Here is a 71,166-nt window from a genome sequence, read left to right on the forward strand (position 1 = left end):
CCTTCGATCCGCGATGCGTGTCGTCCCCAGTGTCAAACTCATTTACCACTACGGACTACCTGACTCAACATCCAACTTAACCCCTCCATTGCTTTATCCCGCCCCTTAACCCATCAAGAACACAATTTGCGTATGCAGGCTCAACTAACGAGATGGGAGGTATGCTTTTCAGACCCTTCCCCTGTGAAATGCAAACCAATTTGCGGCAAGTGACTCGGTTGCCATCGTGACACATGCCGTGGACAAGGCTCTGCTCCCCTTACACTTAAAAAAAGTGTTGTTAAGCTATAATTGGCAAAAAAATAAAGAAACATTCTGAAATTTTATCTTACACACTCAAAAAAAATTATTGCAACCTCTGGAAAATATATATTTTTAAATATTTTTAAGGAATCTATATATGTAGATCTATGCGGTTACTTTTTGACCCGTAAAAAATCTCTTTTTTAGGTCTTAATACTTATTATAAAAATATTTTTATTAATATCTTAAAGTTTTCGTTAAATACCGCTTACACAATTCCTTAGTCGTTATTACTAGAAGGAATGTATGCCTAAGAATCACTACATTTTGGTGTTAAGATATAGTTGGCAAACAAATAATTGTACAATTGAATTGTACAAGCTTAAAAAAAATTGTTGCTACTTATGTGAAATATATATTTATTAAATATTTTAAAGAATCTATATAGAAAGATTTACTTTTTGACCCTTCAAAAAATCTTTTCCAAAAATCTTTTTTTTAACATCTTAAAGCTTTTGTTAAACCCGATCATACAATATCCTAGTCGTCATTACTAGAAGGAATTTATGCAGAAGAATCAGTGAGTTTTTTAAGTTAATCCCAATTTATCTGAGTGTATTTTTCGCGACTCCCGACTCTTGGCCCTCGACTCGAATGATGTATTGCTTCCGAATATGATGACGAGGCGCGTTAAGGAGGAAAAGGGGCTTCCCCGGGCAGGGGAGTCGGGAAAAATCTGGGCTGAAATCTGGCAGCTCCGGGGGAAATGGAAATACGGCGACCAGCAGTCGCCGCCGTTGACGTCAGTCGTGTCATGGGCCACGCTCGAAATTTATTGCCACAGTTGTTAAGTACGAAATGCGTCGTAATTAGTTGCAACTTGAGTTATTTGTGCAACATTGCAGCCGCGGGGCAGGCGCAAGGGGGTGGCCGGGGGCCCTAATGAGGCTCTCCCCATTCGCACATTAGACACGTACGTCTCTGTTTCGCCTTCGCTTACATTTTAAAATGCATAAATTTGAGTTTGCCATAAATTTCATGGTCCGTCGTCGTCGTCGTCTTGGCCATTTGCGGCATGCCAATGAGTTGTGGAGTTGCAGTAGAATCCGGGGAAAAGGCGATGCCCAATCGCAGTCTTAAGCCCGACTCGCCGCGATTTATCAGGAAATTGTTTATTATATTGTGGGAGAGAGCCTTTTTTTTTTTTCTTATGGGCACCCTCCCATCGGGAACCACGCATGGTTTATGGCCGGGAGCATTGGCACTCTGAATCCCTCTGAATCACCACCCCCTTTCCGGGCGTGGGAAAGTCCTTGCCATCGCAATTGCAAACGGCCGGCGCTGACTATGATTCTGATTTATGCCGCAGATTGGCGCGATATAAACGTGCCAGCGATGGGACAAGATGGAAAGTCCAGTCGGGTCATGGAGTGACGATGGTCCCGGAATCGAAATGGTGGACAATGATATACTGGGTGGCCAAACTGTTTTCAGTAATTGCCAATGTTTGCAACTCCTTTGAAACAGGCATATAAAATGATATGTGTTTTCAGCGAAGTTTTTTTTAGTAAATTCATAAATACAATGTTTTTATAATCCATAACAAATATAATTTAACAAGATTAAAACTAGTTGCTTACTGTATTGTCTACTAGAGAGTCAATTATTGTTTTCAACAATTACTTGAAAAAATAAAACATACAATAAATTGAATACAATAAATGTGTGTTCATATAAATTGAAAAGCTTGACATTTACGATGCTTTTATTTATATACATTTAAATAGTTTTTTATTAAAACTTAAATTTACTTTTGTTGTAATTTTATAGGAAGAACAAACAAAATAATATAGGCTTTAGGCAACAGAAAAAAACATTTGTGTACAGTTTATTAAAATAAAATATTTTTCAGGGTGAAAGCTTTTTAAAAAGTGAACTAAGAAGGCATCCTATGCAGAGATCTGTAACTCGACCCCCGCCCCAGGTGCCAGCTAATGTTTACCCAACTACCAACCGGGCGGGACCAAAATAGAGCATCTTGCCCCACCCATCCGGCGACTCCCACGCCAAAGTCCCCCCGATCCCGGCCTGCTGTGTGTGGGCCACCCCATGAACCCGCCAAGTATTTGTCATAAATGATTTCCACGTCGCAACGGGAACACCGGACGGACTTGCATGCGTATCCCGTTTCCAGCGACATCCTCGCACGACACGATGGAGTCTGCTCCAATTATCCCCCGCTCGAATATCAAATTAAGTGCCCAATGCTATGACAGTTTTAATGTCTTTAGCACCATAAAAGCCGTGCAGCCATAAAAGAGGTGCAGAGCACACCGCCGAGCAATGGGGAAAAAAATCCCATAAAAGGGGAAAAACACGGACATTTGTATAAACATAATAAACGAACTAAAAACCGAATATAACCGCAACAATTGGGGATATCCAACACCATAACGCCGGAATTCATCTCTGCCGAGGGACAAAAGATGACACAGAAATTCCTTTAGCAGCCCCAATGAAAAATATTGAATTTTCACTCTTCACGGGTGGGAAATAATTTTTCATAAATAGGCAAAAATGCGGTTGGAATATCTGAGCCAAGAACCCAGAGGGATTTTATGGGGGCCGGAGAGGCATCTCCAACAGCTGCTGGTAATTAATGTCTGGCCGCGTTCAATGCACTGGATAATCACGCGGCTGGGGCCACAACTCTTTCCCCCAAATCTCGGCAAATAAATCTCTGCCGAGGGTGGAACGGAGTTATTCCTCCTTAGACTCCATATAAATGATAGTCCTGGCTCGCAGGACTGCGTTTTGTCGGCGTGGGATGCCAAAGGATTCTGCTTTCTCCAAGGCCAAAACTTTAATTGACTCCAGGAAAAATATTAGAAGAAAAGATAAAGAATTGGGGATTGTGATTGTCCAGATGGGTAAACTCCTTAGGGTTGATTTGGGTCTGCTAAGAGATTGATTGAAGGAAGAGGGTTACCCAGAGGTGACAGCTATGTGAAAAAAATATAACTTTAATCCAAGATCTTACGTACACATATTTTGAAGGGTATAACCATAAGCAGGTCAGCACTTAAAAAATATTTTTTACAATTTTCAGTATTATAATAATCAGTACTTTAAAACTAAGTTAACTTCATTGGGTGTTTTTTATATTTATCCACTATTCATAGCAAAATCCTGTAAGGCCTCTGCCCTTATTCCACCCATCCTCCCGATATTGCCCACAGATGCCATGACGATGTTGTGTCCGCTTTAACTAAGTTCTTTGTCAATTTTACGGCCCGGGTCCATCCATTCCACTGGGCATTATGTGTTTCAGGGGGCGGGGATTTCGGAAAACGGGGAAACCACTCTCTATTCGCACTAAAGCCGCGATACAATAAACCAACCGTCCCACCAGACACGCATATTGAGCAATCAAAGCCAACTGTGCCCCAGCACATGCACTGCGAAAACCAAACTAAAAATTAAACAAAAAACTTAAAGTTGCAGGCAATTAAAATATTTTTTAATCTAAAGTCTAATCTTTAGACTTAATTAATGATTATTGTTTTTTTTATGTAAAACATTTTGATTTCTGCAGAATATCGTCTTTATTAGCTCTTTCTTGACATTGTTGATATTATAATAATATACCTATATTTATCAGAAACTAGTATTATAGAATTTGCTATATACCAGAAAATCAATATTCTTAAAATATATATATATATATTAAAATATATAGCAAATATTTAGAATAGTACTTTGAAAGAACCATTTATCAGTTAGAGTTTAAGACAATAATAATATCAATATGGTACACTATTTTTTATACACCAGCCAATGTACTTATCTTTGGATATTATTACACTATTTTTTATACACCAGCCAATGTATTTATCTTTGGATATTGGTATCTACAGATCATAAGTTTTTTTTATATATAATAGTGTTTTTTCAGTGTATTTCAGGCTGTGTGTCCCCGATATTTCCCTTTGGCCAGCTTCTCCACCGGATCCACGATTCTCCTTTTCTAATTGCATGTAGTGGGTTCGTTTGCATTGTCGCTTCTCGTACGCTCCATCAGCTCCCCTGCCACGCCCCTTCCACTCTACCGCCCCCTTTTGGCAACTCTCTCTTGTTTCACGCTTTTGAGTTGTTTTACATTTTTAATTGAATTTTCGCCATAGTTTGCATTCTTTTGCAGCACTTGATGCTCTTATAGTTGCAGCACCAGCTTCCCCACACCATTTTCTCCTTCCGGCTTAACGCTTTTTCCATTAGAATTTACACTCGTTCATTAGTTGCAACATGCAACAGCTGCTGCTGCAATGCAAAATAAAATTTTATTTCATTATGCGAGACAATTCATTAGGCGATCCAGATACAAAGTAATCGAGACGGAGAGCGCAGATGCAAAAAATTGTCATTGTTGATGGCGTATATATTTATGCTTTTCCAGAGGTACGGTGGCTTTTCACAGCGGTTAACCACTCACACAGACCCTTTGTAAATTTTTAATCAATTCAAAATGGTCAATGTATATGCATAAATATAAATTGTAGAGCAGCCCTTAATGAACATTCAAATATCACTTTCCTGCACTCGAAAATACCTAGTTGTTGACTTTAAAACCTCAGGCTTTTTTCCGTGTTCTTTTTATAAGGCTATACTTTTATTTCTATTTATTTTCCAACATGCATTTCACTGTTTCAGTTTACTAGTCATAGTAAAACATTAAAATGCATCAATTTTTACATGTCAATATTTGCATGGGCCAAAGAAAAAACATGAACAAACTGAGTGATGTAAAATATTTATAAATAAAAAAAAACAATTTTTTACTGAAAATAATTTATTAGATAATTAAAATTACCTCCCTACGGCATTTCCGTTTACATCCTTCCACATTCCCGAGACACAGATGTTGCCCAGCCATTCGAGCCCCATTCCTTAGGATCCTTCTTCCTGTCACCTACTTAACATACAAACGGAAGATTCTCATTTTTCCCATCATAAAATTCTTGTTTGTTTTCGGTCCCGTGGGGTCAAGAAATGGAAATGAGGAAAACGCTGGGGAAAACGGGCCGGCAAGTCGTTATGTTCGCTTTTTTAAAGGCCACTTGAAAATGAATTCCAACTTGGATGCCTATGTATTCGAAAATATGTGGCCCATAAAAACATAAACATAACATAACCGAAAAATTGTACACAAATGGCACAAGTGAAATGCGAGTTGATGAGAGTCCTGGTACCAAAAATGGAACGGAGTGCACATCTGCATATTATTAATGACCGGTAATTACCTAGGCGGAGTCTGAGGTGGGTACTCCGCACTTTCGAGGCCGGGGGTTCCTGAGAAATGGCGCACATCACCGACAGGGGGCGCCTCATGCAATTTCCCGGCTAATGACTGGCCATCCCAACCAGAAAGTACCAAGAATTTCAAGGATGCCCAAGGGAAGTGGAAGTGTAGAAAATATAAAATCTGGCCCCAAAAAAGTTTCCGCTTGCCGAGTGATTCATGTGTTTATAAACTGCTCGCTTCGTCGTATTCACTTGCCCACAAAAAATGGCTGGGAAAATAAATAAAAACTTCAACAAATATAAATTAAAATAAACAAATTAAGAATAGTTCTTCGACTGCAAGTCGCTGACGTTTTTATGGTACAATTAAAGTGTGTGTTTGGAAAACCTCGCTGGTGGAAAATTTAAATGAATTTCCGTCTTGTTGCAGCTGATGAAAAAATACCACAAAAATCCCCATCCGCCCGTTTCATTCAGCTCAACCCATTTGGATGGCAATGCGAGCAGACTCCGGCGCTCCGCAAGTTTTACGTTTAAAAATAATATTGATCTTCATCGGAATGAAGTGTTAATAAAATATTTTTCTTCAGCCTCTGGTTGCGCGAGGGTGCCCTTCGATTCTTTTTTAATGAAATTTTCGTAATTCCATCATAAAAAGTGTAGGGATACAGTAAGAACAGAGGAAAATTATTTTTTCGTTCAATTATCATGACGGTTTTACGATGCCTTAATGTTGAAATTATGTCCCGCATCGGGCAGTCGGTCATAAAAATATTATAGTTTATATATGCCCGATGATTATATGATGACGTTGTCGCCAAGTAGCGATGACATGTTTAAACTCAGACAAGATTTACAATTTACAAGACAATGTATAGACAAGCTAATTTTACGACTATGGGCATTGTTATTTCCAAAGAAATTGTTCTTTAAGGTTCATTACCCTTTTCTTTATACGAATTAAATTACAAAAAATGCTATAATACAAAATCTGTTGTGGAATACAAAATATTGTAAGCCAATACATCAGAAAACACTTGTTGGTTTAATAATTAATTACTTTTATACGATCGTATAACCATTTTAAAATGCATATATGTTTGAAGCAGTCAGAAAATAAGGGGTTTCCTTTAAAATGAATAATGCAGAAAGGGAAATCACGGGCTATATGGAAAGTAGAAAGCGATTTGAGATAAGATAAGGACTGGATCGTAATATACTGACAGGTGCATATAGTTGCAAAACACGCTTCTGATCTCAGCTAATGCTGCGTCCAACTTATCATAAGTCGGACTAAGCCAATGCCATAAAGCCCCCATATCGCTTTTCATCTCACCTAAACAAGCCATAAACCAAATGACAAACGATGCCACATAAATTTTCCAACTACCCGCCCGACTTTTTCAGGGAAACTTATCAAAACATTTAGATAGAATAAACGCCTGACAATAAAAAAAAGCGACAAGATGAAGAGAGGAAAGCTCCAAACAGGAATACAGAGAGATAATCAAGCGGCACGATAAACAACGGCGATAAAAAATGAATGCGGAACAACTTTCTTAATGAGCTGCCAAAGGCGGTCAGTTCCCCCGATTCTCCCCGAAAAATCGAAACACTCGGGCCCAAAACTGGAATGGAAAACTAAATCAAATTTGAATAAGAAATGGGCCCCTGTGAGAAGTCGTTTTGATTGGATGACAACAACCCGGGGCAGTGTGATCAAGTGATTTCGGCCCTTGGGCATGGAAAGTCCCCCCTATTCCCAAATAGTTCCTAATCTTCGATGATCTGTAGGCGGCTGCTGTGCGGCAATAAAATCGTTTACCCCAAAGTCCCAGGAGGTGGAGCACCGCAGTACGAACTGGGTCGATTGGATAAAGAAATCGTAATTAATTAAATTTATGCGACATGTTTACAGTTTTCTCATTGCCTGGCCCTGCACAAATTTACATAATTTTCCATGGCCTCTCTATGGGACCAGAATCAAAGTCAAATGTTGCGCCTATTTGTGGGTCGTAAAACGAGCCTGTTCGCTTTGATTTTAAACGCTAACAATGGATTTGAATGGGATACACTTTATAATAGAATAAGCTGGATGAAATTGTTTGGATCTAACTTCGAATTTATGCTTTAATTAAAAGGAAGTATAAAGTTCCTAACACAACCAGAGTTGCAGTCAATAAATAACTGAGGTCAACTTCCTCTAAATGATGCTAAGCAATTTGTCGGCAAAATGTTTATGTTTCCTTCCTTTCTTATGGCTTGGGCGTTTAGAAAATAAGGACAATTCATTTATCATAACTTGGTTATCATTAATTGTTGAGAGTTCTCATATGGACATAAATGCATATACCTGTGTATATAGGTTTTGCTATAACAAATAGCCAATCAATCAGCATTTTTGAAATGTTAGTGTGCAAATAAGAATCCAATGCAAATATTTAATCAAAAAACACTCAATTATTCTCCTGTCAGGCAGACACATTTTTTACTACATTTTAAACATATGCGGTATGAAGAAAAAATACCTGAAACATTTTAGGCAACCACTCTTCTTCCTGTCCTTCTCATTCCGCCAAAAGTGTTTGTTTAACCCTCTAACCGAATCTTTTTTGCTACTCGCTTTACACATGATACTTTGGGCTTCTACTCACAGCCATCAATTACTTTAAATTTGACAAGAGTCGCCTCCATAATTCAGTAAGCCAAAAAAAGCCCTCAAGTCAGCGGAATGCATCATTCACCGACCGCTGGACGTATTGCTCTGCAGGTAGCCAAAATCCCGGGACCTGGCTCAAAATACAGACCCATTTTGAGTCCGGCAAAAAGCCATTGGGCGGCTCCAGCCTGAATTATTAATTCCATTGGCCCGCTTGGCCGTCTGCACTGCAGGTGATTTTGCTAACAAGACCGCTGTGGATTCCGATGGGGTCATCGATGATGAGAGTCTGGCATGGGGAACGCACAAAGGGGGAAAAACAAATACGATGGGGGCAATAAATTCCCATTTAAAGGTGGCTTTCTTCGATACCGACTCTGGCTGATTAGAATGCTCATGAGTTATGGAATGGGCAGGGGTTCGAAAATACATATATATTTATTGCTTTCGGCTGTGTTATGGCTGGTAACATTTTGGTTCTTTGTATTTCAAATTTAAAATCCTTTATAGCTTGTTTTAGCGAACCTTTAAAAATGATCGGAAATATAGGATTTATTTTGCAGAGCTTTAAAAACTGCTCTATAACACCATCCTTACATCTTTATTTCTTTTTAAGGCATTTCCGCCACTCCCTTATATAGAGTCCTCAATTGCTGTTAATCGGCAATTAAGATTTCCTTTGTGATCATAGGTCACGCCTCTTTTGAGGCCCTCAAGTGCTAGCTGAATGGGAAATGGTGACTGGTGATTTTTCACACATCTGCTGAGGGTTTACTGCAGATCCCAGCCTATGCCTCGGTTCCCGTTCCCATTCAGTCAAATCAAGAGATGTGACAAATGAACTGTCAAAATAATGCCAGCGACGAAAGGGAATGACGACACATATGTTGGCACCGTTTCGTTTCTGGAGGAGTCTCTGGGTCCCGGGCTCTGTATGTGGGACCGAATATGAGACATCATCTGGGTGCGGCTTGATCTCACTTTGGTGGCCCAACTATCAAGTGCTGACAGCTGACTAAGCCGCAGGCAGCAGACAGTTTTATCGTCCTTTCCTGTCGGTAATTTGTAAGAACAACAAATGAGGAGGGCAGCAGTTTTTATTGAGACTGGAACGTTCTTTACTTCAAGAACTTAATCTTCTTCACAAAAAATTTATCAATTTAATACAAAGTCTATAAGACAAAAACCCTATAATAAATACTTTATACTGATATAAACATTTTGATACTTTAGAACTTTAAATTATTTAATATATTTTTAGGACAGTTAAAATATTTAGTTACTAATAAGTACTAAATATTTTTCTATGCTTCTTATTTTTATCGCTTTACAAAATTAAGGTAAACAAAAATACAAAACCGCATTCAAGTTTTTCAAGCAAAACCCCATCTTTTTCTTCTTTCGAATGGAAACCGATTACAGAATTAATTCGAGCGAGTTATAAAACACTTAATAAGGTGCTTCCTGGCTAAGTGAAAATCACTGGGTCCAGTGCTCCAGATTGGGATCGCTTAATCGATAGCCCAAGTACAAGCTCGTTAGGAACACGAAGCAAACAAAGATCAACTGGCGGAGCAAAACGGGCAGTCAAAACAAGAACCCAGATGGAAATCGAGATGAGGATAAAGATGGAGATGAAGCTGGACTCGAAGGTAGGCCTCTGGGTTCGAAGACGGAGTGAAAGACTAACGATGCCCGATGTTTATCGCGCCTTCGGCCAAGTCGAGAAGTCGGCCGGCAGACAAGGTGCGGAGAGAAAGGGTTCATTATGGTCTTTATGGCCAAAACCCTCGGCAGGCAGGGCACGTACAAAGACCCTAGAAAGGGTCTCCAGAACCTCATCCACCACTCCCCGCAGCGAGCTGTTATTTATCGTGTTTTGTTGCTGCAAAGCCAGATTGCCCTGTTGTGATAATAATGCAAGACATTCGACGAGCCGGAGAGCAATCAATTAAAAAGGCAGTCAGCAAAAGTTCTTGGGAAGTGTTGGAATCCACGTGGTAATAAAGCAATTCTTAGGAGAGCAACAGAGCGATTTCGGGAAGAGATTACGAAATTGTGTGCGTTTTCCTTATCTAACAATTGCATGTAGGGCAGCTTGAGGTCCTCATTTCAGCTGACGATAAGAAGTTCGACGAGAGGTCGTGATTTATGGTCAGGTACAAACGTGGCCTCGATACTTGTATCATTTGCTGCTTTGAAAATGATTTTATTAAAACTGAAGCATTTGGGTTTTCTAGATTTTTACTTTTTTGTTGCCTTATTTTTAAGATACACAAAATGTTTAATATTTGTTCCTTACGTTTCAAGAGTTGCGTACATTTTACATTTCACTATATTTTATTTTTGCAGAGTATGAATAAAGCTGATTTGGGAGTAAAATGTGCTACATATTAAATATAAAATACGCGATGTATTTTTATATAATTTCTTTTCTACCTTTAATAGACAATATATGAAAACAGCTATTAAATATTTAATATAAATTAATTTTTGACTTTTACCAATATAGTGGAATAAAAACTATGCATCTTACTCAAAAAACCAACCCTTCCCTTTCAATTCTAAGGGTGGTTTTGAAAGTCAATGCCAAATAATGGAAGTTCGATGGGAAATAATGTTTTTCAAAGAAATCATTATTCATTGCTTTAATATATTTTTACATTTTTCAAATCAGGTTTTACTACCTCAACGGCAAAGGTCGCAGGCGTAATTATGCAAATTACCCTTGGACGTTTTATCATAAACGCGTAGAGTTGACATTAATCATTTAAACGGTTTTGGTTAAATGTGAGAATCTTTTCGAAAATTGTCTTTACGGTGGTGACTGGCGCCAACTGACAGTTTTTTCTTTGCCTTGATTTATTGTCGTGTGTGTGTTTATGTGGAAAATATTGTAGAAATGATTTATAATCCTTATCTGGGCATGCTGATCGTGTAAGGGTCATGAGATAGCCCAGGGAGATATCCAGACAGAAAAAAAAACAGAGTAGAAGGAAAGGGAACCCAGGTAGTTAGACCACTGCCATATGCCGTTTAACCCGCGAAAACCTTTCGAAAAAGTAGTAAAAATAGTTAGGCTACATCTGCATCCCACAAACTTTCACGGCAAACGCCCCAAAGGCTCCAACGTGGAGCATATTTCTCTCTTTCTCTGCGGCCTGCGATTATCAATTAAATGGGCGATGGGCGGGGGTGAATGTGTGTCAAAGTTCAGGCATTGGAAACGTGCAGGCCGCAAAAATCCACAGGCCACAAAGGAGCAGGGAGTGCTCGAGGGGGAGAAGGGAGTTGGTTTGGGCTAGGACGGCACCCACACTCCCCATCCGCCCCCCCCCAAAAAACCCCCCTTCCGCCACCCTCCCTGATGACAAGTACTGTGAGTTATGGCCATGGCAAGCAAATAATTGCGAAATTACATTTCCCTCGCCTTCTTCCGACGGCCTTTTGTGACTTGCATTGAAGTTTACACTGGCCTACAAAAAATATAGGATATATACGATACATATTATAATATTGTAGTCATTTTATCAAATTTCCAATGGACACTTGTACGATTAAAATATTTGTTTTGAAAGTAAAGGACATTTGTACGAATAAAGTACTTGTTTTGAAAGGAAACTTTTAAAATCATCTTTATATTAAGTTGAAGTGATTGTGTAATATATGTTAATGCTTTATAATTCTCAGTCAAGTTAACAAATTTCAAATGGAAACGAATAAAGTACTTCTTTTGAAATGATACTTTTAAAATCATCTTTATATTAAATTGAAGTGATTGTGTAATATATTCCATATATTATATATATTATAATTCCCAACTCGATGAATAGAACTGAGAAAAATAATTTTGTTATACGTAAATTGTTTATCTTAGGTACGCAAAATTGTATAATGACTTCCGATGATATTGGTTTCTATAATTAATAAAACCTTACATAAAATGTATTTTAAATTCTAAGATATTTCGGAGAAACAGGAATTTGGTTGGCCAGTGCCATTCCTTGGGTCGTCTTTTTGGTCAGTTCGATATGAAAATGCCTACAAATTGTTGTTGCCATTGTTGCCGAGCGGACAGTCAACTAACCAGCCAGCAATCATCTGTTGGGCGGCGGAAAAGTTGAGGGCAGCAGAGGCAGGATGGCAGGCTTTCAACATAAATTTCCATTAGATTGCAGCAAGTTGCATGTGGCATGAAAGTTTCGCCGCAGCCACAGGAAATATCTTTCGCCAGCCGCAAATAATTCTCCACGTTTGCGTTCGCACTTTGACATCTGGCTCGGGTCGAGTTGTTGTGGGTAATGGGGGAGTGCCTCGAATTGGGGGTCTTTGGGGTCTGCGATGCACTCTCTGCACTCCAGAGGCTCTGGGGGGATATTATAATATTTGTCTCTTTGTTGACATTAAAATGCAATTTATGCAGCGTCATTATTATCAAAGTTTGAGTTGTGCCTGGGATGGCAAGCCAAGTGTGTGTGGGTAGAACCTGGAAGCGGCACTCGTGTCCTGCGCCTGCAACGGCACTCAGAAAAATCGAAAGCCTATTTATATCATATATAATGGATTGTAAAGAAATTTTAAAAAAATATAGTTTAACATTTTTTAGTTAAGTTAGAAACTATATTCCGACTTCTCGTCCGCAGTTAAACTAAAATAAGGCCTTAAACCGAAAATTGGCATACGTTTCCTAACTTTAAAACCTACTTTTAATTTATATTCTTATGAATTTATATGCTAAGAACTCCAAATTCATATAAGAAATATTTTCATTTTAATAAAAGCGTACTTTTCCTTAAAGTTTTTCCATCTTTTTCAAGTGTATAACTGAGAATGCAACTTTGTGCATTTTTATGCGGCAGTTATTCGACTTTATCGTGTGTGCTGACACGAAATATTTTAGCATTCTATTTAATGCACATTTAAAGTGAATCTGCCAGCGGTTCCCCGAAAGAAGTATGGATGTGCGTGTCTCCGAGATGCATTCCTTGAAGACAACCTCCAGCTGCTAACCGCAGAGCAAAGCCGAGTGCCCCGGGTCCTTTTCAAATCCATAGAAAACATGTAGTATTCCTAGGCGTGGCCCCGACACTGATTGCCTCTCAGCGGGACTGACAGCCCGAAAATTGAAAAATACAAACACACAAGATTCGAAAAGTATTTGGGTAAGGGGCGTGCCTGTCAGCCCGACGAAAGTGTCACGCTGCCTTTATGAGAGGTCACGATTGGGAAATGGAAAATTGGTATGTTTTCCACTCAGGTAGAATTGAGCTAGGACCCTGAGCCGCCAAGGTGATTAGGTCAAGACAAACTGTTTGTCTCTGAGCAGCGTGAAAATCGGATTAGGTTGGGTTTAATTGAGGTCAAACGTTTGGTTAAGTGGAAAATTGGGTACTCAATAGATAAAGTTGGGTTGCAATACACCGATGCGGCTGCCTGCCGCAGCGACAATCAAAAGTTTTTAACGCAACTCTGCTGGAAAAATTGTTAAATGAAAATGCAAAAATTGTGGAACACTCGTCGGCAATTGCAGTTGATTAAGCCGAGGTAGAGGCAGTACAGCAGCAACTGCAACTGCAATTGCCCAACACCGCAAACAATAAATTCAGCACACAGAGTTGGCCAGAAGGGAAGACCAGCAACTAAGCGCCACAAAAGTTTAGCCAACAATAATTTCGAGTTAACTTTGACACTTGCAACTGGAAATGGGAACTGGTAACTGGTAACTGGTAACTGGTGTAACTGGGCCTCGACCGGAGGTCCAGGAGGACGGGGAGGTCCTGGAGGCCCGGAGGAGACCTCCTGCCAGGAGAGGCTGGCTTTACTGCAAATGCAGTTGTCATAATTTTGCATTTCCCCCACCAGACTGTCCAGCAATTTGTCCGATCTCCCGGCGGCCTGCTGTGACTTCTGCCAAAGTTGTGTGTTTGGGTCTTTTGTGTTTTTCGCAGGCGGCGTGGGGGGCGGAGAACCGGCTTATTGCCGGGTGACAGGACAACAGAACCACTATTCTACAGTCGACAGCTCCGAAGGTGCCAATGTACAGAGACTCCTACCTGCAGGTGCTCAAGCTGCACAGAGAAAATTTAAATACTTCTCAAGATCAATAAAGTATTGTGCATCTTAAATTTCAGGTTACACTTCAAGGTTCCTCAGCAACTCCTCTTATATTTCTCCCTTCGTTCTTTAAGTATTTCTGGCTAGGTATGACAGTATTTATAGAATGCATTTTTATGTTAAGGTTCAATCTATAAATATATAACTATCATTGATTCCATAGGATCCAGAAATGACTGTTTTTGTTATTATCAAACGCGAATTCTTTAGATTCAAGAGCAAAGTTGATTTTGTATCCATATATATATCATACAACTCTTCCAAGTGATCTTTTAAAATATTGTCATATAAAATATTGATCTCATATCAATCCCAAATTAATCCCAACTTTTTCCGAGTGCTATTCCAGATGCTGTGTCCACTTTGCAGCTAAGCCTTGAGCTCATTACGTGTCGGCTTATGTGGACCCAATAAAAGTGGGTCAAATCATAGCGTGACTGGCAGCCACTAAATGGCCAAGCGGGCCACTGGGAGTTACGAGTTAGGAGATGGTGGATGCACCGCGACCCCCAGTGGGGACATAAATCCTTACACTGCAGTTGAAAAACAATTTTACCCGGGTATGCTAAACATCTGTCCACGGGGGGAAAAGATGGTGAAGGGGAAAACAGGGACACGTTTAAGCTGACAAACGATGCCCGAGCGTCTGTCCAGACTCAGATTCGGAATCAGATTCATATCCAGAGATGCCTGCGATGCTCGTGATGATGAGGATGATGATGAGCCGGCCCCAACTGCAGTGTCATGTCTGCCCGGGAGGGGATGCCGGGGGCGGGGCCCCCGGGGGGCGTGGCATGTCACTAGGCGACATCGTCCAGAACACTGGGAAAAAACACTGATTGAAGCTAAAAAATGTTCAAATATTAAGAGAAGACTTCGGTTTCTGTTTTTGCTGTTAGGTATAGTATTAAATCTAGTTTTAAAGCTTAAGGCCCCGCTAAATGTAAGTTCCAAACATTTTATAATAATAATTATAATAATACTATTATAACTACCTTATAAGTAGACGTCGTATTTTATGTGAAATCGTTTTCTTAAAATACGATTTCCAGCCACTCTATATTATTCAAAAATCTTTTCGAAAATCATAATAAGATTTAAGCCTTATCTTATTTTTGATTTTGAAGAAAAATTTGTAACCTTAGGGATTGCAGGAAATTGGATTTAAAGCTTCCACGTCCACATATCAGCAATGAATTTATATATTTTCCTAACCCAACTCGATGTATTCTTCCTTAAAATGTATATTAACAGTGACAAATTTTTTTGTTAACCATTTTATTTATACAAATGTTACTTAGAAAGATTGAATAACTTCCATGTGTTTCTATAGATCAGAGTTACCTTTTAGCAGGCATTATTTTTGGTTTCGGGGTATCTTTAAGTCGACTTATTCGATTAGAGCGTTGTCTCTGCTTTTTTTGTGTGTCGCCCATAGCTTGAGGTTGCTGCCGGGCAGCAACTGCGACATGTTGCTGGTCCTGGTGCTGATGCAGCAACTGCAGCAGGCGGAGAAGCTGCAACAGCAGCCACGGCAGCAAAATGCAAACAAGTATGTCAAAAATCTGCATGTCTGCCACCACTTGCTGTCTGCCTTTCCCCCCACCGGAAAATTCTGGGAGAGGGGACAGCAGCAACGGGCGACACGAAATCGCCTTTTTAATTTATTGCACAAGTGCTTTAAAAGCCACGGCAGCAACAACGGCTACCCACGGCTCCTCCCACTCCCGTTTGGGTTCCATTTCGGTGCCGCTGGCCTTAAGCAGCAGGAGGTAAAAAAAATATGACTGCCTGGTTATTAAATTACAACAACGGGGCTGCGACTCACACTGAGAAAGACACAAAAATTATTCGAAAGAAAAATGAAGATGAAGTTACGGGACGGGGATGGGAAGGAGATTTCAAGATACCATGTCTTCTCATTTCCACTGAAATTATTTGCATAAGTAACGCGATACGCGATGCCAACAAGCAGCCTCTAAATACTCAAAAGACCGGATGAGATGCCTCCCAAACACGATCGTTTGGGCCCAAATGCCAACGAGGCAATGCGTCATGCACGCAGCTTGGTCTTCACTTGGCTTATTTTCGAGGAGGTGGGTCTGGAGGAGGTCCAGAGAAGGGGGCCTCGAGGAGTAGGGGAAGGTCTCTGCCAGGAGGCATATTTTTTAAGGAGGTGCCGACAAACCCACGCAATCCAGCGTCTTTAAGGTGCTTAAGTAGTCGCCAGTCGGCCTGACCCCTTGTGAGGTCCTAATCAGGGTTCAGTTCGAGAAAAAACCAAACAAAAGAGCCAGATTAAAATCAGTTGAGGGATGGCTTTTGAATGGCAAGATTTAAAAAGCCATTCAATGCAAAAGCAGCTCAGGCAAGTGCACATTCATGGGAAAGATACATTTAAATAGCAAAATATGTTAAAGGAAGAGATAATACTTAATTTTAATAAATAATATTATGTACTTTTGTTAGTACCCAACAACCTATTTACACTTTTAATATACTTATCAGAACTTTTTATTAATTTGAAATATACAGTATTAAACCTATTAAATTAGTTCTGGTTACTTTTGAAGTGTTCTAGTAGCCATTAATATACCCCTTTTTCAAAGTTTCTTTTTGCTAAATGCATTTATTTACCTCTATTCAATGGACTGAAACTGACTCAATGGGTCAGTGGCATCAACGTGCACTTTTCCGCCCTTTTCACCCACATTTCCGCACCTCCATTCAAGGGCTTTCAATGTTGCCGGATAAATGCGGAACGAAATTGTTTTCCTGCATTTCAATTTCTGTTTGCAACTGCAGTGGCTATGTTTGCAACAATTTGCTCTAGATTTTAATCGGCTGCGGAAATGTCTCTGGCGACTTATCATAATTAAAAATCACCAAGTTCACCCACCCACAAAAAAACCTTCTCGCGTCTGCCGGACAGTGTCACGAACTGGAAAAACTATGCGCATAATTTCAGCCAGCCCATGTAAATTGGGGATATGTGGCCCGTATGGCCGAGGCCGAGCGGATTTCTGGCCCAAACTGACAGCCAACTGACAGAAATTGATTAAAAAAGAGAGAGAAGCAGCCGAATGGGTGGAGTTTTGCTGGGGGTTTTAGCAGTAGGCAGCAGACGACGAACGGAATACCAAATTGAAGAGTTGCCGCACATAGATTTCCCCATTTTCCAGCACTCTGTGTGGGACTTTCCTCAATGCAAATGAAGCAGCAACGTGGGTAGCACATCCAGAGTAGACAAGTAAAAAGAAAAACTTTTGCATGACCAAATATAAGATTTACATTTATGCCCGCCTTGACTTTGATTTGATTTAAGTTCAGTGCCTGCCACCAAGGGAAAAACAACACATGGGAATATGTTACTCAGAGTTCTTAGAACAGACTTGGTTCCATAAGATAAGCTACATTACAAGAAATCTCTAAGTTATTTAAGGTAATAGCATAGAGGGTTATTTCCAATTCATATTCTAATAATTATCAGGACTTGTTATGTTACATTTTTCTAAACTTTATCTATACAAGCATTAAGATATTGCAAACAGCTTAATAAAATGACTCTTTTAATAAAGTATTTGTATCAGAATTATATATGATTATTTATTTATAATAATATTATTATAACTATTTTAACCTTAAGCGGACTGCTTAATGGCGATATTTAATGTCCTTTCTTATGTACAAGATTTTAACCTTGTACAAAATACTTCTAGTCTTAGTGATCTGCGAGTTTTAAGATATTCTGCAACATTTAAAAAGACCTTTCTCATGTACGAGGTTTTAACCTTATACAAAATATTGTTGGTCTTATATTTTTACAATGACCTTTCTTATGTACTTGATTTTAGGCTTGTACAAAATATTTCTGGTCTTATTTTTTAGTATCATACCACTTATAGGTCACAAAACTTATTGATCTCCGAGTACAAAGATATTCTGCAATATTTACAATGACCTTTCTCATGCACGAGTCTTCAACCTTATACAAAATATTTATGTTCTTACTTTGTAGGACCATACCATTTATAGGCCCGAGAACTTAGTGATCTGCGAGTTCAAAGCTATTTTGCAACACTTAACATTTTCTCCCAGTGCGGGAATGTGCGACATTACAAAATCGCCTTGACCCCCTGATCGATGAGTCGACCCCCTCCGATTCCTGGCCATCTCGCAGTTCGACTGAGAACCCAATCGAAGCCAAGTGTTGAGCGTTGTCAACTAATTTGCATGCAAATGCCAACGCGTTGCACCTGCAACATGAACATGGGCATTAGCATAAGGCCATTCAGGAGACGATGGAGAGGATTGGGCATTCGAGAACCATGCAATCAGAGGCAAATGCTAATCAATAGGCCACACGGGTGCCAATGATTATTTTGCCATAAAACTCAGTTAGTTCCCGTGATTTCTGGGATTGCAAATTCCGAAATTTCAATAGCATTTTGGGGTGGTCCTTTCTGACCCGAACGGGCCTTCTTGGCTCTTTGGCAGTTGCCTCCTTGGTTTGGGCCAAGTTTGCATACGGAATTAGTTTACCATGTTTGGTAGCTTGTGTGTGCTCCTCCAAATGGCAGGCATTGGCCAAAGCTAATGCTAAATAAGCCACAGCCACGCCCAGTCCGCCCCCTTTTTGGAGCAGCTGCATCGGATGGCGAAAACTTGAGGGGGCGTATAGGGGGTATAGAAACGCATGCGACCAGAAAAAAAAAACTTTCCAGCCATAAAAGAAAACTAGCTGAAGACTTCAACTATAAACTCCTGTCTTTTTTTTAAAGCTAGTTATTTTTTTCGTATTTATTTTATTTCCGTTGGCAGTGCAGCAAATTTTTACAGTTCCTTTTCCTATATATACTTATAGTATACTCCCACCACCTTCTTAGTATATCTTTTTATGCTACGTTTTTTTAATATGTTCAGCAAACTTGGGCAAATTTTATTCCCCCTTAGACAATTTTCCACGCTGCCATAAAGACTCAAAAGTTTGTGCAATGTGCGCGGTTTATTTCCGCTGCAAAATACCTTGGATTTGCTGCTGTCCCGAAGTAAGGGGGCGGCGGCGGTTAAGGGGGCGTGGCAGGTCGGTGGTCGGATGGCGTGGACCGCATCTGTTGACGTCTGATGTTGTCGGCCGCTTTTGTCAACACTTTCGCCGTTGGCGGCTGACAGTTGTATATGGCATCCTAGTCCAGATACAGCGCGTTTCAATGGTACAAAATATCTAAAATGTAATGAAATATCAAGAAGTTATGACCTTATTCACAATAATACAAAACTATATAGTTAAATGTAGAGTACTCACTACTAGAAAAAGAAATTATCCAACAAGATCATCTTTATAAGGGACCTAAAAATAAAGTACATTAGACAAAATACCATTCTTATATGTATTGTATTTGGTCCATTAGTTCTGTGATTTAAATACTATTTATTTCCTAGACCTATATTTTTTATAGAACAAGACTTCCTCAATCGTATTATTTTGAAACGCACTGTACTCATAAATATATAAGTATAGTTAGCAGTTGAGCTCAAGCCAGGATGGAAGGATCTGTGTGTTAGCGTATTCTTTTTCAGCTATTTCTTCTGCACACAGCTAATACTGTTGAGATGCGAAGTCAAAGATGTTTTCAAGTTACTCAGTTGACAAATAAGGTGCTTTAGAGGCAAGCTGGTTACGATTTAAATAGAATGCAGGTACTTTATTGACGTAGATTATGCACTTGAGTGCCAAGCGAAGCGGAAATTAAAATAGAAGATTTACAAAAGCTATATTATTGTTAATAACAGCTAGCATAAATGTTAAGTTATAGTAAGTATTAAAACCAACATTTCTTTAACTGTATATAACATTTTATTTTCCCAACCCTTAATCAATTGAACATGTCATTCAAGTCCTCGTGTGAACCTTTCCTTGGTTCTTGCCTTTATTAATTAGTCTATTATTATAAAACATAATTAATTGAGAATTTTTGCTTTCCCATTTTGGCAGGCCTTTCAAACTCTGTAAAACCCTTTTCAGTTCTCAAACTCTTTAGCACTTTAGAGAAATGGGCTGGAGTATGTATGGAAGCAAAGTTAAAGGGTTTTCCATATTCCCATTAATTTCAAACCAAAACAACGAAAAGTTTCCTCTTCTAACGACGAATCTGATAATAATAATCAACATTAATCAGTTGGCTTGAAGAGGTTCCGTCTGGAGATTATCGGTAAATGAATTGCGTCTAAGCTGGGTTCCCTGTCAACGGGAGCTGCATCATTATCATCATCATCATCATGAGACTTGATTATGGATAACGATTTTTTCGAGTTTCGTCTGGGTTTGTTTACCTTTCGGCCTAATTGATTACGCCCAAGGCTTCCCTAAATCGAACCGAAAAAGCATAATGGGGGGTAGCCCTTTTGCTGATGGTAGCGATAAACGACGGTCCTTCCTTCTCTCCGGGAATGTTCCACTCTTTCTAAATCTGCCCTGTGATTATTTCAGCTGCGATTTGTATCGCTTTTTATTTTTATTGGCTTTTGATGTTGCCTAACTTGTCCTTTCCTGATAACATGTGTTCCATACTTTCCATATTTATTTAAATTTTAATATGTAGAGAAAACTCTGTACGCATTTCTATTTGCTTGGGGAATTACTATCGTCTCTGTTGTATTTTCTTTCAAGATTATAATCGAAGTCTATTTATGCGAACGGAGTGAAAGGAATTGGATTTTGTTTTGGACTAGGGTGGAAATTGTCAACTCAATTGCTTTTTGGGGCTTATTTTTTTCTTTTTGGGTTCTTGTTTATTCAGCCAGCATCCGTGGCTCAGTGAATGCCCGGCCAATAGTCCGATCCAAGCTGAACTGCTACTACCCGACTAATTCCCATAAACGGTTCCACTCATCCACGGCTTGACCCACAGAGCAGCCCAAAACAAACACATAAATCACCAGCAAGACAAAGCAAAGAAAATAAACCATTGGAAAAAAAAAGCAGAACTCAAGCCAAAATTTAAAAGCAATCTGGGATACGAAATCCTCTTCCGTGACCGTTTGTGACCGCTTCTGTGTGTGTGTGGCCTTTGGCCAATTTTCTTATTAAAAACAACAGAGAGCCGAAAAATGTTTACCAAACACAATTCCGGCAAATCCGCAGTGTCCCTGGCCACAGGACACCCCCTTCCCATCCTGGTCCTGTCCCGAAAACTGTAAATAGAGCGCGGCGGGCAGTGAAAGTGCGGACGGACAGCAAGGACACCGAATCCCTGGCACCACATGCTGAGAGCCCCTATCTCTAACCCTAAATCCGGCTGAGTCCGAGCTCGGGGTCCTCCGAAACGAGCACAACGAGAGCTGAGGCCATTAAAACGAGCCCCGGAGTGGAACAAGAAATATGGCAACCTGGAACAGATTTTACCCGTTTTGTGTTTGTTTTTTATCCGCCATGTAGTTGAATGTGTGTAGTCGAAAACTGAGTTGGCAATAGATTTAAAACATCATGTTTACACAATTTTCATTGGGGTGTGGTCATTTTCGATAATTAATGGCTGAAAAAATTAAGAAAAAAGATATTTAAAGTGGTTTTTAGTTTTAAGAAGTCATTTTGCTTAGCATAATATCTAAGAAATAAAGGCTTAACTTTTAAATTTATTTACCTAAAACAAGGGGTATCTTATACTACCATTTTTGTTAAATACAAGTCCCCACTTTATCCATGATTTAGCTACTCCATGACTTTCACTTTGGACTGGTTTCATTTAGCTGGGGACATATAAATATTTTGACAAGGATTGATTAGTGGCCGGTCTGCTGGCTAACATACCAAATGGCTGTCCGCCCCCAAATCGAAATCTTTAATCGAAACTTTAATACACCGACTTTGCCCGCCCTGCGCAAACAACAACTAACAGCACAAACATCAATCAAGCCCCGAGTTTGGTCTCTTCTTTTTTTTTTTTTTTATTCCTAGCTGCTTGTATTTTTGTCAACTTCTGTTCGAGGGAAGTGTGGGAGGACATCGTCTTGAGCATTCGCATTCGCATTTCATTGGCATCCGCACACAACCCACATCCTCCGGCTTCCACTTACCTCACGGCTCCCACATGATTTACTACAACATTTCCTGTGGCCGCTTTCCATGCCACCAGTCCCCTGCTCCTTTTTCTGGTAGCTGCCATGTTTGACTTGATTTCGTCTAAATTGAGTTCAGTATCAACAGAAAATACTTCCGTTTCCTATGCTCTTCCCTTTGCTGTTGTGTACCTTTGCCTGATTTTCCAGCAGAAGGACACAGGGAAAAAGTTTTAGATACACTTTATACGGAATAATAATACACATTATAGATATATTCATTATTATGAAATATATTCGCTAACTAAACTATAATTTTTAAAAGGGTATACTGAGTTGATTCCTATTTACTTAATGACAAACATAACATAACTGATTGGGTAAAGCATACCTGGTATATTCGGGTATATTCTTCTCAAATATACCAGTTCAGAACCTTTACTCTAATCATAACACTTTATAAAATAACATAAAATCATTTAAGATTGTATCAGAAATTTTTACCAAGTATATTTTTTTCCATAATAAAAACGTGGTTCTTTATTTTTTCCGGTGCAGCTGTAATACAAGGAAAAAATTAACTTTCCACTAGAAACTTTCCCTCGTAGTTTTCGGTGTCGTTGTGTGTTTACCTTGGCAGCAACTCGTCTTCGTCTGTGTCCTGAATTCTGGGTCCTTGCTCCAGGGTCCCGAGTCCTGGCACCTTCCTCATCGTCGAGGTGTTTGCCTTATTTTGAATGCTTTTTATGTTCAATTTGTTTCAATTTAATGTTGTTCTTGCCAAGGGATCAGGCTTGGTGCCAGGCTGCATTGTGCTTTACATGAATTTGATATGTGTGTGCACCTCATATGATAAATGGCATTAAAGGATTTGCGTGAATAACTCAGTTAGGACTTACATTTTTCTATCTGCCAAATAGTTGGCAAAGAATTTGCTATCCAAACAAAGTGTACAATCGAATGTGTTTGCAGAAAATGGTTGGAAGGTGTGTTTTCCCAGTTGGGCTTACCAAAACTTTCTTACAAGAAGAAGAGTAACACTATTGCCTTGTCCATTTTTTGAGAAAATTGTTGTAGAGTGCTGACCTTAAAAGGATAAGGTATTATTAGTTATGTCTTGTTTTCTACACTGAGGATAAATAAGCTATTTAAGCAATGTTGTGAAAGGGAGTTCGAAATAAAGCTATTTTTGTCCGAAATAAAAAGAACTTTTATTGTTAGCTTAAAAACATACCGTGCCAAATCAAATGTAATTAAAATGGACTTTAACCAAGTATTAATTATATAATAATTAATTATAATTATAAATTTGAACACCTAAAACTATTGATATTTGATTCAAGAAGATTTAAAGAAGCCTTCTTGAAACAAGAACACAAATTAAGGAAATAACTCGTACTTGATGCTACATATATATACATAGGGTGACGATGTTTTCTGAGTGTGGAAACAAACTTTTCGGAGGAATAAGATGTCGAGGGACTAGTGAAATTCGGTTGCATATGATCCAAATTGCGGGTACTGGGTAACTCTGTGTAACAGTTTGCCCAAATGGCAAAGGTCAGCAGGTCGTTCTGCGCCTTCGATAGGTTTATATCCACAAGCACAGGCTTATCTGGATTTGGTGCCGCCTCGGTGATTCAACCCAATCGAAATCCGAAACAGAAGTGGGCTAAAAGAGAGCATTTAAAGTTCTGGTCATGATCAATCGACGACCACGAGGGGCAGCTGAAAATTGGGTTCCTCGAAAATCTCCGCCACAAGTCTTCTATATCATTCTATTTGAATTGTAACCTATTTACAATTACTAAGTCGCCGTCTTATTCATTTAAAAGAAATGTTGGAATATATATATTTACCTGGTGAGAACTGGGGTTAACCCTATAAATTATTAAAGAGAAGAAGAATCATCAGCCGGAAAACCCCGTTCCCAATCCGGCTCCCACTTTCTCAAGGCCCAATTTGCCCCCGTTTACGCCCACAAGCCGCCCAAAAACTTCAAAAAATCGTAAGTATGAACGCGGATATCTCGGAAACTTCCAAAAAAAGATAATTGGGATTTCAGATTTAGATTCCGTAGCCTTGTACGCAGCGCAAGTTTGTTACGCGAATATGCCACGCCCACTCTAACGCCCACAAACGGCCAAAGTGAAGCTCACAATTACTCTACGAGTAACGGGTATAAAAATTGCATTTAGAACGACTCGGCTAGTGCTTGTGATAAAGAATATATGTACTTCATAGGGTCGGAAACGCTACGTTCTACCTGTTTCAGCTGAAATTATAGATTTTCAATCAGAGGTACCTTTTGAGTTTTTCGTGTTTTTACGAGCTTTCAAAAATTCGAAATAAAAAAATAATTTTTTTTTGCCAAATCCTCTTATACATGTTTACTTATTTACTGATAGTAAACGTAAAAAATTGAATGCAAATCAAAAATTTTAACCAAAAAAAGGCTAGTAGCTTGTGAAAGAACGGTCCATATATAAGGTATGTACACTGGTCGGCATATGTATTTTGACAAAATAAAAGTTAAGTATACTCATAACTTGAATATACTTCTTGTAAACTATAGGCATCAATGGAAAGGTAATTTCAATGCCGTTTGAATGATACAATACATTTCTTTACCCATTCAGTACTTATTGAAAAGGACGAATTTGTGTAAATCAACTTTGAAAAAAAAAAAAAAAACTTTTTTCCTCGTCTTGAAAACTTAAATTTTTTGATGCAAAAAGTTTCTTCAAACAAAAACAATAGTAACTGCAAAAAGAATTTTTCAAATATCATTTTTCTTATATTTTTTATGAATTTTTGAAAATGCTTAAAAACAGGCATTTGAGCCATATTTTTGTCTTTTTCATACAAATTTTTTCCGACATTGTCACCTTCAAAAAATCATAAAAAATATAAGCAAAATGATATTTGAAAAATTCTTTTTGCAGTTACTATTATTTTTGTTTGAAGAAACTTTTTGCATCAAAAAATTTAAGTTTTCAAGACGAGGAAAAAAGTTTTTTTTTTTTTTTTTCAAAGTTGATTTACACAAATTCGTCCTTTTCAATAAGTACTGAATGGGTAAAGAAATGTATTGTATCATTCAAACGGCATTGAAATTACCTTTCCATTGATGCCTATAGTTTACAAGAAGTATATTCAAGTTATGAGTATAGTTAACTTTTATTTTGTCAAAATACTTATGCCGACCACTGTATGTAATATAATTAAATTATAGTTTTTGCTTAGCCCTCATCCGCAAAATAAATAAAAACTAATGAACAATTTAGTAAAATTTATTATCAGACAAATCGAGCATATTCGAATGGGTGCTGGTGCCGAATTTCTGTTCCACATAAGACCATCATGCCAGCGTGTCGACGAAATCTCCTGTAGTACTGCTGGTTCCATTCGGAATAGAAGTTTATTGGGAGACGGTGGGCCCAACTCTGATTGCGTTCGGCAATGTGACGGTCTAGATACAAAAACTTCGTTGCGGAAGTGACTTTGGCGGCCCTTCTTCGCCAGACTAGCCATGTGGGACTTAAGATCACCAAGACCAGAAACCAAAGCGTCATTGTATGATCCATTTTAAAAAAGAGCTGGTCATTACTATGCTCCAAAGTTGCCCTCTGGTTGGGGGCTGTCAGCAGTTTTCAGGCTGTGGTGGTTCCATTTACATTTTTTCTGCTTGCTGTCGTTCTACTCCGGGATTGCGATCAGCATTTTTGACTTGCGCTATAAAGTGGGTTGGCTCTGAGGTTTACTCAACAGTCACATTTCGTTCTCCACTTCTGCAGCAAGAAGAGATACCTATTGAACCATCCGCAATGGCATTTAACTTTGGTCACCTTCTTATCGCCGGTGTTTTGGCATTGACCGCAGTGTCCTCCGAGACCATCCAGCTGCAGGCCACGCAGGGTATCCTTATCCCAGCTCCTCTGGCTGAGAACATTCGTGTGTCGCGCGCTGCCTACGGCGGATATGGAGTTGAAGCTGCATCGGCTCCAGCTTCCTTCTCCTACTCGGCTCCAGCTGTCCAGCCCTACTCTGCTCCAGCTGTCCAGCCCTACTCTGCTCCTGCTGGTCCCTCCTACTCAGCTCCAGCCGCACCCACCTACTCAGCCCCGTCATCCATTCCATCGCCGCCGTGCCCAAAGAACTATTTATTCAGCTGCCAGCCGTCTCTGCAGCCCGTGTCCTGCAATGCTCCATCCCCCAGCTACGGATCCGCCGGGGCCTACTCGCAATATGTGCCCCACTACGCTGTTCCCTTCGTCCGAGAACTGTAATAAGCGAACCGAATCTGACTGGACACTGTAATCCACATATGAATAAAGTTAAGCGTTAAAATATATTCGTTTCCGACTTTTTCCTGAAATGAAAAAAAAATTGATTGGTTGCTAGAAACCAAACACCAGTTAACAACTTTCAGTGAGCACAATAGCTATTCGCACACCACCTAGTACATTTTTTATTGTGTACGAAGAAAACGACAGAAAAGCAAAAAATTTACGAAAAGTGTGGCACCAAAACTATTTGTATATGTTAGCGATATCCTCAGATACTTATAAACGCAACGGTAATCGGCGTTTCTTTTTTGAGCTTTGCATTTCCTAATTTCTGTAATAATTTATGTCTTGTTTGGTAAAATTCTTTGGAAGTCACATAAATATGTTGGTACTGGAGAAATAGCTGGAAATCACAAAAAAGCTGGATGGCCTAATACACTTACCTCGAGAGTTACATACCAGTAGGACGGCTTGTGGGCGCTAGAGTGGGCGTGGCACTCTGCTGAAACAAACTTGCGCTGCGTAAGAAGCTCAGGAATCTGCACGCCAAATCTCAATAGCCTAGCTCTTATAGTTTCCGAGATCTCAGCGTTCGTCCGGACGGACAGACAGACGGACAGACGGACATGGCTAGATCCACTCGGCTAGTCATCCTGATCAAGAATATATATACTTTATGGGGTCGGAAACGCTTCCATCTGCCTGTTACATACTTTCCGACGAATCTAGTATACCCTTTTACTCTACGAGTAACGGGTATAAATATGTATGTATAGTTGAATTTTGAATGAGTTATCAGCCACTTTCTTAAATCTCTACTCTGTGGATAACCTTATTTGCCTATTTCTAGATGCGCCGATAATTTAGACACAATTGAATTTATAAGGCAGTTATACCAACACTTAAATGGAAATGGCTTTTACAATTTAGACAGTATTTCTATCCACACTTTCAAGCCCTGTGTCCCCCACTGTTACCTGCTGACTTCCAATTAAAACCATTTCCAAAATATTTTTGTTTTTTATTTATTCTGGTGCGTTGTCCAATTCTATGGAATTGCGGCGCCAATGAACTAAATGGGCCAACTCGTTTACTCATAACAACAATTTCACTTGTTAGCTATTGGATTGAAAAAAAAATATGGGAAACTCAATGAGAATTTTCTTCCATGGACTCCGTTATTGGTTTTTTGACCAAAACCGAAATTTATGCGTCTACTTCCAATGAAACATTAAAATTCCATTAGCGGAAGCGAGGCACATAAATTTGTGCCCCTACTCCCATAAAAACAGCGGGTGGATTGAATTTCGGTAAACGGAGTGCCAGCTTATCGACAAATGAGCAGAAATTATGCATTTTGTTTAGCTTTAATTGCAGCTCAGTGTATTTATTTAGTTCTCGAGCTAGGAAATGGGGAGCACAGAAGCGATAATCGAAAATAATTTATAGAAAATAAATATTTCCACACAATGGGCCTCCCTAGACGATGGGAAACTTGAACTTCCATTTTCCTCGCGGATCGTTTTTTATAACGGGTATTTATGGAATTCTCGGGGCTTGTTGGGCTTTTGAACTCTTTTGTAACGGGGTGAAATATAATAAATAAATATAATAATAAATAAATATAATATAGTGCAAATAATTATTGTATCAAATAATAATAAAGATAATATGGTAACATATCTATTTAAAGATTTATAATCTAATCAGTAAGACTGAACTAAAATATTAGCCGTACAGACAAGTGAGTATCTTCCCGTCGAGTTACCTAAAAGTTTTCCTGAGTATTTCTTCAGACTTTGGCTGGATTTTCTCCCAACAATTTCCCTCGCATTGCCCCATTGTTGATGTTTATTTAAGTTGTCATTAGAATGGTGCAAAGCAACGGCAGCTCTGGCAATCCGTGGCAGTTTGGCCATATAAACTTTTTAAATTATCACCGAGGCGCAGTCGAGTTGCAAGTGCGGGTGGTAGATAGGGTTATGCTATATAGTCGATGGAAAATCGAGGGGACTGAGGGGGGAGGCTGCCACTTGAGTCAGACGTGGATGTAACATGGAAATCGCATGGCCATGTGAAATGGAAATGGTGGCACTGCAACCCTCCCACCCAAAACGGTTTGGGTATCCCCTTTTCAGATTCCCGGAAAATGTTCGGATAGTACGTCGGCATCGATGAGGTGGGGCTGAGTTAGGAACAGTCCCGCTGAATGAAATCAATGTTGGTGGGACTTGTCTGGCGATGGCGCCCCAACAGCAGCCGGAAATGCAAGTCAGTATTTTGCTTATCGTCTGGATGGCTTGTTTACAGCGGGAGAAGGCGATGGGAGGAAGTGCAGAATTTAACATGGACGAGGGAAACGATCACTTTAAGATTTTCCAGATAATGTCTTTAAATGGATAAGACTATCAAAAACTTGAAAATGAAGAAGTTTTGAATTTTTTGTTATGCTTTTTTATGATAGCCTACAAAAACTGTAAAGTAGAATAGATAAGTATTCTTTAATCAGAATTTTCAGTATAATGGGAACAGCCAATGGCAACATTTTATATCTTTTTTTAAAACTTTGTGCAATATACTTAAAAGAAGTTATAAATTTATGGTAAATAGTATATTTAAAATATTCAGAAACACAAAAAAGTAAATTCATGAAGCTTTCAAATGCAAGGCTCTATTTGAAATCATTTAGTGCAAGATACAATACCTAGTGTCTATGCAGCTTCTGTATTTATTTTTCCTAAACTCACAACCATAAAGTAGTTAACTAGCCAACGACTTCGATGAGAAAGTCTTCACCTGTCGTTTTGTTCCTTGACTGCAGTCAACATGCCACATTATCAACTAATAAGTATAAACAAACTATGCGATTAAGTACACTGTTTGCGTTTCGTGGGGGGGATCCCTATTCGTAATGCCCTGTTGTTCCATTCGGGGAATACATATTAGCAGCAATGACGACAAGCCAGGCAACACGAACAGCAACAGGCAGCAAGTTTAAAGCCGCTTAAGGCTATAACCAGAAATGCGATGGCAAACGGAGCAGGTCAAGTCGCACAAACACAAGGATTACCAGGAGGCAAAGGCAACTATGGTTGTTGATGTTGTCCTGTATGGGAATAGTACACACAGTACGGGCCAGCAGCAGGTGCTGGGGATAAAGGAAGTTGATGCCGGTAACACAATGGCCAACACGCCAAAGGAAAAGCAAAAGGCGATTCTGTCAAAATATTTACGATATGTCGTCCTAGCCGTTTCTCTGGCAATGGCTTTCAAAGTGTAAGGACGCCCGCCCACGAGCACAAACACAATGGCCGAAGGACGCAGGACATGTGTAGCACATGCTATTTGTGGGCCACACTTTTTCCCAGCACCAGGTTATATATTTCCGAGCTCATCTACGCTGCCAAGGACACAACCATCGAGAAAAAAAATTGATACATCTTCCAGGGTCTCTGGGAAAATTCTTTTTTCTTAGTTTATCCCACTCCCACTCCTCACTTGAGCACAAAAAAACATTGTCATGTAAAATTAAAATTTATGGCTAATTTGTGTGCGTGAACGTAACTTTGTTACCGGGCCCCTTTTCCTTAGGTGCTCTCGAGTAGGAAAGCCGTAAATTTCCTCCATTTGCCTGGGCGATTTTCACCAGAAAAGTGTGGAGGACAGCCTAAGCCCCGAGCAAAAGGTTCGAGGACGAAGGCGTGACTTGTGCTGGAAGAGAACCCTTCGGAAAACGGTGATAAAACCTTAACGACGAAACCATAAAATCGGATAAAAACAAATTGGTAATTTCTGGAATTGTTTTGGCATATATAGATGAGTGTATATATGTGTGTATATATATTTGTATATCTTGTTTTAGTCTCTCATATAAACGGTAAATTGTCAAAAATGCTAAACATACAACATGTATTATATGCATCATAAATATGTATGTGTAATCTTAAAGGTAAATCTAATACTATTTATAAATATCACTATATTTGATTCGGCTTTCGTTTTTAGCTATTTTTGATGGATTAGAGAGAGGAGTGTGCAAACTGAACTATTTCATCTAAGTGGTAAGAGTCAAGTTTATCGTAGAATAAGCTTAAGGATAAGTACTTAAAGAGTGTTGAATATGTTAACTATATGTACAGATGATGGGCCAGGGCTAGGCTAAACATTCGATTTGGCAAATCTCGTTATAACAAAGTAAAGTAAGCTACAGGACTTTATTTAACTAGGGTTAAATCTCGGAGACCCTTCAAAAGAGCCGATCCCCTTGTGGATGACGTTGATACTCTTGATGTCCTAGACATAGCGCGTGATTTGTGAATAGAATTCGGAGAGACAAGATTGCAGCTGGGCAAAGGTAGGCCGCTCGCCAGGTAAAAGAGCCCAACAATAGGCCATGATCGTAAACCTTTAATGAGAAGATAAAAGAACGACCATTGAATTAGTAAAACAATCGGTTAGGATCTCCATCAATTCGAATACTCACAGCTCATCGGGGCAGTTGAAGGGTTGGGCCAGTCGATAGCCATCCTTGAGATAGTGTTCCATCTCGAAGGGATCCACCTCGGCATATGGTTGCTTGGCGGAAGTGCACAGCTCCCACATCAGAACTCCAAAGGCCCACGAATCGCTGGCCTCGGAGAACTGTTTGTGTTGTAGTGCCTCCAGGGACATCCATTTAACAGGCCTATTTTCGCTGTCCCCCAGACAGTTGTAGTCCGAGGGGAAGAGATCCCGAGACAGCGAACTGTCAGACAGCTTCACACGCAGCTGATCGTCAATACTGAGAGGAAAAAATAAAGACAATTGATTAGATTTGTAAATATACCAATAATAATTGAAAATATGTGATTAAATAAGCTTAAACTTAAGTGAATATTTCTAAAATACATAATTATGTATACTTACACACAGTTCCTCGTGGCAATATCCTTATGCACAACACCATGGCTGTGCAGATGGTCCAGGGCCATGGAAAGTTGCGAGGCCATCATCACAATCTGGATGGTCGTCACCGTGCGGGCACAAGCCGGATCCAGTAAAAACAGCTTAAGATTGCGGGTATTATTCAGAGCGGGATACAGGACAAATGGTGTGGTGTGATCCTCTATGGAAACGCCAAGAACAGAAAGAATTCCGGGATGAGAGGCGCCATAGAGCAGCATTCCTTCCTGCAGCAGGAGGAGAACCTGCATCTGGCTGGCATGCTGGGCCACCGTTTTGACCAGAACATCCTGATTGTCGTTGTAAGTACCGCGATAAACTCGCCCAAAGGTTCCCTCCTGCAGAAGACTCGAAAGACGCACCCTGCAGCGCTCTACGGTCAGCTCGGAAATGCGGCGATGCAACTCCTCCGGATGTTGCTGCTCTACGGATACGGGAACTTTTCGGGGCAATGAGGAGCCATGAATCGGGGCTATAATCGAGGGCGTCATGTATGCCGCCGATCCCATGGAGGACTGGCAAGGCGGGTGGGTATTCAGTCTCTGAAAACTCGATGTCCTCATGGGTTGACCGCCATGCTGATGATGCTGTCTTTTATTCGCCGCTCCCTTGACACAGTAAGCAATCATCAGGAGCAGGCACACAGATCCCATGGCCACAGAAACACCAACCACTAGGGTAATCAGTCCTGTGGGGGGCAACATCACGGTCTCCAGCAGCTGGGGATCATCCATATCCTCCGACAGATCCTCGGCACTATCACTAACAAGGCAAATCTTCTTGCGCCGGAAAACCAAGTGAGTTACATTGTTAAGCGATCGGTTTAGCACCACTTCCAGACTGACAGTCACGTCCACCTCCGCTGCCTTTAGACCGCTGCACTTGAGGGCGATGGACCAGGTCTGGATGCTGGTGGGGATTTCCCCGCTGTGCGAAACATTGATCGCCGGTCGTGGCAGCACTTCCTGATCGGAACTGACCACATTGATGCTATAGGGAAGTCCTCGACCCGCCAGCGATTGCCAGGTGAAACTAATGTCCTTGACGTTCGCCGGAACCGGTACAATAAAATTCAGAGCGTAGTTGTTTATGTGACCTTCGCGAACGTAGTAAACCTCGGCAGAGACACCTGGAAACAAGAAAAAATCAATTAGTTAGGTAAATAAAGTTCAAGAAAGATCTACAGATGGATAGTAAAATATGATATGATATCGTCAAAACGAAGTGTAGTAAAAGATCCAAAGCAGATCGCATCCTTCTTCATCATTGTTGACCCTAACATGTAGCATTTACTCTCAAATAAACCAAGCACGTGTACTTTCCCTATCCTCCTCGAGAACATTTCCCATGCTAGTTGATAAAACAAACTCATCCACAACTTTGTATGTAAATCTTTCCGTATGCACTCAGTGCAATGAGTTTTTCTAGAGGCTTGTTTGCTTAACCCGATCCGCAGACAGTCGCCGGCAACATTTTATATAAATAAACACGGGCGAACGCTCGAGTTTAGGGAATTCCTTGGAAACTATTTTCGAGTTTATCATCACTTGTATCTGTATCTGTAGTTGTATCTACCGGGGAATCTATGTAGAACAACAGCACGAATTGGATTTAGGGAGAAACGGCAATGGAAGTGCGGCGTTCTGAGGTTGGCAAAACAAGAACACAGGGCAAAGACAAACAGAATGAGCCATGTCTGGGGTTTGTTCCCTTTACTTCGATTGCCTGTCTGCCCGATTGCGGTTTGACCCAGGCTGATTCTTCGAGTTAATGAAGCATCTTCGACAGTGTTTTTATTTATTCTTGTTTTCCCTCTTTTTTTTCAGAGATGTCTGGCCGCGATTGCCAACTCATTTGGTTTTGTTATGACGTCTTATGCTAATGATAATGATGCAAGCAGGTAGTTTTTTGTACTGATTTAATGGTTCGTCCTAACAAGATTTTCCTGGACCACACAAATCGAAATTTAAGTAAGCCAAATTGATCAACAATGACGCGCATTCAGTGCCCAATTTTCTGCTGCCACTTTTGGGTGCACTTTCAGTGCATTCAACTTTCCCCCAAATAAAACTGGCAAATTGTGGGGCCCTAGAAATAATTTACGAAAATCCCTGGAACAACCGAGAGAGGAGGAAAGCCACGCCACGCGCACTTCCTTTGACAACTGGCAATAACAATAAAAATCAGCGAGCTTGTAGGTAGACAGAGCTCCAGACATCGCCCTAGACGTACCACTAGATATAGGTATGGTCGTTGGCGATGGAGAAGGCAGACCCGGCAAATGGCTCAACTGGGTGGCATATAAATTGTGTCAGACATGCGGGTATATGCTGCACTTGTAAAAATAAAGCTATCCGACAAGGATACAATTTTAGTAACAATTATACCAGTTCCCTACCAAAAATAGCAAATATCCCTTAAATACTTAGAAACTAACCAAAGATGAGAGCCCCAAACCAAAATTAAAATGTTTTTAACCAAAGTTATCTTTACTGTTCCAGATACTTTGGTATACTACAAGTTCAACAATTTTGCCCCAGTGCATTTATTCTTCAGCCCTGCAGTCTTGGCTCCCCAATGCGCCCTACCAACTTCCTCGGCTATGTGCAACATGTTGCACGTTGCTGTTGCTGAGTTGCTGCGGCTACGACAAATTCCTCGGCAGCATTTTAAAAATAGCGCCCATGACTTAATCAAATGCAACGCGTCCTGTCTCTATAGCAATTTCCCTCCAGGCAGGCTGCTTTTCAGCCTCAGACACACGTTTCCATTGACCCTTTTCACCGAGGCCAGCAAGATGTCCCGGCCAAGAGTCGTCACTCGGGCCCAGAGTTCACAGGTTCATGTGAAAGTTGCCGCTCTATTGCATTTTTATAAGGTGCATGGGGCGGGGGCTGGGGATCTGGGATGGGATGGGATGGGATGAGGATGGGTTGGGATTGGATGGGATACGTTGGGATTGTCGAGGGCCGCGTCTTGAAGTGGATTCGTTGTCGTCTACCTTATGTCTCGAGCAAATGTCACTTGCATGTGCCCAACGCGGGTCGGCTCTTGAACTTTTTTAACCTTTTTGTGCTCGTATTATCCGCCATGTTCATAACTGGCTGGCTTTTCCAACGCACAGAGAGAAAATCACAAGGTAATATATTTATAAGAAATATTATATTATATAATTAAAATTAAACCTATAATATCTTTTACTGGTTTTGATTGGTATATTTCAGTTGGAAATTCTATGGAATGAATTTCCACTTATAGATCGATGATATTTTTTCTCCGTGTGGGCGTGCCTGCTATGAGGACCTGGAAAAAGATGTGATGGTAGTGGTGGCGGCGTCGCGAGTCTCCCATATCGTATGTCGAATTTTTCGGAGCGTGCAGTCATGATGCTGTCGTTGCGAGTATTTTTTGCAACTTTTTAATAGCTTGCTACTGCTCAGAGTCACAGTCGTGACCATTGTTACACCGCTTCCAAGGAGCGGAGGGGCATCCTACATAGAACTGCCGAAACGACTGGCCGGAGACACTCGTACACCAAAATAAAAAAGAGAAAATTAAAATAAAAAAAAAAAACGGAGAAAAAGTCTACGGTTCGGTTTGGTTTCCATTTTCATGTAATTAGCGTTGCAATTCGTGAAGTGCTTTCCGCTGTGCCGATTTCCTATGCTGATTTTTCCCAAACCGAAACAAAGACCAGCAAAAAAATTAGAGTTTTCGCTGGGGTCACTCTTTGGGGTCAGCGGTTTGGTAGTGGCCATCTCATAACTTGGACTGTTTTTTTTTTTTTTTTTTTTGGGCAGGGAGTGGTGAATGGGTGTGGGAAGTCATCTGAATGTGGTTTTTCTAAAGGGCAAAGGTTGAAAATATTTGTTTTGCAAATTAACCACTTGGGGTTAACGATGCCATTGTAAGAAATTTAAGAAAATGCTCTTAATTCTTCGATTTTGGTAATTGTTATAAAGTTGGTAGATTGTTTTGGATCTGTAATAAAAGCCAGGACCCCATACATTATTTATAAACTCCTAAACTAGGTCTTTGGAAAGATAAATTGGGGCCAAATCGAAGATAGATCCCTGATGTTTATAAATGGACCTTAAGTGATGGGTAATTTATGAAAACTAGTGGCACAGCAACACCTTCGATTTACTGTCGTATTCCTTCGTCAACTTCTTGGCTTCGTTGGCCATTATCTCCATTTGACAAATATCCCAGGCTCAGGCTGTGACTACAAGTAATTTTGCTTAAGCAAACAGACTGGTACGTGGGGCACATGGACAACCCTCTGGCCGGGGTCTTTGGGCATCTTCTCCTGGCATCTTTTATCTTGTCCAATCCTCCCAGGCAAACGAAATTGCAATAGATGATAAATGATGGCACAGCGACTCCATCTGCACCGTAACCGCATTGAACCTTTTGCAGACTCTGCAACCCCATCCATCCAATATTCCGGGCTTCGGTTTCGGTTTCGGTTTCCCCCCCCATCTAATGGCTAATATGTCACTTTGGCTGCATTGGCTTGAAATCTGCTCCGGGTCTTTTGTGCAGTTTGTGGCCAAATCGAAAAATAAATAAAACAAATGATCGGCGCCTGCCGGGAACCGCCTTCAAAGGCACCCCCCCGACCCCATCCCCCTTGGCTTATCACGCACAACAATCTCGCTTACAAGCTCTCGGGGCACCACCCCCAAAACGGACGCCCACCACATGTCAACATTTAACATGTTTTTGAGCCATGTCTCCGACTCCAGCCGGCAAAACCCCCCTGGAAAAGTCCATCCCCCCCCCACTCGCATCCGTATCTTTGTGTGAATCGTTTCTTAGTTGCCTCACGTCGTTATGATAAATGATGCTGCTCCTTTTGTTTTGCCTATTATTTTATTTTTTTCCTGCTCGGTTGGCCTTTTTTGCAGCCGCGGGCTCATCGTTCTCGTTTCTCGTTTTCGGCTTTTGATTGTAACAAATTTGTGGCAGCAAAATTAGCCATCTCTTTAGGGCAAAATCTCTGCCAACTCAAGCGATTTGGCACAGTTAACGCGTAGATTTTCCCTTTTTTTTTGTTGGGTGCCCAAATTAATCATTCAAATTTCCAGAGTTGACGTTTTCCAAACAATTTTGGCCAACTGACAAAAAACAAACGGCTTTGACCGGCCGGCTTATTGTAATATGCAGAATCAATAGTAATTAACCTTAATCGTTATTCATTTTTTGTCAGTTTTCTGTTGTCTTTTCAGTGTTGAGTTGCGAGAGAAGAGGAGACAGCCTCCTAAAAATATATATAAATGATGCGGGTCAAGAGCGATGGTGTGTGAAGATAATTGAGCTTCGAGTGGCTGCAGCTGGGCAAGCTAAAACCTTTTGTAAAGACAAAGAAATACGAAAGTATCTATAAGGAAAAAAGTTCCAAAAGAGATACAGAGAGATACAAATGTTCAAACTCCTTATCCACACAAAACTGAGATACTTTTATAAGAACTGTTTATTTTTCAAGCCGCAAACTTCAAAATATTTTATACATTTTCTGTAACAACTTGAAGACACATGGAACAGATAAAATCCCCCGAGATTCGTATCTTGCAGTGCCACACTATCTGCCAGTTAGCAATGCCATCTATACTAATATACTTCAGAGCGTATCACGAATTTTCCCATTGTGGGAATGTCAGCAAAATCGTGTTAGCAGCACATTCATCTCACGGATTGCATTGCCGTAGTATGCCTAGTTAGCGATGCATCTAGATGCTGCTGCTGCTGATGCCACGAAACAAGCCAACTGCTTGTTTTTTTTTTTTTTACAAAGAAATTCCCCTACAACGCCCACTCCGATGGGTATTATTCGCCATCCCTTCAATACTTTCCATGTAGCTTTCTGCAACGGAAAACTCCCACAGCGCATAACCCAATTAAACACCGAACAACTCAATAAACACAGTGCAGCAGCGACAACAAAAGAGCAGATGCACGCACTGCATCTGCATCTTTGCAACTTTGCAGTTGCCCAAAGCAGCCACGCCCCATTTTGCAGCGCCCATATGTCACAGTGACATGGAAATAAACTCGATGGCTGCGACAACTTTGCACAGACAGAAAAAATGTTGCTTAAAAAACGATTAAAAAGATGAGGGATTAAAAAATTCAATTTTTAATTTTAGAGAAAGAACTTCAGATTGCATAAAATATAATACTAAATACTAATAATACTATGCATTATTTTTTGAACCCGAACTTTCCCATGTTTTAAGGACAGTTACCTCTATACTTTTCTCTCTCTACAAAAACAGAAATCGGGCTTCATTGATAGCGCTTTCTGTTGTTTAAAGTAAATATGATTATTCCTTTTTTTTGCCATACTATGCATGCCTATTCGGCTTGCATATGTACATACATATACCCATATATTGTACGGGGAGCACTAGCCGGGCAAACAATGGCTGATATTTATTATTGACATGCGCCCCACTGCCTCATCGCTGCTCTCCATCTGGCAGCCCCCGGCGGGGTTATCAGAGTTGTCAGTTCCCAGTGATAACCGCAGCACAGTAGCGTTCGGAGGAGCCAGCCCCTCAGTAAGCCTTTGACGAGAATCGGGACCCACTCCACTCTACAACTCCACAGGCCATTCGTTTATTATTTGCCTGGGAAGTATTGCAGTCGCTTTTATTGCCTGCAATCGGTTTATGCGATTTTCATTTGTTTAAATGCCGTTTTTTGTCGATAGTTTGGCTGGTTGGTGGTAATGGGAAATGGCTTTAAGCCCGGGCTTAGTCAAGTTTATGACTGGTTTACAGTCACCAGACACATGAACCCATAAAATATGTATGCAAATGACCCTGACTGAGCCTCCCAATTTGGCCCTGCCCGTTTACCACGCCTAATCATCAAATTGCAGTTTCCAATGTCAAACACGTAGCCCCGGGTAATTCGAAACTCTTTTGCTATCAAAAAATCGTAATGAAATCGGAGAAGAGAGATCTTGTTTGGTTTGGGGAGACTTTATGACCTGCCAAGTGCCCATCAATTCGAAATCGATAGCCCTACGAGGCCGCACGATCTCTGATCGCATTTAGAAATAGATTGAAAATAAAATCGAAATATTGTTCCCAAATGCCCGGGCACGACAAACTTTTGGGACTGTCTCATAAGTCACGTACGAGCAGATAAATATCTCCGATGATCGTGGTCCATAGAAAGCTAGTGCGGAAATGATCACAGAACAACGTGATAAACTGTGGCCAAAATAGATAATGGATTTAATGAAGCCGGAGATGATCGGTTATCCACACTAGCCGATAGAAATCAGGTGAGGATCTGATTGGAAGCTTGTTAAAAATGACTTTGAAAGTAATATGGGCAAAATCCATTTTGTGGTGGCTTAAGAAATATATTATATTACGTTGGACAAGACACAGAAAGCTTTAAAAACCAAAATCGATTAGGTCCACTTGAATATTATTTTACTATGTGAATCGTATATCTTAAGCTAAATGAATGATGCATTCAAGTGCTAATTTATTGTCACATAAAAAATTGTAAGACATTTTCAAAGTTAAGATGTGTTAGGATCAAGATCTTTCCGGCCAACACAGTTTATTGTCCCCTTTCGCGATCACTAATTGAACAGATAAGATCTGCGGACGCGACAGCTGTGTCAACTCCTTCGGATAGCACTTTTTACGATCTGTCAGGTGAGCTGTTAGCGCTAGCACATCGTATAGCAAAAACTGGCACGATCAGGTCCATAAACTTTCCCCACCCTCTCTATTTTTCCCATTTTTTTTGCTTTCGTAGAGGGGACAGCTTCATTAGCTAATGGCCACTTCATTATGTGTGACTGGCGAACCCAACGAACGGCGAAACTGGACAATAAATTGCCAAACACCAATTAAAATATAGATCATGCCTGCTGATCATATCCAAGTAGCAAGTTGCCAGCCAAAGCAAAACCGTTAGTAGGGGGGGGGGGGGGGGGGGGGGGGGGGGGTCTGGGTGGATCGGTGGCGATTCTCGGAAGGCTTTTAGCACGACCAGATGAAACGGCCTCCTGTTCGCTTACAATTATCGGCTGCTGAGATCTTGGAAAGGCAGCCAAGAACAAGCCATAAACCGGAGAAGCGCACAAATGTCTCCACTAGGCCGGGGGGAAAAACAAAACACGAGATACAAAAATATAAAAAGAAAAACAGAAAACAAAGTAAACGAGATACATGCCTGGCTTGTTACGGCCATCCGACAGATTCAACAGCTTTAGCTTCGGTTAGGTGCTAAAAGTTGCCACAGTAGCGCGTCGTGTGTATCTTCGAGATACTCTTGTGCCTCGGCAGCTTGTTTGCTGTGTAAGCCGCTTAGCCGCGGCTCACTTCAAATAACAAAAGCCATCAATACATGTTTCCAGATGCCTAGGCAAATATGAAAATATTTAAATTGGCCCAAACAAAAGGGCCTCGAGCTCTCAATTCATTTAGCACAGTTGGTGGTAAATTTAACACATCCAACTTAGCGTTTTCCCCCAATATTCTCGTCACTATTCAGTATCTTTGTATCTTCAACTTCATAGCGGCTAATTTATGGCCCAAAGCGGCTACCAATCGATCATTCGCGAGGGGGCGTGGCGATTTTAGCACATTCTCCGCTTCGAAAGTGTGAAAATCGTGCCAAAGCCATTGGAAAAGCCTCCATAATCCCGGTTCTTTTAACCATTTCAGTTTTAATTGCAGCTTCATTAGCAGGCTAGAAACAGTAAAATTAAATCAAAGCGCCCCAAAATGGTCACCATAAAAAGCTGGAAAAATTCCAAATCGTCTATAAAATGCCATAAAACGTACTGAAAGAGGGGAAACTACGAGAAATGTAGCAGGGCGAAGGCAATAAAATTAAATTTAAATAATGCACTTTTGGCTATTTAAAATGTAGCGCGTGTCACAGCAGCAAAAAAGTCGTTAAACTTTTTTCGGGGTGCTCGCCTTCGCTGTGATGGTTTATTTCTGGGGAATATGATTGGAATCGAAATGGGAATAAAGTTGGAAAACGTATGATCATATCATATATGATGATTCGATCGAGCATGGGGCCCAACCCATGCTGGCTGGATCGTATTTCATATGACTGTCAGATGCCAGGAACTTTATGACTCAAAACTTTTTAGCATTGAACTTTGCCGGGACCCCTGTCGAGATGATAAAAAATAAGGGAACTAACCGCGTGCGATCATCGGCGAGCTATAAATTACGCGTAAATGCAAATGAAATTCATTTAAGCCGCCAACTTTGGCTAAAGACCACGCAGAAACCCCGCCCCCTCGGTCCAAAAAACCCCTTTTTGCGCACACAAATCAAATGCAAATTATGCAGCTTAATTGATTTATGGCCCACGGAGTGAGGAGTACAAAGCATTTGCGCATTTCTTTATGGCCCGTCTATATGCATTTATCCTACGCAAGTCTGCGCAACTTTTCGACTTTGTCTTAATTACCCCATGGCTATATGTATCTACAATTTGCAGCGCTTTGCTGGCAAAGTGCGGCCCACAGACCCCGGAATATTCTGCATACTTGATTTCACGCCCCCGAAATCCCAAATCCGAAATGCACACGCAAAATCGTCATCGTCGTCAGCGAAACGGCTCCCACACATGGTTAGAAAAAGATAAAGAAAACTTCGATTTAACAAGGCGCGTTGCATGCCAAAATCTGGTGCTGCCGGAACAGCATCGCAAGTGGGCAGACTTGTCATGTAAAATACTGCCAAAAATGCAGAAAGCCCTCCGAGGGGGTAAGAAAGTGCACACACAGTGGGATGATCCCGTATGAACCGTTCAATTTTGAACTCCAAGGTTCAACATTCAAGAATTTTTCAAAAACCAAGTTTGGTTTGAAAAACTACACCCAACAAAAACAGAAACTTAAGATTTAATACCGCTTGTTCTAAAATTATACATATTAGAGGCAGTATTGGTATTAAAATATAGATTTAAGACTAAATAATATAAAGTCCATACTTTACAGTTTCATTTTCGTACTAAAGAGTCTAGAATTTGGGTATGTGGATTTCAAATCAGTTAATTTCATTATAACCCTTGCAAATGTATTAATTTAACCCTCATCTAATCGATGCCAAATCGAAACTCAATAGTGTAGAAATAATATAAGAATATTTGCATTTTTATGACTATTCTGTTTTAGGGTATACATACCTAGTAGAGGTGCAGAAACATGGATATTTTTCAATGTTACGTCGATGATTGCCTGTTAAAACATCGGAAAAGCGATGTTTTCTGTACCTCTAATACCTACTGCCAAAAAATGTAGTTATTATAACAGCTATAGTGTAAAGTTTTCATATAATTCGAAGTATTCTTTCATAGTCATATAACAAATTCCCTTGAAAACATGAACTCAAAGTTTTGACATTTGAGCCAATACCTTTTTCCACATTTTTTAAAGCATTAAAAAACTGAAGGGTAAACAAATACCACAAGTTAACTTTTATATTAATAATATTTATATAAATGTATGCAATTGCAACCTAGTAACTCTTAAAAACTGTAAAGTTAACAGAAAATTCCATTAAAAGTTACAAATATTTCCCCTCGACTCTCAGAGAATTTGAAACTTTTGTTGGAACTGTGTTCTTCTAAGAATATGTGAAATGCACCCCACTGTGCATTCCGCCACCCCTCACAGCTGATGCCCCGCCCACCGCCACCCGCGCCCACTGCTCTTCTTCTTGTTCTTTTCTCTGCTCCTTCTCGCAGTCACGTTTTCGTTGTTGTTTTTTTTTTTGGGTGGCTTTGTTGTTGTCGCCTTTGCGTTGTCATCTCGTTTGCATGTTCCTCTCTTGCTTCCTCCCCCTCTCCCGTTATCTCTTACTCCGCAAGCTCACTTTGCGTTTTTTTTTTGATTTTTGGGTTGCTAAGGAATTTCAGTTCCAAGAAATATTCAAAAATATTCTCCACCAAGGGAGATAAATTGAATGCAGCATGTAGATTTCCAGACTTTGTTGTTGTCTTTATATATTTTGGCGTGTCTGCCGCTTCCTCTTCTTATGTTTTCTTCTTCTTTTTTGTTTTTATACGAAGCGTAAAATTTCCTAACGAAGCAAACGAAAGTTGGTTGTTGTTTTTGTTGTTGCGGGCGGTTTGTTTATTTGTTTTACTGTTTAACAACACCTGCGGCATGCGCAAGAGAGAGAGAGAACGAGAGAGGTGATAGAGCGAGGGCATCTAAATTAAGCCAAAGCAAGGCAAATAAACATAATTTTTAAAGGGAAGTAGGCTTTTTTCACTACCAAAATGAATGAAAACTTAAAACTGTCTTTAATTGGTTGACACAAGTTGCTTAATTGTTGTTTACTTTTCAGAAAGAGAGAGAGAGAGAGAGAGAGGGAGAGTAATTGAGTTTATAGGAAGGAAATCAATAACAAATGGGTGCGACATAGAAATATTTGAAAAAAAAGTAAAAATAAAAAAAAGTAGTAAAAACTCACCCAATAAACGCATTACTTCCACGGGATTTAGAAAAACATTCAGATGAGCCGCTACTTCGCTGCCAGGGCGCAGTTGCAGCGCTGCCAGCGTCAGCAGAGAAAGCAACCACATTTTCCGGCTCAATTTCATTATAATATTGGTTTTATCTGCGTTTTTACCACATTTATTCACAGATTCCATTTTATTTTGTGTACTTTTCGCCAGTTTTTGCACTTTTATCACACACTGCAATTCGTAAACAATCTTAACGAACGACCAGCACAAGGGAAAATCGTAAATTGGGAGAGAGACAGGGATGCCGCGAGTGAGAGCGAGAGAGAGAGCGAGCTAGTGCGAGTGCGACGGCGTCGTTTTAGCACCAAAAAACGCCAAAAACATTGTTAAACCGCTAAAATCTTAGATATTTCGCTTCTATAAACAATACATAGTCACTTAATTCACGCACTTGTATTTCCTAGCCCGATTTCCACGATTTTCTGTCACACTTTCACAGTTTTTTCTACCACGGAGCAAGCATTTCTTCTTTTCCTCGCGGCGTCAAAAATCGTAGTACGTAAGTCGGCCGAACGTAGATATACAAAATTGCCCGTCGAACTGATTTGTTCAAACGGCTTGACAGCCAGGTTGCCTCGAACTTTTCGACATCGAGCTCGAACAACAAGTTCGCGCAACACGTTGCGCTGATCCCCTCTTAGAAAACGTTGTAACTTTACACAAATTATAGTATCAATTTTCAAAAGATTTTGAAAAATGTGGAATGAAGAATGGTAGATAAAAACATAATAATAATAATAAATAAATTAAGATTTTTATATATTTTGAGCCAATGGCTTACGAGTATATGAAAACGTATATTTTGGTATATGTACGGTTTGTTTGGTGGTTCTTAAAAATGCGATTTTGATGCCGAATAATTTTGAATTTACCTACAGGATTGAGAGAGAGTTTTTGGATTTTTACCATTCTTTAAAAGTAAATAAAATCGCGAATAAAATTTTTTATAATTTAGCAATTCTGATATTTTTTGAAAAAAGGCGCTCAAAAATTGTGTTTACAACCAGGGTGAACATGTTCGAGACGGCAGTTTGATGTTGCAGCCTTATGCTCTTTCGCTCGATGGTCTTCTCTGGCGAATGAGCGGAGCAAAGAAAAATGCCAAAAGGGACAGAACGCCACCTGGCGGCGGTTGAATGCAACCAGGCGTGGCATACGTACATACCCTCACGAAAAGTTGGAAGAGAATCAAATTCCGATATAACAGTCTGATCAGGGGAAAATAAATTATAACAGTCAGTCTTAAATTTGGGGAGGGATAAGTTGCATGAAATAAGTTCGATGTGGATTCCAAACTGAGTTGCAAAGAGGATTTACTCGATTATATGAATATTGGATGAATACCAATAATCATTATAAAATAAACAAGACAGATCTTACAAAAGAATTTTTATCAGACTTTCATAGTATAATAAAGGAACTCAATAAGCTTGTCCATTCTAAATATATCAATGCCTAAATTTTGTACCGGTCTTCCTAGCGAGAGTTGCAGGGTGTTTTAAGGGTTAAGACCCCGTATCAGTTAAAAATAAATATACATAATTAGAATGCATTGCTAAAATTGAGTAAAAAATTCTGTTGTTTTAAAAATCAGATAAATTCTGTTGTTGCCAAAGTTTAAAATATTTTTTACAAAATACAGTTAAACTTCTGAAACTAGAACGGGTCTTCCTCGAAGATTCTATAACTCTAACTTATTTGAAGGTTCGAGTCAAGGCTATAATAAACAAAAAAAATCATAAAATAAAAACGAATTTACTAAATTTTATTTAAATAAAATTTACCACCAACTTAAATAAATAAAAAAGAGCAAAATGTAAAGCTTTCATTTGGCGTGATCTTGAATTAGTTCAGCCACGGCCTTATCAGTAAAAAAAGCCAAAACAAGCGCTTCATCGCTCATGGCGATAAGGCAGGGCGATAACGCCCTGATGCGAACTGGCGGCAGTTTTATTTTAGCACAATGCCGAATCGTCCGACGCGGAAGAAAGACCCCCGCATTCTACTGCAGGATTTCCTGGCGTTATGCCTATGGCTCCTTTTCCTGGCTGAAACCGCCGATGGAATGCGGTGCAGGATTCCCTATGAGAGGGTCAGGGAAAACTACTGCTACTTTGTTGCCGATGAAGAACCGCTGGTGAGTCAATAGATTGCTATTATACATGGATGAGGTCAGCAGATAAACAAAATATAATAATAGTATTAATACCAATTACTCGTAGAGTAAAAGGGTATACTAGATTCGTCGGAAAGTTTGTAACAGGCAGAAGGAAGCGTTTCCGACCCCATAAAGTATATATATTCTTGATCAGGATCACTAGCCGAGTCAATCTGTCCGGATGAACGCTGAGATCTCGAAAATTATGAGAGCTAGGCCAGTGGCGGATCCAGAGACGATTCTTGGGGGGGGAAATTGAACTTATTCTTCGATTTGGGGTTCAAACTTATTATATATGATGGACGTTGATGCACTACGAGCAGTACAAACAAGTGGCCCAACGACACCAAGCACGTGCTTGTTACGCGCGGGGCCCTTCTATAAATTTGGGCAAAAATGCGATTTCGCGAGGAAGATACAAAAAACAAATAGAGACGGGACACAAATGAAAATAAAAGAAGCAACTAAGAATGAAGCAAATGAGTTAAAATATTAGTTTTTAATACCGGGATAGAAGATGATGTGCAAATTAAATGGTAAAGATTGTTATAATTATTACATAGAACGCGAAAGGGCTCGTGCAGACAAAAATTTGATGTACATCGTGGCAAATTTAGGGGATAATAGTTTCGTGTTAGTCTAGCAGGGACATTGAAAGTTAGGCGGTTTACAAGTTCTACAGAATCAATATCACCTCTAATAAGATTTTGCATAAAAATAGTACCAAGCATTGTTCTACGATTTACAAGTGTAGGTAAATTAAGCAATAGTAATCTACTCTGATAGGAAGGTAGCCTTACGTTTTGATCCCAGTTCAAACTACGAAGGGCAAAAAGAAGAAATTTTTTTTGTACCGACTCAATACGGTCAATGTGCACTTGATATTGTGGACTCCAAACCGAAGAACAATATTCCAAAATAGGACGGACAAGGGAGGTAAATAATAATTTGGTTGTATAAGGGTCATCAAATTCTTTTGACCAACGCTTTATAAACCCAAGAACACTCATGGCCTTGTTGACAGTGGACATTATGTGGCAGTCAAATTTAAGTTTTGGGTCCAGAAGAACGCCTAAGTCATTAACGGAATATATACGATCGAGTGACGTATTTTGAAGAGAGTAACTAACAAAAGTAGGAGTACCCCTATAAAAAGTCATAACGTTGCATTTAAGGCAGTTCAAATTTAAAAGGTTATACTCACACCATCCCTGAAAACAATCAATATCTGACTGTAAGTTGGAACCCGACGCTATATCGTTATATGACAAACAAAGCTTAACGTCATCAGCATACATTAGTACACGAGAATGTTTTATGGTAGAGGGAAGATCGTTAATAAACAAAGTAAACAGCAAAGGACCCAAATGACTACCCTGAGGCACTCCAGATGTCACGTAGATCAATTTTGAAACAGCGTTCTTGAATATAACCCTCTGAGTCCTACCATTCAAATAACTTGAAATCCAAGTTAATAGCTTACATGGAAACCCAAGCTGATTTAATTTGAATAATAGAAGAGAGTGGTTGACAGAGTCAAAGGCCTTACTAAAATCTGTATATATAACGTCAGTCTGCATTTTTTTCTTAAATCCATTTATTACAATAGATGACAATTCAAGAAGGTTGGTGGTGGTCGATCTTCGCTTAACAAAACCATGCTGACACGGTGATATTAGCGAGGAACATAAATGTTGCAAATGAGAAGTAATAATACGTTCAAATGCTTTAGGAATTGCCGACAATTTGGAAATACCTCTATAATTCTGGGCATCCGCCTTCGCACCCTTTTTGTGAAGTGGAATGATAAAAGAGTCCTTCCAGATAGTAGGAAAAACTGATGATGAAAAAGACAAATTAAAAAGTTTAAGAATCGGTTTACATATGGTTGACGCACAAAACTTAAGCACACACCCGGGGAGTCCATCTGGACCGGGAGAATAAGTTGGCGTTGTTGTTGCTAAGTCTCTTATGAGAGAACTTTCCGTAATTTCAGGGGTAAAAATACAGTTTGCCCTATTTAAGGGATTAGGGTAGTTAGAATTTGACCAAGCAACCGAACTATAAGTAGTTTGGAAAAACTCGGCAAATAAATCAGCAATTTCAGAATCCGTCGATGCCTCCATTGAGTTAAAACGTACAGATGAAGGCAATGCCGACGACTTACGCTTGGCATTAACAAAGTTATAAAACTGCTTCGGATCATTTGAAAATTCGAATTTACATCGACTTAAATACATAGAATAGCAATGACTATTGAGAACATTAAATTCCGATCGAGCCACCACGTATTTCGAAAAATCAGATGGCTTACCCGATTTTTTATACTTTTTATAGGTGTTTGTTTTAAGGTTTTTAAGTCTTTGAAGCGCATTGGTAAACCAAGGAGGCCTGTTTAGCTTTGAAGGAAGCCTATCAGGAACGCATTCATTAAAAAAAGTATTTAACACTATATAGAAGAGTTCAGTGGCACTTTCAATATCCATACAATTGTACAAGTCTGTCCAATTATATTGAGAAATCATATCGTTAAGTTTTTTATAGTCACATTTTCGAAAACATCTCATTTTAGTTTGAGGAACTAAAGGAGAGAGGGTATCAACGCATGGGAGGCAGATTGTCAATTCCATTGTTGGATGATATCGGTCTTCAGGTACAACAAGAGCGTCAATTCTAGATACCGTGACTTCAGACGGGTCTGAAACAAACACGAGATCTAGTTGTCTATTTAATGAATTCCGTATAGAGCTTACTTGCTGTAACGATAATTCTAGAAGACCATCTACAAAATCATGGGCGGATAGAGGTATAGCGACAAGTGAGTCAGTAGGAGAAGACCAAGAGATATCAGGTAGATTAAAGTCACCCAAAACAATCAAAAGGTCTCTGTTAGAAAGAAGGGATAGAACAGATTTTATGGCAGACAGATGGTGCTCATAAATTATTAAATCAGACCCAGGTGGAATATAGGAACATGTTACAAAAATAGATATGGATTGCAAGGAAACTTTCACACTAACGAATTCAATTTCGTTATGGGTATCAAAGTAAATTTTTTCAGATGTGAGGCTAGTGGTAACGGCAATCAGCACACCGCCTCCCCTACGTGAGGAGCGATCGGTCCTATAGGCATTAAAGTTATTTGACAGAACTTCAGAGTCAGATATCTCTGGTTTCAGCCAAGTTTCCGTAAAAGCCAAAATATCTGCAGTAAATGCAGAGGAGTCAACATAAAGCTTGGGTAGCTTCATATTTAGTCCCCTATTGCGAGAGAAATACAGTACAAATTATAATACAAAAATTATCCATCCCAATTTTAGGTAAACTGTTGTATTTTCATTTTTTTATTGCAGAGAATATTTTTCTAGCAAACAAGTAAAATTTTCAGGTTCTGTGGTTCCAAGGGGGGGGAAATTTCCCTAATTTCCCCCCCCGTGGATCCGCCACTGGCTAGGCTATTGAGATTTGGCGTGCAGATTCCTGAGCTTCTTACGCAGCGCAAGTTTGTTTCAGTAGAGTGCCACGCCCACTCTTACGCCCTCAAACCGCCCAAAACTGTGGCTCCTACAGTTTTGATGCTCGAATAAAGATTTTAACTGAAATGTATTGTTCTTATCAATACCAGTCGATTGACACAAAAAAATTGCCATGCCCACAAACCACTTACAAACTTCAATAAATCGTAAATATGAACGTAAATATCTCGGAAACTATCAAAGCTAGAGAACTGTGATCTCAGATTTAGATTTCGTAGCCTTGAACGCAGCGCAAGTTTGCTACGCAAATATGCCACGCCCACTTTAACGCCCACAAACCGCCCAAGCCTGTGGCGCCCACAGTTTTCATCCTAGATAAAAAATATTAACTGAAATGTATTGGTATCGTCAATACCCATCGATTGATCCAATTTGCCACACCTTAAATCTGTCTACCGCCGGTAGGTGGCGCATTTCAATCTCGCTTTGCTGCTTGCATATCTCCATTTCCCTTTGGACCCCTTAGCTGATTAACGGGTATCTGATAGTCGAGGTACTCGACTATAGCGTTCTTCCTTTTTTTTTTTTTATCATTTTTAGCTGGTCAAGTTGAACTTAACCACATTCTGTGCATAAACATCGGTTGTTTGCCAATCATTTATGATTCACTTAATTCCCATATCAGCAGGAAAAACACAAGGGACATTAAACATGTTTTGGTTGATATGGACAAGTCGCTTTATGTTGAGTCTTAATAGTCCGAAGCGACTGAAAGATGCCCTACAAGTTAAATTGCGGGCAAAAAAATTATAAACAAATACAGGTTAATAGAACATTACTAATAATATCTGGGTTACCATTCTTGAAGCGTTTCAATTTCAATTCATTTTCAATTAAATTATTAGATCTCATCAGCCCCAGATCCCCGATATCAACTCCAGTTTCAAAAATATAGGTCCGCTTCCCTACCAGTATGTAAGGCTTTAAGCCTTAAAAAACAAAAAAAATTTATTTTAAGACCTAATTCAAGTTTAACATGCGGAAGGGAAAACAGCTATTGAAGAAATATAACCAGGGATGGTCAGACATTAAAAAAAAAAAGCTTTCAAATTATATGACAAGACTAGAAGTACAAAGCTTTTTAATTTTACTAAAACCTACCGTATGTAGGTGCATCTTTCAAAAGTTATTTACTTATAAATGAATACTAACTAAACCTTTTTTCCTTTGGTTCGTAGCACACATCGTTCCACAACTTCTGCTACCAGGACAAGCGCACCTCTCGGGTTTGCCTGGATAGTGAGGAGGAGATGCGGTTTCTGGCCCAGCACCTTTACGAGATGGGCTACCCGAATGGAACCCAGTTCTGGAGTGCCGGCCATCGCTGGCCAGGTGACAATCGCTTCTATTGGAACTACTTTGGAAGGGCTAGGCCTCTGAACTACTCAAATTGGGCGGTGGACGAGCCGACTCCCCAAATGGGTAGGAACTGCCTAATTCTTACACTTCGAGGTGGAGAACTCGTAATGAGCAGTGAGTCCTGCTATACCCGAGCTGTCGATATATGCGAACAGACCCTGAATGGTACAGATGCCCGTTCTGTTATCCACTGATTGACAAATATTATTTCGTATACCTACATAAGTACCTAGCCAAAGCGGCGTATGACAAAAATCACATCTCGAATTCCCTTTATTTCTTTTAAAATATAAAAAAATCAGGTGAAATACCAAAAAATTACATTTTTATAAACTTTTTGTTTAAAAATTGTACACTAACAAAAATTAAAGATATACCAAAAATAAATAGCGGTGGACTTAAGTCCTCCATTAAAACATCATTACTTAATTCTTAAAATGTCTCAAGTAAACTGTTTCTATTTATTTTGAAATTGACTTTTTACAAATGAAATGAAAAAAACAAAAGATTATTATAGCTATCAATGAGTGTTTATTGCTGATAAGCGAATTGATGCGATAGAGGTTGTATTTTTTTTAATAGGCTTACATAAAAGTTGTATTAAAAAAAAAAATCTAAAATTGAAGGTTACTTTATAAATTCTCCTACTGCATCTCGCTTTGCTGAGCGATTAGTCTAGTTAATACAACCAATGATGATAAGGGAGCTTACTGTTGCTTGTACATTTTTTTGCGCGACAATTCAGTATTGCTATCAATACAAGGGAACCAACATCGCAAAATGCGAACGGAATTATATTTTTTCCTGTTTCTGGTGGCAGGATGCAGATGTGAGGCTGTTTTCGATCGAATCGGAGACGGTTATTACTATATAGGCAATGAGAAGACAGTGAGTTGCAATCGAAACAAAAATAACCTGCAAATCTGAAATGTTTCTGTATAAGTGAACTATACATATAAAGTGATGGAATATATTTGAAAAGTTATGTATTATTAAGAATTTGGGAACTGAGTTCACAATTTGAATTGAGGTTTACAAAATACAACAAAAATGGTGCCCTTCGGAGGGATTTAATGGCGTGAAAATATTCCGGAAAATTGTACTGCTTAATCAGCAAGACCATTTCTACACCCAAAAAAATATCGTCATCAATATCAGTAACAGTCCAGATCTCACCGAGTAAAGACGTGTAACTACGACAATTAAACACCTGCTACGCAAGTGCTCACCCAAAATTATTGTGACAAACAAACAAGTGACTAAAGCAGAAAGCATTACTAGTTCAAAAAAAACAAACAATTCAAACCACAAAACTGCTGAAAATAAGTAGCAAACCAATTCGCACAACACTGGTCTTTCTCCAACAAAATGGCAGCACCTACACATTTGTAAAAAACACAATTGTAACTGCACTATCACCTGCAACAACACCATTATTAACAACACAACATCAATCAAAGTCCTCGGACTTTGGATTAACAAAAAATACAACTGGAACGCCCACATCAATGCTCTCATCCCTGCACTCTCCTCCAAACTGAACATCATAAAATGCCTAGCTAGCCCTAGATTTAATTGTAACACATATACCCTGCTAAATGTCACAAAAGCAATTCTAATATCAAAAATGGACTACGGACTTCACATATATGGACACACCTCAAAAAGTTCTCTAAACAAACTAAAAACGTCATTTAACTCCGCTATCCGGCTATCTCTGGGAGCATTCTATACAACACCTATTCACAATCTTTTATACGAAACAGATACACCAACAATAAAACAAAAGCGCGCTTATCTAACAGCAAAAATCTTTAAATCCTTACTACACCCAAAAGACACCCCGATTCATAAATTAATTAAACCAAAAAAGAACATGAAAAAATGGACCTCAACATTCAGCGATCAATTAAAATATGCCAAAAATACAACATACCCTACAAACCAAAAATAATCAACAAATTAAAACCAGCCTGGCAACTAACTAGCAACACTACCAATACATCATTACACATTTACAACAAGAATAAAACAACACCAGAAACATACCAAACACTCTTTAACGAAGCAAAATCTCTTTTCCAAAATCACAACTTCATATACACCGACGGATCCCAACAAAACTCCATAACTACATTCGCAATCACCACAGAAACAGAAACCTTAGCATTCGGAAGTTTACCTCCCTACTCTTCAATTCAAACAGCTGAAATCTTAGGCATCCTTGAAGCCCTAAAAATAATCCAAAAAATGCACGGTAAATTCGTAATATGCTCCGACTCTCTAGGAACCATCGAAGCCATAAAAAACACACAAAACAATAACATGTACCCAACCCTAGTCCGCTCAATCCTAACAAAGCACTACCCAAAATTCAAAATCTTATGGACCCCAGGACACTGCAACATCAAAGGAAACGAGATGGCCGACAAAGCAGCAAAGTTAGCACTAAATATGCCACTAATATACACACAAAACTTAAGCACAAAAGACATTAACAAATTCTTAAAACAACAACTCAACGAAACCATAAAGAATATACTTTTTAAATGCAATAATTGGTACCAAAACATCAACACAAACAACACACACACATCTTTCTACTCAAACGTAACACAACAACAAATAACTCGCCTTGATCAAATTAAATTTACCAGACTGCGTCTAGGACATACAAACCTGACATATAAATACTATTTAGATCGCACCACCCCACAAAGCTGCCAATTTGCCTTACACACTCCCCAATTAATATGGATCACATCCTTAATTCATGCCCCGCCATAGCCCAAACAAAACTAAATATCCTTAATAAAATTAACGCCATACAGTACCTTAGAAACCCATCAATAGAAAACATCAAAAAAATAAAACATTTTTAAAAGAAATAAAATTATACCATAGCATATAAAAGCTTCTCACATCCCTCAAACTAAAAATATATGTAAACCTAAATGTTAAAAAAAAAAAAAACAAAAAATTGTTAAAATAAGTAAATAGTTAAATTAAGTAAATAAATTCGTAGTCGAAGGCCTCGTAGCTAGCACTACATTCCCTATGTTAGTATTTGTTTTGTAAACTTTACTATCATCTTAAATAAATAAATAATAAATCGTCATCAATATGCCCATACTTAGGTGTCAGTGTGATACTTTGAGTGTCAAAACATCTTTGATACGAAGAACATCAAATTGACCGTACTATAGGATCACTTTGCCACTTGAAAAAATGTTTTCTACAAAAAAGCTTTTTTGTCACAAAAAAAATCTGGAAACGTTTTAAATATAACTTTTTTATTACAACTGATGAAAAATGTTACATATTATTCTTAAAAATCGTACAGCATCGGCGCGCACTTGAACCGGGGACCTTTCGCATCAGAGACAGACACCTTACTCATTGGTCTATCGCACAAAGTTTCCCGCTGGCGTTTAGTTAAAATCCCATGATAACCGATACTTAAGCGCAGTTCGAAACTCGAACAATCAAAAAAAGCTCTTATCGGTATAGAAGTATCCACGGTTGTTGTCAAAATGACACTATTATATTTTTCATACAATGTAGTATACTTTTGATACTTATTTAGGTATCAAAATTTCAGCAGTGTGGCACATCCACTCGCAATCCGTCCAAAACAATATCGCCTACATTTTCAAAGATTAAAAATATAAACTGATACTGAAAAACAAAGGGAATTTGTTTTAAAAACAGGGTCGAAACATTTAAATATACTAATTCTTTCTGTGTTATTATTTCATTTTTCCCACAGGCGGGTCACTACTTTGATTGGTTCGTCGCGCGGCGGGACTGCTGGGGAAGAATGTCAAGCCTTTTATCCGTGGAGACTGCAAAGGAACTCAGGAACCTAGAGCAGTATATCTTATCACGTGGTCTTCCCGACGGAAGCACTTTCGCCACATCGGGCAGCAGCTTCAAAAGCAAGATACACTATTCCTGGGAGGGGGTGGACGAGCCATTGACCTTCACCCACTGGCTGCCCGGCTCTGAGGAAGAGTTTGACGGCACCGGAACCTTCCTCAGTTTGCAACTGGCCAACTCCTCGCTGTACATGCGACCATCCTACGGGCAAGACGACTACTATATCTGCGAGTACAAGTTGTCCCTGTGGCAATCCTGGCTCTATCTAGAAACGCAATCCTGGATTCATTTACTCGTCTTGGGAATCTTACTGTGGCTTTGTTATTTCATATCTCTTTTCAGTTGGAAAGCGAAGAGAAAGTCAAGCCAACATGCAGAGGACAAGTTGAATCTCTTACCAGAAATTATAGATGTTAAAGTGGTGAAAAAATAATTGTTATATTGGCCATAGGCTGGTTACGCTTCTTGTTACGCTTTGTTTGACTAATTTGTAAATATATTCAACATAACAATACCTATATAATCCAGGAAAATTGGATCCGAAAACAATGTCCCCAAATAATGGACGGCATTACCTGAATTTTTTTTGTTTTGTCTTTTGGTAGACTTGCAAATGTTATAATCATGTGATATATCACATATCTTTCAATGACGTATTCCTATATATTATTATTTTAATATTCCAAATTGATTTATATAAGCTTTATAAGAAGTCGAGATACTATTGTAGTATGCAGGACATACAAATTTTACACAGTCTGTACTGAATCATTAAAATGGCTCAAAATATAAGTAGTAATTTTTTATTGTGTACCAAGGGAGTGAGGCACTGTTGTGTCGCCAAATGTGTGGTCTCAAGTTTCTTCTCAGAAAGTTTTATTATATGTAGGGTCTATAAAACTTGAAAACGTTAAACATAGAGCTTCAGTCACCTGAGAGCCACTGTGGAAAATGTCAGCATTGGGAAAATCTTTCGTAGGTCTTACAGGTATATTACTCCTGACGGCCGGTTACATTTATATATTCAAGAGCTGCTGGCAACGTGAGTTTGGAAACAATTTCTTTTTTGCAATTTTAAATATATTTAAAGCCTTAGCTCTCTGTTCAAAGCCCTTTGTGAGGATTGGTGATCGCTGCTATTTCTTTTCATCCAACAAGGAGGTATGTAAGAAATTAAATGAGTCAATATTTTTTTACTTTCTTATTTTTAGCCCTCCTATGAGTACTACAGAATGGTCTATAAGAATCGAGCTTTCAGCGTTCCCGTTGTAGTAAGTAAAATTAGTTTTCGTATAATTAAAATTATAAAAAATATACACCGATATGCCTCTGGTTTCGGAAAATTGTTCTAAGTGTAATGCCTGCAGCGACACTTGTAAAAATGTTTGACATATTTTTTTAAAATGGAAGTACATTTCCCACAGATGGCGCATGGGGCATGCCTGTATATTTATTTTGAAACTGGTCAGCATAGTAACTTATTTTATTCGCTGTAAATGAATCAGATGGATTGGATGCACGCGAACTTCGGATGCGAGACGATTGATCCCCAAGCTCGACTGGTGACTGTTCGCAGTGCCCAGGAAATGAGACTTATTTCCGATTATATGCGATATCGGGCCCACGTCCAAACACATTCCATATTCTGGAGCGGCGGTCATCGGGGAAGGCTTTCCGATCCGAAGGACGTCGATCACAAAACACTGATCGATTTCTATTGGCACCAACACGCCTATCCCATGAACTTTACAAATTTTGTGGCCACAAAGCAGCCCAATCGGAGGTTCGAGAATGGATTTTGTGTCTATCTAGAGTTCACGGGGGAAGAGCTGGTAATGGGAGTGGAAAAATGTGATAGGAAAATAGCATTTGTATGCGAACTAAACTGACTTAATGATTATAATTAAATTTATTTTTCAGCGTCAATTTAAAATAAATTATAGTATAGTATAGTGAGTTCAAGCTAGCGCATGATGTAAACAAAGTTCTTGTCAAATCGAAAATACAACTGATACTGATAGCTTTCTTTGTTTACAATTTTCTTATAATATGACTTATATAGTCAAGATTACACACAATAGATAAGAACTTTAATATAAGTAGGGAATCCATATATCATGCTTTTAATACCTCTTACTCGTAGAGTAAGAGGGTATACTAGACTCGACGGTAATTATGTAACAGGATCCAAGCTAGCCATGTCCGTCTGTCCGTGTGTGTGCAATCCTAGGAACAGTCGCTTTGGCTTCCTTATATCTTATAAACCTTATATCTTCCTCGTGCCCCTTAGCTGAATAAGGAGTATTTGATAGGCGATATTGTTATCTTTAAATATTTATATTTAAGTATGGCTTCTGTTATGCAAGCCAGTGTGGTTTTGATAAATTTTTATCAAAGCGGAAATGCAAAGAACACAAAGCAGAGGACCGTTTTAAAAAACGGCTAAAAGATATGCAAGAATTTTGTATTTGAATTAAACTGCGAACTTCAGCTTTTTAATACGACCCACAAGTGACTTTTCTTAAGAAAAAATGCTTTAGCTGATAAAAACGTAAAACGTTTAAATACTGATTAGTTAAACAACTGGTGCTGTTGTTGATAACACCTATACTCGATGCACTTTTACGATAAACCAAGTACTTAATTTATTAGGGCCCACAAGTGTTTATTCTTAAGCAAAAAGGCTTTAGCTAATATTGTCCCTTGTAAAACGTGTAAATACTGATTAGTTAAACATCTGGTGCCCAACCGGATTCTCAAAGTAACCTTGTTGATAACACCTATTCTCTATGCACTTTTGCGATAAACCAAGTAGGTACTTAATTTAATAATTCAACATTTCCCCGCGTCTCTTTCCCCGTCGTCATGAAAGTGTCTGCAGGTTTTGGCATGTAATACAAATAAATTTCGACTAAACGCTTTTAAACAGTCACAGACAATGCGTCGTCGGGTCGTCTGGAGGGGGAGGGGGGCTGAGGGGAAGGAAGAAAGGAAGGAAGGGGGTTTCCCAGACCGGAAGTGACGACAGCACAACAGCAATGGCTGCTGCCAGCCAACAGCAAAATGGCAACATTCTGCCCAGGATGGCTATGGCTGCGGCAATTAACTCAAATTGATAATGACAACGGAAAAGTTGTAGGCAACCTGAAGTGTCGGCAATTTGTTGGTGTGAGTGTGGGCGGTGCTTTATTTGGGGGCGGGGCAAATCGGTGACGTGATTTCATTTAGAGTGCATCCAAAGCGGCGACACATTTCGACACGTCCTTTGACAACGCCCTTTGGCGTAATTAAAACGAAATAATTTTCGACAAGTTTGGTTTGCTTCGACTTGGCCTTTTTTGCTTGCCCCTAACTTGGCTTACTCATCGACCCGAGGCACGTAGATTGAGTCTGTCATATGGCTGGCAATCCACTGTTCTCCCGAGGCACCTTATCAGGATGCTAAGCGAACACTGCCAAAAACGAATGTTCTTAAATATTCGGTATTTTCTGTCTAGATAACCAATTTATTCATGTGTTTTTATACCCGTTACTCGTAGAGTAAAAGGGTATACTAGATTCGTCGGAAAGTATGTAACAGGCAGAAGGAAGCGTTTCCGACCCCATAAAGTATATATATTCTTGATCAGGATCACTAGCCGAGTCGATCTAGCCATGTCCGTCTGTCCGTCTGTCCGTCTGTCCGTCTGTCCGTCTGTCCGTCTGTCCGTCTGTCTGTCCGTCCGGATGAACGCTGAGATCTTGGAAACTATAAGAGCTAGGCTATTGAGATTAGGCGTGCAGATTCCTGAGCTTCTTACGCAGCGCAAGTTTGTTTCAGCAGAGTGCCACGCCCACTCTAACGCCCACAAACCGCCAAAAACTGTGGCTCCTACAGTTTTCATGCTAGAATAAAAATTTTAACTGAAATGTATTGTTCTCATCAATACCTATCGATTGACCCAAAAAAAAGTTTGCCACGCCCACTTGAACGCCCACAAACCGCCCACAAACTTCAAAAAATCGTAAATATGATCGCGGATATCTCGGAAAATATCAAAGACAGAGAAATGAGATTTCAGATTTAGATTCCGTAGGCTTGAGCGCAGCGCAAGTTTGTCACGCGAATATGCCACGCCCACTCTAACGCCCACAAACCGCCCAAGCCTGTGGCGCCCACAATTTTCATGCTAGATAAAAAATTTTAACTGAAATGTATTGGTCTTGTCAATACCTATCGATTGATTTAAAAAAAACTTTGCCAGGCCCACTCTAACGCCCACAACGCTTAAATCTGTTTATCGCCGGTAGGTGGCGCATTTGCTGCTTGCATATCTCCACTTTCCTTTGGTCCCTTTAGCTGAGTAACGGGTATCTGATAGTCGAGGTACTCGACTATAGCGTTCTTCCTTGTTATTTTAAAAGTCAAGATAAATGTTATAGGCCTATATAACTCTTATATATATTATAATTAAAAAAACAGATACACTAATTAGAAAACTGATAGGAAATGTAAAAAATTACTTATTTAATTTTATGTGTCCCATATAACTTTCATATTATTTATATTATAATTCTTATATTTATATAAAGGGAGTGCGAGAGAGATGGAGATATGCTTGCAGAAAGTGGGCTGTTTCCGAAATTGTACGCCAGACTAACACGCCACCTAGCGTCCATAGGCTAGATCGACTCGACTGTGCTTCTGATCAGGAATATATTTATTTTAAAGAGTCCGAAACGGTTCCTTCTACCTATTACCCCTTTACTTTACAAATATCGGGTATAGATACAATTCTCAATATCTTTGTTACATTTTTTAAGGGTACAAAAAGTAATTTTCAAGTGAAAAAACTAAAATTCTTAGTTATTAAAACTCTTTCAGAAATGTATACTGGGAAATATTAAAAAAAAAAAAAGTTTGAGTATATTATTTAATCAATAATATTTTTCCAGTGTAGTTCAACTTTCTTCCCGGTAACGTTCATGTTGGAATTTTTATTTAATTTGCTTGTGCTGTCGTGGGGTCTTAGCTTCTCCGGCTTTGTTGTTTTCGGAGTTTGCTGCATTGTTTGAAATTAATTTCACTTGTCGTACATTGAACCATCAGAAGGGTCGCCCCCCTTTTATTGCCCCCCTTTCAGGCACTCCGCCTCTGTCAAACGATGTGTGCGTGCCGTTGTCAATGCCGCTTAGCACTGCATAAGTTTAAGGACTTTTCGGTGGGGATACGGATGGATAAACGGAGGAGCGAAGCTGCCAAGTCGAACTCTGTTGAGGATGGGTGAAATGTTGGCTCGGATGCACTCCACTCGGCAATCGGTTGCCAAATCAACGCGCTAATCATGTTGGCAGCTGGCAGCAATGCATTTTCCAGCTAACTGACGGACGGAGTGATGTCAACAGCTCGTCTTTCCCATCCTTTCCAGTACTGTGGCCTCCTGTTTTTTGCCCGGCCTCAGGCTCTGCCAGTCCTGGCTTCCGATTTTTTCATTTTCAGCCAGTTTCGGGTTTCGGGCTCGGGCTAGGACTAGGGCCAGCCAGCTGACAGCTACAGCTAACTTATGTGGCCCAGGACCAGGGAACCAGAATGCAGAGATACATATATCCGCGGTCCTTGTCATTAATCACTGACAATAATGAACTTCCGACGTTCCCAGAATGCAGGGCGACTTCTGTCGATCTGGCCAAATGCACTCAAAAACATGTTGGGGGCGAAGATAACAAAACTACAATTTGAATTTGGAACTTGTTAACATCCTGTAGCCATAAATCTAGTTAATACAAAAAAGTCAAAATATGTATATTTTCTTTTATTCATTTCCCATTTTATTTTAGCAAAATTACCTGTATTTTATTTTAAAGTTAAGGCTGTGCTATTGAAATATGGTTTTGGAAATTTGGACGCTAAGCAGGGGGATTACATTCTACCAACTGTAAAACAATACTCAGGTAATGTACGTAAATCCACGACCATCTGTTAAAATTCGGTAAATCCGTTTATTATCGAATCATAATCCGGATGTTAAGCCTGTCCACAAACTCATTTGAATAAATATACGTGTACTTATCAGAGAAGCAGGTCTATATAAAAGGTGTCCCAAACCTATCTTCAGAATCAGTTTCCTACCAACGTTTGTCCAAAGTGGTTATTCGCGGCCAACATGCTGAAAGTCCGTTCTAATTTTTTGATTTCCATAGTTATCTGGTTTATATGCGGATCCCAGGCAATATCAAGGGAAGAAAACACTTTGCAAATGCTGGTTAAAGCAAATGACTTGCTAAACAAATCTGAGAATTGCACACCATTTACGACAAAGTTTCAAAAACGATATTTGAAGAGGAAAATAAGCAGAATTCCGTGCAATTTGAATTCGATAACTTGAAAAGAAAAGTTTCAAATATTCAGAAGATTGTCTTAAGAATTGACGATAAGATCATTTTGCCGTATTTCAATCTCATAGGCAGGAGATTCTTTTATGTCAACAACGATTTAAAGGCAAACTGGCATAATGCTCAAAAATTATGCCGTAAAATAGGCGGCTATCTTGCAACTTTTCAAAATGAAGAGGAGTATTATGCCATTCAATCAGAAATTTCATATAGAACCGAATTTTACTGGCTTGGAATCAGAGACTTCAAAAATGATGGCCACTTCGCATCGGCGACAACTGGTAAAGCGGCTCCCTATTTAAAGTGGGGTCTTCATCAGCCCGGCGACGAAGGAAATTCGGACTGCGTCGAGACCTACGATGCCAAAATGCATGATCGGGATTGTGAACACGAAGGCTATTTTATTTGCCAGGCAGACAACGAAATATAATTAAAGAAAAATAAAGAAATAGTAATAGTAATATTATTAATAAAATAATGAATTAATACCAACTGTGTAATGTTCATCGTGTTTTCATCAATATAATAACCTTTTTTTTTCCAAGTGCATTGTTGTCATTAGCGCAATGTTGCAGAATTTATCGTGTGACTTATGAGAGATACGACGGGCCCCAAAAGTCTAACCCAGTCCGGTCTAGACTTTCAACTGACCTCTCTCTCGGTTCGCAGGCTTGTTTGTTTTTGTATCTCCATTTTCTTGTGATTTTTATCGCTTCGATTTACGACTCATAAAAATGTTAGAGTACAGAGCGGGACCTTTATCTGTCTGCATGGGATGTGCTGGACTAGTAAGCCATTCTCAGGCCCCCCCAGACCCTTAGTCCCCATCACCAGCGAAGAATCCCAGCCCCCTGACCCTTTGGTCGTGGCCATTTAATGCTTGACTGCTCTTGTGACCGGGCCTGCAGTTAGCAGTTAGATGCTCATATGGGCTCCGTCTCGAAGTTGTTGATTTTTATGGGATTTTGGCGATGCAGAAATTATTCTTAGGCTGCCAGAAGCGCAATTGAACCAAATAAACACAGTGAAAGCCATTATAAGTCGGAACTGGAGTTTGAACTCTGAATGGGTGCGGAGTAAAATAGATGTAAGGATAGAGTAGATACTTTAAATACTTGTATCTGTTTGGGGTTTATACAAAAAAAATAAATTTTTATAGATCTTTTAAAACAAGTACTGACTTTAAAGAGTCAGTTTATTCACCAAAAATTACAAATCTTCTCTTAATAAATAATAGTTCGGTTTCAAGGTAAAGAAAGTATTTATAGTTCGGTTTTAAGGTAAGGAAAATATTTTAAGTTTAGTTTTAAGTTCTCTTAATAAATAATATAACGTTTTCAAGGTAAAGAAAGTATTTATAGATCGGTTTCAAGGTAAAGAAAGTATTTAAGGTTTAGCCATTTTAAAAACCTCAAAACTTCTTGGGGCTATACAAAAAAATATAATTTTTTCTATAATTGTCTTTTAAAACAAATACCCAATTTAAAAAATCAGTTCACTTAACTCATGTTATGAATCTATCAAAAATTTGATTTTTCTGAAGACTTCATAAAATTATAATAGATTTTGTGACCTAATCCCTTTAGTATTCCCCCCTAACAGCTGATACCCTTTTTACTAAAATTTATTTGCCACTAGAAGTGAGTTAGCAGCAATTTTCCTACCAATCTGAAGTAGCAACATCCTGCATTTGACAGTTATTAGATTAACACCTAACGGCCAACAGGATGGAGCCTAGCTCTTTATTCCTGACACGAGACAGACAACGGATACTCGATTACTCTCTATGTCGTTCAGGCCGGGCGATGTTGCACGAAATTGGACAAACAATAAAGCGCTCAAAATGTATGCGAACATAAAATCTCGGCCGGACCGTAGCAGTAGACCAGTATACCAGGCCGGGGCCAAAACAAAAGGCCAAAACCCTGTTGTCGGTTGTTGGCCATGTCCACGATGGTCGGAGGAGGGCTTTTGAATATATACAGGCGATGTCAATTTCAGACAAACAAGCCAACGAAAGTAGATATATGTGAGCGCGTGTGCATATTGATATATGGCCAGGATATTGATATATATATGTATATGGCTTATATGACATTCAAGATGGGCTCGGTGGCCCCTCTTCCCTTCCTTACCAACGACTGTCCATTTCGAGCAGCATATAAAAAAGTGGGAGTGAGTGCCAGTTGAAAGCTGTCAGTGGCTGTTTAGATTTACGTGCCGCACTGCAGCCATGTCAGCTGAATGGCCACCACCCACAAAAAGCCATAGCACCATCAGGACCCCCCCCCCCCCCCCCCCCCCATCCAGAATTGCACTTTGTAACAATGCAAAAACAACCAGACAGGACCCCCATATTCTCCATATTCTCCACGCCCTCTGATGCCCGTTGTCATCGCTCTGACTTTTTGTTAATGAAAGTGTCAGCTAGACAAACGCACCCCAAACCAACTTCCTGGATGATTTTACCTCACCGATGCGATGGCTCACCTCACCTAAACCCCATTTGAAAGGACCGGCCTTTTGTCCATTTTGTGCCCCACGGCTGGGCTCTGTGGGAAATACTTCCATTTTGGGTCCAATAAATTATGATCCGGCTGATTTGCGTTGTGGCCATTATAAAAGCGTTCGCTTCCAGTGCGAATTTGCGAGCTGTCGTCTGCCAGCGGCGTCTTTTGTTTCCATTTTCCATTCAGCGGTCGCCTAATAAGGGAAAATATAATAATTATTTCCAAATTGATATATTGCCTACTTTGGGGCTGATCGGGTGAAATCGAACTAAGGGGGAGGTTAAAAAAAGGGCGGTTGAGTTAAGGCATCTTGTTTGGGTTATTAAAATATTATATATTAATATTATTTTTATATTATATTTATTATTATTATACTTAACATTTATAATTTCAAGGCACTCTTTTAGATTTAATATTTTAATCAGAAAGAACTGATACTGATAAGTATAACTTTGTATTGCCAATTATAAAAGCTGGTTCGATAAGAAATTCAAGATAAAAACGGTAAGTCTAGATATTTTGATGGCTTATAAACTTTCCAAATACATTTGTATAACTTTGTATTGCCAACTACAAAAGCTGGTTCGATAAGAAATTCAAGATAAAAAAGGTAAGACTAGATATTTTGATGGCTTATAAACTTTCCAAATAGATATTGCTGTGAATATTTCTTGAAATATGTTGCTTACTATAATCATTTTAAGCGACCTTAAAATATTCCAACAAACTAACATGCATTTAATGTGATAATCTCCACTATTTCATACATATTTGCTCATTTCTCCCGTTGGTCCCATCATATTTCCATGGAGAAATGCTAAGCAATTAGCGCGCAAGTCGAAGGCCCGTCCTTATGCTCCATAATCCTAAATGCCTCTAACTTAATTTACATGCCAGAAAGCGACAGAAGCTAAGCTAGGCAGAGTTAAGGATACAAGGGATAGGGATCGGTATCCCGACCCGGTTCTCTCGACATTATTAAAACGGATAAATCGCGACGTGCAACGATGTGTTGGGTGAAAGTGAAAAGCTGTGCGTGGGTAATTAAAAACAGGAGCTGGGAAAGGAAAGCCAAAGACGAAGCTGGAAAACAGAGTCAGATAAGCACAGTCAAGTAATTCGCATGTCGGATTTTAATTAATTCAGGGCACCAGAAACAAGCAGAGCAATGGAGATAGGTCGACTCGGGAATCTGTCTCGTTTCCCCACCGTTTTAAGTAGGTTAATGCTATGGGTGAGTTGGTGAGTGGGGCCTTTGGAAAGTGAAAGTCGGGGGACTTCTCCAGTAGATGCCTTAATTGGGGGGCGTTACAAAATATTTACCGTTACATTTACCGCTCAAAAAACGAGTGGGGCGGTACGGGGGGAAATGGGAAAATATGATAAAGTGCGCAAATGTTTGCACTTTCCCTTTATGACTATTTAGAGACGCCAAACACTTTTAGGTGTGAAAGGGCGCCGGGTGACGCGACACCCCAAAATTATTCGGTTTTACGGTTGGGGGGGGCGAGTGTTGACGTCTTGATAAGAACATGTGTATAAATATATGCAATCCTATTTATACGTTTAATATATTTACATTTTTGTTTGCCTTTTTTCTACAGTATGCGCTTGAGCAAACTGAGTGCATACTGTCAACCCACTTTAGATTTAACCATATTTGTAACTGTTCTGATTGGCATTTTTACCCAGTAGCCCATGCAAAAACTATCCGGGAAACTTTTCTACAACAAAACAAAAAATCTAGTCTACAAGAATTATTTCCTATTGACTTGGTAGCTTAGGCCCCACACACATCTTGGCTTTGTAATTTTTTTTTTAAGTTATAAGTGGATTTAACTTTACAAACGATGTGCTCTAAAACTAATGAACGTGCCACACGACTCCATGAACCTGGAAAGGTTTGCCGGGAATTGCTTTACCTGCGGTCGAAAGTGGTAAGTAAAATAAGTTCTTAAGATGAGAAACCAAATACTACACAAAAAACGATTGAATATATAACTAATAACTTATAGTTAAAAATATTTTGCATTTTTAATTAGTCTTTTAATTAATCTAACAGCCAGTTCGTGAAGTTCCCGCCTTTACTTATCAAGCACTGCAGCCCAACACGGTGGTAAAGCCTCCTCCAAAGTGAGTATATATCAAATATTTTAAAGAATTCAATGAGTTAACATCGTTTTATACATAGGATTGACATCTTTAAGCGAAAGCCTGTGAAGGAGACCGTTTTCAAGATCTACTTCAACCGCGGGGACATTCCCTGTGTAATGTCCGGTCGAAGCAGCAAACATGATCCCACCAAGGAACGACCGGTGAAGTGGCACTGTGTGCCGGAGAACCTCGACTACTGCTACTATTTGCCCATCTTTGTGGATGGACTTGCGGACATGGACTATGATACCCGGTTGCTGGCCGTCAATGGAGCCATCGATCTCATCATGAGGTCCCCCAAAAAGGTGCTTCCTGTGCTGCCCAAGCTGATCCTTCCGCTGAAAAGGGCTTTCCAGACGCGCGACAAGCGGATCATCATCTCCGCTCTTCAAGTTATTCAGCTGATGGTGCGATTGGGTGAGTTTTCAGATTTTCATATTTTATAGCCATGATAAATCCAATAATACACAATTTTCTTTGGGTATCCATACATATTTCCAAGCACTATGGGCATTATTTTAATAGGTAAAACAAATTATAGCTATTAATGGATTTGTTTACTTTTAAAACATTTTTTGTAAAGTCAGCTATTTTTTATATATTTACATTATCGTTATTCTCATCTGCCTCGCATATATAAAAGTTCTGGTTCGAGCAATCTACCGGATTCATGTAATGATTATTATTTGCTCCCAGCTCAATGCAGCTTTCACTGTTAGAAATGCTGTTTGTATCGTCAATTTTAAAATTAATAAATTTAGCTTTTTGTCCGGTAGTCTCCGATAAAAAACCGCAATCCGATAGAACGTTACTGATGTCCACCCAATAGTTATCTTTGGGTTCCAGGAATACTGTAATATCCTGCCACTGTCTCTCACTTTGGAGACTAAGTAGTCTGCTTCCCATGCTTTCACATTTATCTATAGCGTAAAACCAATCCAGTTTTTCATTGCCTTCGATATAGTACAACATTTCACCAATTTTCTTTAATTTTGAATTGTTGTTTTCCGGATCGACTCTTGAAGCTAGAGGAAATTCATTGGAAGTTAAAATATTTGTTCCGTTTTCTTCCTCGTTAAAGTGAAGTTTTGGCTTTAGGATAGATTTCAATATATCCGATCGATCTTGAGTTATTTCCGCACTTAATCCCGTCTTTGTTGGTTCCACATTCTCCGCTTCCTTTTTGTTACCCACAATTTCATTTGCGATTAAGAATATTTGATGATGAAAAACAAACTGCAAGGCAAAAGTTAATATTATTTAAATTTCTTTTAACTTGACTATATTACCATTAAAGAAATGAACACAAATAAAAAAATTGAAATTATTTGCATTGTGTTTTTCATAGTTAAAAGATCTAACAACTATATATGATGTGTTTTCCTAGCTAGATTAAGTTATAATGAGCTCCGGTATTTTAAACAAACTCATTATATACATATGATAGGCTCTTGCTAATTTACAGCAGTATGATGACGTAGGATTAGTACGAACTTTATTATTATGAGAATGACGTAAGGTAGCCCTCGTAGCTTCAATACTCTTAAAACTGATGCGTACACTTTTATTTTACGTAAGGTTAAAGGTTATTGTAATTTATTTAACATCTTATTTTAATCTAATCCATAGGTCCCTGTGTGGGTCAGGCCCTTGTCCCCTTTTACCGCCAATTGCTGGCCGTGTGCAACCTTTATAAGAACATCAATGTGAACCTGGGAGAGGGGATCGATCCTGATCGCAACTGTCGCATTGGCGACGTCATCGAGGACACCCTGAAGTTGCTGGAATATTGCGGCGGTCCCAACGCCTTCATCAACATCAAGTATATGGTGCCCACATACGAGAGCAGCGTCTTCCCCAAATGCGAAGCTCCCGAGCCCCGGGACCCCTGAGATTTCCGCTTTCCAATTCGCTTTTCATCAGTTTCAGCGGTTTCAGTTAACGAACATTTGCCAAAGAGTTTAAGCTGCCAAATTGAAGTTTGTGAACTTTTAAATCGGGGATGAGTAAAAGCCAAATTTTAGCATTCATTTTTAACGATGAATAGTCATTGAAATGATTGATTCTTTATTTATTTAAGAAATGGGGATACATTGTTTTACAGTGAATTGATATTAAGAATAGTATTCAATACCTGGTCATTAGCCTGGTCATTCCTATTTGCTATTCACAATAGCTATTCAATGTTCTTACAACTGATGCTGATTTAAATGATGATGATTTAAATTACTAGTATTTTTCTTGCATCCTTTATTTCTTTAGCACACTGAAAATGGCGATAAATAGGGAAAAATACAAGTAATCCGTCCTAATGAAAGTAATTGATGTGCACTTAAATCAGGTCTATAAAAGTATTAGTTTTTTCTGCAAAATGAAATCTCCAAAATTAGCTTGGAGTTATTGAGTCCATTTAAAAACATCTCTAAAGTTAAAGTTCATGTATGCATTTCTGCCCCACTCTGAGTCCCTAAACCTTCATGTAAATATCTCCAACTTAACTATATTTCCGTGTATGACTTTTTGCCTAAAGGAATATCCATGTTCAGCTGCACTTACCCCGTACTTGTGTCAACGACTTACCACCCCAACCCCCGGAAAAGTGCCATCTGTTAGACAGCCAAGTGATAAATGCCTAATTAATTTTTAATTTTCGAAAAACGCAGAAAAAACGGCTCGGGGAAATGGAAATACAAACAAAAACAGACGCTGAAATATATATTTTTTTATGTTTACTGTTTCTGGCCAATAGAAGAAGTCGTGCCATAAATAAAAAGCTCATTACAATAAATCATAAAGTGAAAATTGTTCAATTCGGTCTGGCTCTTTTAATGGAATACCCGTGTAGCCGAGTGTCGAGTGTCTGGTTAGCAGAATTTGTCTAAGGATGCGTGTTCGGGAGAGGGTGGAACGGCCCCTCCCCCAATTCACTATCCTGTCTGGGACCTTCCTCCGATTCCCCTTATCTCTGGCTTAAATCAACCAAACGGGCCATATACTTTTGACTTTTGAGCGTTACTCCACGGCTGCCCTGTTTAAAAATCGAAGGATGGGCACACTCTAAATTTAATTTACCTAAATTGCTTGGGGTGGATGTGGTTTAAACCTCCGCCATCGCGCTCACTTGCCATTTCCAAATTGCTCATTGCGCTTTTCGGCGTAATTAAGGACGACCCTCCAGAAATTTTCAAAAACAAATCTTGTTATCAACGGCCACCAACACGAAACAGTTGCTCCTGTTCGGTTTCTGACTAGGCTGTTGGTCACTTCGCCTACACTCGGCACATTTAACAGCCTTAATTCATACGAATTGGCCTACACGGTGAGAATTTGGGGAAAGAAACTACGACTTTCTTTAATAACAAAGAACATTTCTTGATATTGGCAAAATAAACATACAAATAACAATCATTGTATTATAAATATTGATTTCAGGCAATGGTACATATGGTACACTTTTTTTTGAAAAGTATTATGAACAAGTTTAAAATTTACTATGACTTGTACTTGGAGAATTGTTAACTGAGCTCAAGAAACTTTGATTTTTTTTAACAAAATGTAATAAATAATATAGTGATCTTATTACATCAAAAGTGCTCCATTACTTTATGTATATTAATAGAATCTCAAACATGTAGTAAAGCATTTATTTCTGTGATTTGAATGGCTTGACTGATCAGAAATCATCAGCATTTAATGTGCCTGTACTCTCAAAAATTATAAAATATTTTTCGTTGAGTGTATTCTGGGATGGGATGATGGTTTGGATGGTCTCTGACCTGCTGACAGGGTCTGGGACTCCCTGGCCGGCTCGTCGACTGGTTGGCTGGTTGATTGTGGTGCGTAGATAAAAACCTGCCAAGTGTTGCAACTCAATTTGCCCCCCAAGCCAAACCACACCCCATCTGGAAATCACCCCTCGTTGGGCTGGTCTCGCATCGTTCCAGCACACAAGTTCTTAATTCACTTTTTGGTGGCGCGTGTTTTTTGCCCGCTTGATTCTATTTCTGAATTTTTTTTTTCAATCTCCTGTTGACGGTAAATCAAACAGTCCCCCTGGGTGCAGCGTCACTTGACGACCACCCTCCCGTTTGGCTAAATTGCATTTACTTGCTGCGAATTTTCCATTTTATTGTGATGCTACCGGATTCAAAATGCTGTTAAAACGTTTTGACATTTTATACGATCTTCGAGGAGAGCATTTTTTATTGCGTCTTGTCTCCATAAAAACGGGGGTTGGAATATGGAGAAAAGGGTTCACAACAGGGCGCCAAAACTTTGATTTAGATGCTAAATCCTCTCAAAAGCTTATTATCGGAATTGGAATATTATGAGAAGCCTAACCTAGTTTGGAATAGAAAATGAGAAAATTGGTTTTGTTACGGCATTTCTCCACTTCTAGTTTTTGGGGCTAAAAATTTTGCCTTTGAAAGAATGATTAAATTTATACAAGGTGTTTCTTTAAAAATATATCTGCCTAGAATGCCGGTTATTAATAAAAAAAATTTAACATTTGGTACTAAAAAATTCGTTAAAAATTTAGAAAATCTAAAGAAAATGTTGGATTAAAAAATGTTAGCACTCACAGCCATGAAATATTTTGTTAATTATATTATTTCCTTTAATAAATAAAACTGTTTAATTTGGCAGTGGCAATATATTGGAACCGCTAAGTCGCTCTGAAATACCGCCACCGCCCCTTTGCACCTTATCCGAATGTGATATCAGTTTTTGGTGAGTCTTTCCTCGATGCCGATGATTCACCCACTCTTTCGCTTTTTCCAATGCCCAGAAGGGCTTTTCCGTCACACCCAAACTGGCGAACAGGGAGCTTTCACATGCAGGACTTCCCCATTAAGGCATGCCCATGTCTACGGCAGTATGCTGTGGCCAGTGGGTTGGAAATTGCTTTAATACCCCGGAAATTGCAGGAGAGTTGCATAAATTGACACGCAACGCCCCGTGGGCGCAATCCCATCCAATCCAGTGTAATGAGTATTTCAGACATCGAAAGTACTGCCCCCTCACTCTGCCCCAAACATTTTTATCGATTAGGGTTGAGGCGAGGAAACCCATTTTAGGGAAAATATGCAAAACAAAGAGCAACCCAGCGAGAAAGTTCTATATAAACTAATGACTAAACTGGAAGATCAGTACTTATAGACAGAGCATTTGAGTTATAGTTATTCTGGTGGCTGTTATTGGAGTGGCCGAAATAGAGACCTTCAACTGCTCTCTGCCATTAACTCGGGTCGGCGAAAAACTATACTATGCAAGGGGAAGGTGAGATTACATGAAGTACAACAGGATCTTGTAGTTTGCAATGGAGATCCAAGCTCCTCCCGAGAACCAAATGGCCTCTTCAGCAAAGAATCCCAATTAATTGAGATAAATGGAGACCGCGTTCAGCTCCTCTTCGCTGTCGATGTGAGCCATTTGGGAGCCCAAGGCCATGCATCTTCGAAATCCCACCAGTTATAATGCAATTAGAGTTAGTTTTTAACGTAAAGGATACTTACATTATGTAAAATGGATTGAAAAATTAAAGAATATATGTTAGGTAATATTATTATCTCAATATCATGTTAATGTTTGTCTTTGAGTTAAATTGTTTTTTTATAAAGTCAAGACAACATCGAAAGACAACCTTCAAAGAAGTTTAGGCACACTTTTTGTGCCTAAACTTCTTTGAAGGTTGTCTTTCGATGTTGTCTCCCTTAAGATTATGACAAATTGTTAACTTCATCTGCCAGATAGCCCCCGAGAACTTTAGAATAAAATAAAAAAAGGCTTTAAGAACTATACAATTAATTATTTAAAATTATAGAAACCAACTTATGTTTTATTAAACTCAACCGATCATAAATTTTCGAAGTAATCATCATTTTACCTTGTTTCTGCCCAAGTAATACACGCTGGACAAACTTTACGCTGCAACTGCCATCCTGGGCCAGGACGAAGATCACTTGAGTTGCCAGGCTTACTAAGCTCTTCTTCATGTTGATGAGGTGCTTGCCAACTGTATTTCCCAGATATATCGCCAGAACTTATATAATAGTTCTTA

At 39.4% G+C, this 71,166-nt stretch overlaps 7 protein-coding genes across 9 annotated transcripts; 4 read left to right on the forward strand and 3 right to left on the reverse strand.

Annotated features, from left to right (window-relative positions):
* Window positions 1-25,674: 25,674 nt before the first annotated feature.
* Window positions 25,675-26,162, reverse strand: LOC119547054. The gene has a single exon (XM_037853732.1). The coding sequence runs from the start codon at window positions 25,960-25,962 to the stop codon at window positions 25,675-25,677; it is 288 nt and encodes a 95-aa protein (XP_037709660.1). The 5' UTR covers window positions 25,963-26,162.
* LOC119547053 (vitelline membrane protein Vm26Ab-like) lies at window positions 26,132-26,729 on the forward strand. Its single transcript, XM_037853731.1, has one exon. It carries the CDS (start codon window positions 26,203-26,205, stop codon window positions 26,662-26,664), a length of 462 nt encoding a protein of 153 aa, XP_037709659.1. The 5' UTR covers window positions 26,132-26,202; the 3' UTR covers window positions 26,665-26,729.
* A 3,735-nt stretch (window positions 26,730-30,464) lies between these two features.
* On the reverse strand, window positions 30,465-43,624 carry LOC119548358 (tyrosine-protein kinase Dnt). Its single transcript, XM_037855573.1, has 4 exons — window positions 43,083-43,624; window positions 31,570-32,734; window positions 31,148-31,444; window positions 30,465-31,069 (listed from the first exon to the last, which is right to left on the reverse strand). The coding sequence occupies exons 1-4, from the start codon at window positions 43,261-43,263 to the stop codon at window positions 30,958-30,960; spliced, it is 1,755 nt and encodes a 584-aa protein (XP_037711501.1). The 5' UTR covers window positions 43,264-43,624; the 3' UTR covers window positions 30,465-30,957.
* A 1,461-nt stretch (window positions 43,625-45,085) lies between these two features.
* Window positions 45,086-50,611, forward strand: LOC119547174. Its single transcript, XM_037853907.1, has 2 exons — window positions 45,086-45,274; window positions 50,010-50,611. The coding sequence occupies exons 1-2, from the start codon at window positions 45,101-45,103 to the stop codon at window positions 50,382-50,384; spliced, it is 549 nt and encodes a 182-aa protein (XP_037709835.1). The 5' UTR covers window positions 45,086-45,100; the 3' UTR covers window positions 50,385-50,611.
* Window positions 50,612-50,869: 258 nt separating this feature from the next.
* LOC119547173 lies at window positions 50,870-56,968 on the forward strand. Of its 3 annotated transcripts, none has more exons than XM_037853905.1 (5): window positions 50,870-51,078; window positions 53,960-55,111; window positions 55,160-55,230; window positions 55,281-55,340; window positions 55,575-56,968. In XM_037853905.1, the coding sequence occupies exons 2-5, from the start codon at window positions 55,021-55,023 to the stop codon at window positions 55,956-55,958; spliced, it is 606 nt and encodes a 201-aa protein (XP_037709833.1). In that variant the 5' UTR covers window positions 50,870-51,078; window positions 53,960-55,020; the 3' UTR covers window positions 55,959-56,968. The 3 variants fall into 3 exon arrangements, with proteins under 3 accessions (XP_037709833.1, XP_037709834.1, XP_037709831.1); XM_037853906.1 differs by having other exon boundaries at window positions 50,871-51,078; window positions 55,166-55,230; window positions 55,575-56,963; XM_037853903.1 differs by lacking the exons at window positions 55,160-55,230; window positions 55,281-55,340; window positions 55,575-56,968 and having other exon boundaries at window positions 50,915-51,078; window positions 53,960-54,861.
* Window positions 56,969-64,635: 7,667 nt separating this feature from the next.
* On the forward strand, window positions 64,636-67,161 carry LOC119546948 (parkin coregulated gene protein homolog). The gene is made up of 4 exons (XM_037853588.1): window positions 64,636-64,888; window positions 65,014-65,084; window positions 65,143-65,522; window positions 66,735-67,161. Exons 1-4 carry the CDS (start codon window positions 64,802-64,804, stop codon window positions 66,995-66,997), a joined length of 801 nt encoding a protein of 266 aa, XP_037709516.1. The 5' UTR covers window positions 64,636-64,801; the 3' UTR covers window positions 66,998-67,161.
* LOC119546949 lies at window positions 65,582-66,497 on the reverse strand. The gene is made up of 2 exons (XM_037853589.1): window positions 66,395-66,497; window positions 65,582-66,341 (listed from the first exon to the last, which is right to left on the reverse strand). Exons 1-2 carry the CDS (start codon window positions 66,449-66,451, stop codon window positions 65,700-65,702), a joined length of 699 nt encoding a protein of 232 aa, XP_037709517.1. The 5' UTR covers window positions 66,452-66,497; the 3' UTR covers window positions 65,582-65,699.
* Window positions 67,162-71,166: the final 4,005 nt, after the last annotated feature.

This window comes from Drosophila subpulchrella, chromosome 2L (assembly GCF_014743375.2).
Source record: "Drosophila subpulchrella strain 33 F10 #4 breed RU33 chromosome 2L, RU_Dsub_v1.1 Primary Assembly, whole genome shotgun sequence".
Lineage (NCBI taxonomy): Eukaryota > Metazoa > Arthropoda > Insecta > Diptera > Drosophilidae > Drosophila > Drosophila subpulchrella.

Coding starts and splice junctions, on each gene's coding strand:
- LOC119547054 (XM_037853732.1), bottom strand. CDS start 25,962: ATGGATCATACAATGACGCTTTGGTTTCTGGTCTTGGTGATCTTAAGT.
- LOC119547174 (XM_037853907.1), top strand. CDS start 45,101: ATGCCGAATCGTCCGACGCGGAAGAAAGACCCCCGCATTCTACTGCAG. Junction 45,275..50,009: donor TTGCCGATGAAGAACCGCTG/GTGAGTCAATAG, acceptor TTTGGTTCGTAG/CACACATCGTTCCACAACTT.
- LOC119547173 (XM_037853903.1), top strand. CDS start 50,971: ATGCGAACGGAATTATATTTTTTCCTGTTTCTGGTGGCAGGATGCAGA. Junction 51,079..53,959: donor ATATAGGCAATGAGAAGACA/GTGAGTTGCAAT, acceptor TTTTTCCCACAG/GCGGGTCACTACTTTGATTG.
- LOC119546949 (XM_037853589.1), bottom strand. CDS start 66,451: ATGAAAAACACAATGCAAATAATTTCAATTTTTTTATTTGTGTTCATT. Junction 66,342..66,394: donor TTGTGTTCATTTCTTTAATG/GTAATATAGTCA, acceptor TTTGCCTTGCAG/TTTGTTTTTCATCATCAAAT.
- LOC119548358 (XM_037855573.1), bottom strand. CDS start 43,263: ATGGAATCTGTGAATAAATGTGGTAAAAACGCAGATAAAACCAATATT. Junction 32,735..43,082: donor GGAAGTAATGCGTTTATTGG/GTGAGTTTTTAC, acceptor TCTTGTTTCCAG/GTGTCTCTGCCGAGGTTTAC. Junction 31,070..31,147: donor TTCAACTGCCCCGATGAGCT/GTGAGTATTCGA, acceptor TTCTCATTAAAG/GTTTACGATCATGGCCTATT.
- LOC119547053 (XM_037853731.1), top strand. CDS start 26,203: ATGGCATTTAACTTTGGTCACCTTCTTATCGCCGGTGTTTTGGCATTG.
- LOC119546948 (XM_037853588.1), top strand. CDS start 64,802: ATGTGCTCTAAAACTAATGAACGTGCCACACGACTCCATGAACCTGGA. Junction 64,889..65,013: donor TTTACCTGCGGTCGAAAGTG/GTAAGTAAAATA, acceptor TTAATCTAACAG/CCAGTTCGTGAAGTTCCCGC. Junction 65,523..66,734: donor TCAGCTGATGGTGCGATTGG/GTGAGTTTTCAG, acceptor TCTAATCCATAG/GTCCCTGTGTGGGTCAGGCC.